Source organism: Muscardinus avellanarius, assembly GCF_963383645.1.
Source record: "Muscardinus avellanarius genome assembly, chromosome: 14".
In the NCBI taxonomy this organism is placed as follows: Eukaryota; Metazoa; Chordata; class Mammalia; order Rodentia; family Gliridae; genus Muscardinus; species Muscardinus avellanarius.
The window spans coordinates 6,359,744-6,430,707 of record NC_137800.1 but is presented as its reverse complement, the minus strand read 5'-3'; the positions used below and the strand labels follow the sequence as shown (position 1 = coordinate 6,430,707).

At 52.9% G+C, this 70,964-nt stretch overlaps 1 protein-coding gene across 1 annotated transcript; it reads left to right on the top strand.

The window, feature by feature from the left end:
* Positions 1-32,332: 32,332 nt before the first annotated feature.
* BLK (BLK proto-oncogene, Src family tyrosine kinase) lies at positions 32,333-50,094 on the top strand (the record flags this gene model as incomplete). The annotated part of the gene is made up of 12 exons (XM_080709680.1): positions 32,333-32,437; positions 34,425-34,476; positions 34,814-34,907; positions 36,191-36,289; positions 37,381-37,484; positions 41,973-42,119; positions 42,964-43,116; positions 43,953-44,132; positions 45,195-45,271; positions 47,494-47,644; positions 48,795-48,926; positions 49,889-50,094. 12 exons carry the CDS (start codon positions 32,333-32,335, stop codon positions 50,092-50,094), a joined length of 1,500 nt encoding a protein of 499 aa, XP_080565806.1.
* Positions 50,095-70,964: the final 20,870 nt, after the last annotated feature.

The following is a 70,964-nucleotide window of genomic DNA, read 5'->3' as shown; positions in this document are numbered from 1 at the left end:
TTCTAGAGGTTTGGTCCAGAGTCAGCTGGCTCCAACGCAGAAATGGTGGCAGTAAAGCTCCGCAGAAGATGCCGCTCTCACATCATGGCGACCGGAAGCATAGAGAACGACAGGAAGCCAACGGGGACAGAGTCCTCAAGGCCACACCCCAAATGACCTGCTTTCTCCAGCCTCACCCCACCTGCCTAAGTGGCCACCCAGTGAACCCACTCAAATGACCAATCCTCCCGTGGACTTATTATCCATGGATGAGGTTGGCGTCCTGATTGAATGATTGCACCTCTCAGTGTTGGTGCACTGGGCACGTGCTTTAGCCCGGGAGCCTTCCGGGGACATTCCAAGCCCAAACCACAGCACCTTCTTAAGGGCCTGACCGTATTCTAGTGAGCGAAGACAGGCGGTGACCATCGAATACGCCGGTGAACTCAGATAGCGCTAAGTAGCAGCGTGACTCAAACGCAAGCAGTGGGGAGAGGGCAACGGCCCAGGCAACTGAAGCCTGGCCCTGGGTGGTAGCCGCGGAGATGGCCAGAAACCAGCAGGTTCAGATCCCGCTGAGGCAGAGCCCCTGGCATCTGCTGCTTGGTGGAAGGAAGTCAGGAGGAGTCATGGATGTCGGGACCAGGTGTCTGTGTTTCAGAACAAGGCTGATGGCGTCTGCAAGTGGAATCAGGCTTGAAAGGACTTCAGCGTGGTAGTCCACACTCTGCTCGGCTGACATTTAAGTTCTGCCACCAAAGCTTAACTTGTTCCTGGGGAAGTGCAGTCACGCTACACATCAGTGGTGTTGGCACGAAAGCGTGTCAGAACTCTGCTACAGAGCAGTCTCGAGGGCACTCTGCAGCAGAGGCCACAACCCACCGCAGTTCAGACGCAGTCCACGTGGGGGCTTACCTTTAGCGTGTGAAGCGGTGGTCACGATAGCAGGGAGTCCTGGCTTTTGAATGTCAGGACAAGCAGAGGGGACAGGCTTTCTGACTGCACGCTAGGCTTCTGTACAAGCATTCACATTTCTTTCTAATAATAGTATGAGACAGAGATTGCAACGCCATTTTGCAAAGGAGAACGCATGACTTCAAAGAACTTATGTAATGCCAGCCGTGGTGGCGCATGCTTGTAATCCCCGCGCTTGGGAGGCAGAGACAGGAGGATCGCGCAGGTTTGAAGCCAGCCGCACGTGCTGGCTTAGGAGACCCTGTTTCCAAATAAAAATACAAAAATAGGTCTGGGAGTGTGCCCCGGAGGTAGAAGGGTTTCCAGGAACCCCAGTACCACCAAAAAAAAAAAAAAAAGAAAAGAAAAGAAAAGAAAAGAACTTATGTATCTTGAGCGACGTCACGTTTAGCAAGTGGTAGACCCCATATGAAGTTTCCCTGACATAACAGCCCACATTTTTTTTCTACTGTCCAGCAGGGTGGAGGATGGGGACTTGTGGGAGGGCCTTACCCAAGAAGGGAACGTTTAAAAACTAACTCAGCAACTCAAAAAATAAAATAAAAAGCTAGAGGTACACTGTGTAGCTCAGAGGTACAATGCTCCTGGGTTCAATTTCTAGTACCAACACCCCAAAAAGCAACCCCAAAACAAACAAACCTAAAGGCTGGACACAGCATGTCCACATAGTCCCTGGCTGCAAAGCCCAGGATGGCCATACTAGGGTGCTGGTTGCTGAACATTCAGAGCTGCCTGCCCTCCCTGCCCCCGTCACGGTCGCTGGTTCCCTGAGTCTGGCCAGCACCATCACAGCAGTGATGGCAGACGTCCGCAGGCTTCTGTGTGCTGGGAACTCCTCTAAAAGCTTTGTGTATGCCAGCTCACTGAATCCTCACGAAACCCTGGAAGTTGGGTATTGATGTCACTCCCATTTTAAGGCAAAAAAATGCATGCCAGCTAGGTTGGCAACTCCAAGATTCTGGCTGCCAAGCTATGTCAAGGACACATAAAAGATGTACAGATAAAGACTTGTTCCTGGGGCATTGCCTTTGATTTAAAAGACAAGGTACCAGTTCCCTTTGAGGGTCAGCCACTTTACAGACCTGCTGTCGAGACCCCGAAGAGCTGGGTTTTATTACCCTAGTTCTAGAGATGAGGAAGTGGAGGTGAGGCCCTTAGATCGCACAGCTGGACCTCACAGATGGCAAGTTCACACAACTGGGATGTCAACCTCATCCTGCACGGCCAAGCCCCGGGCTCGTCCTGCTGGAGCCGGCTGCTTCCTGGCTCAACAACTCCCTTCCAGAAACTCCATACCAGCCTTTGCCTTGCTCTGTGGGACGTGATGCCTGGGTGATCCTGAAAATCAACCTAGCTGGTCAAACTAACATTTAAGGAATGAAGTAGAGATGAAGTGACGTCAGCAAGATAGCAGACCAAGAGTTCCTCCCCCCGCCCCGCCCACCCACAAAAACAATGATTTAACAACTACCCACAGATGAAAATAACTCTGGTTAAACTCCGAGTGTAATCAGGAAGCTGCCGTGCCCTTCGGAGCACAGGAACCGCGGCCCGGCCCGCCACGTCGGAGAGCTAGGGAGCCGTTTGCATGCGTTATCCCGGGCCAGCATAGCTCCGCACCAGGAGGTTTCTCAGTGACTTCCTCCCATGGGGGAAGGAAGCGCAGGATTCCAGCAGCTTTCTCCACTGAGGATCCCAGCATCCCTTGCTGTTGCCATGGTCAGCCGCGGCCTTTGTCACTGAAGACCATTCAGGCTTCACCAGTGCTTATCCCAGCTGACAGAGGTGCCTAGAGCCCACCCCGTGCTCCCCTTGTACCAGAACTACCACTGCACGATGCCAGTGCTCCCGGGTCCTCCTGGGGTTGGGTTTGGCTCTCTGCCTCTAGGGCTGCTGGCCCAGGCACGCCTATCCAGAGGTCTTAGCACCACCAGCGCTCACCCACCAAACCTGGTGTCGCTGTCTCCCCCCAGAACAGGTACCCGGCATGCCCTGCAACCAGTGTCCTTTAAGCCATTCAGCGAGTGCCCTTAAACCCACCCATAGGTGAAGGTCTTTCCCCGCCAATTCCCAACACGAAGTTGGGAAGAGGTGCCAACTCCCTTAAATGCTTAGACATCAACAAAAGGCTACCAGGGACAAAAAATCAGGAAACATCATCAAACACTCATGACATCACCGAAGCACACAAAAGATTTGTAGTAAACAACCCCAAAGTAATGGAAATTTATAAATTGCCTGACAGAGAATTCAAAATAATCGTTTTTAAGAATCCCAGCAAGCTACAAGAGACACCCACATTTGCATTTACCAATGCAAATATATCAGAAAAATAACACTTGAACATCATGGGAAGTCCAGCAAGAGATGGAAATCATGAGCAAACAAACAAGCCAGGAATTCTAGAGTTAGAGAAATACAAAGAATGAAGTGAAAAATTAAATGCAAATTATCGCCGGGCGTGGTGGCGCACGCTTGTCATCCCCGCGCTCGGGAGGCAGAGACCGGAGGATCGCGCAGGTTCGAAGCCAGCCGCGCGCACCGGCTCAGGAGACCCTGTTTCCAAGTAAAAATGTAAAAATAGGTCTGGGAGTGTAGCCCGGAGGTAGAAGGGCTTCCAGGAACCCCAGTACCACCAAAAAAAAAAAAAAAAGAGCAAATTATCTACAGCAGACTTAATAGAGAAAAAAAAAAGTTTACTAAACTCTAAGACAGGCAATTTGAAATCATCCAGTCAGAGGAGGAAAGGAATGAAAAAGAGTGAGCAACAGTTGCAGGATCGTCAAGTGAACCAGTATATGCATGATCGGAGTCCCAGAAGGAGGGAAAAAAAGGAGTTGGGCAGAATGCTTATTTAAAGAAATAATGGCTGCTAAAAGCTTCCTAAAACTTGGGAGAGAAATGAGCGTCCAGATTTGTGAAGCTCAAAGGATACCGAATGGTATCAAACCAAAGAAGACGACGTCAAGAAACATTACAATCAAACTATCAAAAGGCAAGGCCAAAAAGAATGTGAAAACAGCAAGAGGGAAACAACTCATCCCTTATGAGGGACCCTCCACAGCGCCGTAAGCATCTTTCTCTGCAGAAGCCCCGTAGGACAGAACAGTGGGGCGATATATTCAAAGTACCTAATGAAAGAAGCTGACAACGAAGGAGCCTACGCTCTTCAAGTTTGAGGGCACCCGTGGCCATCAGTCTTCCGGTCTCCCCTGGCTCTCACTTCTTGCTGTGCTTTCTTGGGTCTCCCCCACCCACTGGCTCACTCAGGCATGTTTAAGCGGTCAGTTGGGAATGAATGAGTAGTGAACTCGGCCCTCCCGTGGCCCTCTCACTTCAGGATCCCTCCGTTCTTAATTCCGGCTGACTTTCTAGCCGACCTGAACCACGCTCTAAACCTCAAGCCAAGAAAGCTGTAGTTTTCCACTTCCTTCCACTTATCTAGAATGGATTGCACGGCCGTTTCCCCATAAAACGGCAGGTTTGCATCGCCCCATCTCAGACAAAATCTGTTACCTCCCGGCAATACAGTATTTGTTCACCGATGTCCTTCCAGTGAACCTGTGGTTCTGCTTACCCCGGGTAAGTGGGGCCCCTCCAGCAGGAAGAGCAGGGACTCACGGCTCTTCAGATGTAGCAGCAGGTCTGAACGTCTAGAGCCTTCGCAATTTGCTGTCTGCCCTCGGTCATTCTCTGGTGCTCTGAAATGATTGTTCTTGACAGTTTTGTCTAATTTTTGTATTTGTTTTCATCAGAAGGAATTCGTCCAAGTCCTCATCCCACCATTCCAGATGTGAGACTTGGGCTGGGTTATTCTGGGTGTCTCCTCCACTCAAATACCCCGTGGTCCATAAGCTTTCGATTTGGGTCGTAGATGAATTAGTCTCAGGAGGCTGGTATAGACTCGTGGAAAGAGAGTCTCACATTTTGCCTGAGACACCTCAAAATGCAAAAATAAACGGGGGAGCCAGTGAGGCTTAGCACAGAACTGGAAGCTTCTAACAGAGGTGGGGTCTCGGGTCTGGGCCTCCGTTCAGCCCTAGACCTCTCCGAGACCAACAACAGTGTCTAACAAAGGACACCCGCGGCCTCACCCACACTCACTGTTTCCTGTCTTCTCCCCGGACCTCCCCACCTCCCTCTCCATTTCTCATGGACTCTGTGACTCTATGAGGGGAAAATGGCCGAAATTAACTTTCGCTTCTGCTCAGACATCTGGAACGCAAGAGCAATACCATTTCCTTGTTCTTTTCTGAGTGGAGGCTGGAGTGTGTGTGTGTGTGTGTGTGTTCCAATCTCTCTATTGAGGGTAGACAAAAAGGTAACTTTCCCCCCAGGTTATGCCAATACCAGCCCACCCAAGCCTCCCCACCTTGCTCACTCCCCCATCCCCTTCCACCCCAGCCTTGAATAAATGAACCAGTGTCTCAAGGAAAATGGATTTTTCTCCTTAGAAGACTGGACTTTCTGATTCCAATTTTATTCTCCATATCCGCAGGCTCAAGTATATAAAAGCTATCCAGAAATTATATATTCAGGGTCCGCTAATAAAGCGTTAGAGGTGATTCAGGAAGGAGAAACCGGATCTCTGTTTAGTGAAATGCTCAACCCAGGGGCCTACCTCTAAGAATGAGTTTGCAGGAATTTTAGTCACAAATCACTTCAAGCACCTCCTTGGTGACTGCCCCAGTTCCTGAGAGGTTCCCATCCCCCCTTTGTCCAGATACTACATCTTGTCGGGGCTTCTGCAGCCGCCCCTCCCATGCTACACGACAATTATCTGCTTCCTGCAGCCCTCTCTAACCTCTGCGCTGAGCCCTCCAGTGGGGACCATACCCATTTCTGCAGTCCCAGCCCCTAGTGTACACTTCGCAGAGAATAGGTATTCAGAAAAAAAAAATCTGCCATGTTAATGGCATTGAAATAATAAGCCTGGGTAATCTCGTGGCAAGTGAAGAACTCTAAATCATAGGCGCAAGGTGTTTAGTGCTTAGGTCCAACCCTTAGAAGTCAGCAGGTCAATATAGTAATAAATTAATAAGCCAGACACGGTGCCAGATCCTTATCATCCCGGTACATGGGAGGCTAAGACAGGAGGATGTCAGGTTCAAGGCCAGCCTCAGCAACTTAGCAAGGCCCTCAGCAACCTAGTGTGACCTTGTTTCAATATGAAAAATAAGAAGGAATAGGGTGGAGCTCAGAGGTAGAATGCTCCTGGATTTAATTCTCAGTAACACACACACACACACACACACACACTAATAAAAGCCACCATGTACTCAGCTTGCCCAGTCTCCTGTTGACTGTTCTAAGCCCTTTGCTCCCAAGTATAGAAGACAAAGCAGTGTTAGAGATCAGATTTGGGACATAAATTAGGCCCAGCCACAGCAGCGTCTAGTTATGTGGAGTTTTCAGTGTGCAAAATATTATAATAGGTGTGTGTGGGTGTGGGTGTGGGTGTGTGTGTATTTTACTGGCATTTAATTCTACCTCCAAGTTACTCCCCAGCCACTTTCCACTTTTTATCTAAAGCAGGGTGTGCTGCGTCGCTGCAGCCGGCCTCCAATCTAAGATCCCGTCTCCGTCTCTCAAGCACTGGATCGCAGGAGCGCCTCTCCACACTCTGACCGTAGATGCTACTTCTTACACAGGTTGGAAATGAATCAGTTTCCACAGTGCCTCAAAACCCAAGAACTCTATGCTGCTGCTGCTGCTAACACCAGTCAGAAAGCTCTTTCCTGCCAAGAACTCACGGTGAATTATTGTCTCAGTCCTGAGCTGTGAGGAAAGAGACTCCACAGGGAAACGAGATGCCGAACCATGGGGTAGAGACTGGCCTGAGTGACCCACACCCGCTCAAGGCCCTTGGACCACGCAGGGGCCAGCAGCCTGCCTGCCGGATCCCTTTGGTGCCTGGGTGAGATGCAGCTGACCTGAGGCCCACCGTGTCCCCTGGACCAGCAGGTCTGAAGTTGTCTCAGCAGCCGTCTTGGTCCTGTTGGTCCCTCTACTGGTGTGGGAAAGGACACCACCTCATTACGCCAGCTGCGGGGGTCCTGTCCCCATCCTTTTCTGAGTTTCCATAGCTCAGTGGAGTTGAAGAAGCTCTGAGATCAGAATCAACTAGTTACAGTGGGAGGAAATGGAGAATTTGCATTACTGAGCACCAGTTCCATACCCACCAATTCTAGCGTGCAGTGTTCATAGCATCTTGTGACCTGGCTATTATTAGCATCATGTAATAGCCCAAACGAAACCAAGGGGGCTGGGGACAGCTGCCCTGGCTCACCTGGGTGGCACGCAAGAGGCCAAGCTCTGCCTGAGGGCACAGCAAGATACCTCCAAGAGCTGTTAAACCAAACCCCCCCGAGAAAACTCTGGGGTGGCAACAGAGCCTTGTGACCGGCAGCCCGAGACCAAGGCAAGTCCAACTGCTTGCAGCCCTTCTTCGTGAGCTCTTCCGGGGAAGAGGGACCCTGTGGGTCTGTGGAGCTGCTGGACAGTCAGGGCTCTGCTGGGGGAGCTCCTTGGGGGCTTCTGGGGAGCTCTGATCACAGCCTGGGGTGCAGAACACGTCTGCCTGCCGCCGGCAGGAAGCCACGAGCTATGCACGCACGCCGGTGGAGATGAGACGAGATCATCGGGGGACAGGCCTTCTCTTTAGGGGTCGCTGGCTGCAGAAGGGGGCTGCCCCACAGCGAGGGCGCTGGGCTCCGACAGCTATGGTGAGGAGCCCCTGACACCCTGCAAGGTAAGACCCTGCGCCGCCCGCTGCGCCGCCCTCTCGTTTCTCTCCCTTGTGCCTACAGCACTCTGAGAGCCATACGTCAGGTGAGCGCGCAGGGACACGGCTCTGGCCCTTCTGGATGGAGAAGGAGGGGCCCCGTGGTCTGTGCAGGACCGTGCCTAGATGGCCCCACCGCCCGTCTCTTTCTGTCGGAAGGGTGGCTTGATCTACAAAAGCACATCTCCAGGGTACATGCTGCGTCTGGGTCTACGCTAGAAAACGGAGTGCTGGTACCGCCCACCCAGGCCACGGCTGTGGGGAGATGGGCCGGGTCCAAGGCCAGCTGTGGAGCCAGAGGCAAGTCACTCGGTGTCCCTGAAGAGGACAATGCCGCCCGCTGTGCAGAGCCGGCAGCCTGGCAGTGCCGGCAGCTCCCGCTCAAGGTCAATGACTGCTGTCACTTTGTTTTGTTTGTTTTTAAGCCAGGTTGTTTCATCTGGGGGTGCATTCTGGGGTGAGGGAACAGAATAGATTTAATGATAATCTTTTTGGCTAAGAGATCTGTTTCTCTAGGAAAGGCCAACTGGGAAAAGGAAACAATAGTTGGTATAGATTCCGAGAGGATGTTTTTCAATTCTAGGGCTTGGACGGCTTTGCTGTTCATTTGACAATTGGCCGCTGACTTCACCCTCGTAGATCACACTACTAATTAACTAAAGAGTATTACCGAGGATAATACTCTTTGGTTATCATCTGTACTTATAGAGGATTCCCCAGGGGTGGGGCTCCATTCCCCTCCCATCAGTGAGGACTTAGGCTGTGGACAGGGAAGGACGTAGCTGCGTAGTGGAAAACCCTACGGGCTCCAGCCCGACCAAGAGGCCAAGTCACGTTGCTGCTGGAAATCCCTGCTCCAGTGTGGTTCTTTCCCCAAGCCTGAACTCCAGTCTAATCAAGAGAAAAAAATCAGATAAACCCTAAGTGAAGGTCAGGCTACAACATATTTAACCTTCAAAAGCGTCAAGGTCAGCCAAAACAAGGAAAGATGGGGAAACTGTCCCAGCTCAGAGGAGAGGCAGGAGGTGTGAGAGCTGAGTCGAAGGCTGGATCCTAGAACAACAATAACGAAAGTCATCAGTGGAAAATAGCTAAAGTCCCAGAAAAGTCTGAAGTTTAGTTACTATGATTGTAACTAAACTTAGCTCCAGCAAGTGTACCATGGTTGGAAGAGGTGTGACTATTAGGGAAACCTGGGTGAAGGGCATATGGGATTTTTCTGTGTCTTTGCAATTTTTCTAAAAATCTAGAATTATTCCAATATAAAAAGTTAAAAAAAATTTATAATCATTCTGGCTCAGAGCAGAAGCGGCCAAGTGTTGAACTGAGGAAAACTGCCATCTGTGGCCCGGTGGTCCCGCTGTCTCTTTGAACCTTCTAGAGCACAGGCCTTTTGCAATTTGTACCATTCTCTCTCCGAACGCTCACGCTATTCCAGGATAGCTCTGTTTATGAGATTTCTTATTGCCCACTTGTTTATTTTTTGTATGCCACACGTTTTTGAGCCTGCCCTTTGGAGTAGGAGATTCTAGGACTGAACCCAGCCTGGTCTGTTCCGCCACTGCGGGTCCGGCCTCCTACAGGAGGCCCAGAATGGAGATGAGGGGTCTCCTGGAGCCTGTAAGTTGCACAGCTCCCTGCCCAGATGCAATCTGCTGTCCTTTGCCCACCTCCCCATCCCCATAGAGCCTGGGGGCCTTGGCTCTGGCCAGCCAAGCAGCTGTGTCTGTGTTGAGAAATGCTTGCCCCAGAGGGCACTGTGGCCTACACACAGTAGCATGGGGACTGAAGAGCCGGCTCCTGTTGGAGTCAGGACCCTGACCCTGGGAGCCCACTCAGCTGCCCTGGATGCTGCAGCCACACGGACCGGCCACCCACAGCTAGTGACCTGCGTGTAGAGTCCCGCTGTGCATAGCGAGGATGCGGGACAGAGCAGCCCGGCCCTACCCTCTGCGGGCCCAGCAGAGTAGGTGTGCCCGCACCCAATCGGATTTGCTTCAGAAGCCACGGAGGAAGGAAAAAGAATGATGAAGGAACAGGAAGACGGCGCTCAGATGAAAATCACAAAGCACAGCTGGTAATCAGAGCCCAAGCGTGGCGGTTACCCCGAGACTCAAGGGCCTCTCGGTTGCACCTGCTTTCCGCCGGCCGGGCCGTGCTCAGCCTCGGGGATTACCCTCCCCCCACACAGCGTTGGAGACCTGTCCCACACACCCTGCTCCTGCTCCTCTCCACCTGGGGTCCCCACCCACCTTCTCATGGGGGCGACTCCCCTGGTATACTGCTCAGGACCGGTGTGGCTGTCTCTCCTCTTTGCTGGCAGTGCCCAGACCATCCCTGTGTCCCCGTGAACCTCAGCTCAAGCTGGGCTCCGACTCACAGGCCAGCCAGCCTCTCTGGACCTGAGCTTCTCGAGGATAGGAACAGGCCGGCCTCTGGGTCCCCGGACCCAGCACGGTGCCTGGCCCAGGGAGAGCTCTCTGTGACATCTAAAACAGGAGGAAAACTTGAATACAAGTAAGGTCAAAACAGGAGGAAGAAACCTGGGCACAGGACAAGCCTGACGCATGGCCATGACCGCTCCTAAAGTCAATGCACTAGGGCACCACCCTGTGAAGGGCTCTCGCAGGAGCCCTTGCAAAAAGAGAGGGCCGTGCCAAGGTGCCTGGCTGGTTCTGCTCCCTGTGGGGGAGGGGGGGAGGCCCGCAATTTCCTTCTCCATGAATGAAAGTTGCACCCTCCAGGCACGAATGTGAGCACTGAACAGACCACAAGATGGGAGTCAGGAGCCCGATGTGTAAAGGACCCCGCCAGGGTCACTGCGTGGCTCCTGCTCCCCCTCACCAAAGGGCAGCTGTGACCCAAGGAAGTGCTTGAGCTTTACCTGAGCTCCCTGCTGGCCTCTCTGAAAGCCTGAACCCTGGGCTGCTGAATGCCAAGTGGCCTGACCTCAGGCTTGTTCAAGCGCAGGCATGACTGCGTGACCGTGTGCACTGGGCGGTGGGTGCCCCGTGCTTAATGGCTAAGTTGGTTCTGACCTTCGAGACCAGGGACCCCCGATGGGTGTCTCGGAGGCTGTCACCCCCCGGACCCTGGTCCTGTATTCAACTTTTGTGCACGTGAGCACTCCTCCAAGAAAGTATTGATAGCTTGCACCTGCTTTTCCGCAGGACCTCCCAACTTTAAAATATTTGGAATAGCCAGGCGTGGTGGTGTATGCTTGTAATCCCAGCATTCAGGAGGCTGAGACAGGAGGATCGCAAACAGCCTCAGCTACTTAGTGAGGCCCTCCACAACTTAGTGAGACCCTGTTTCAAAATAAAGAATAAAAAATAGGGCAGGGGGTGTAGCTCAGAGGTAGAAGAATGCCCCTGAGTCCCATCCCCAGACTGCAAAAAAAAAAAAAAAAAAAAAAAAAAATTGGAATGACCAAGTCCAGTATTTTGGAGGTATTTAATTCTCTCTCTCAGTGCACTGAACATGATACATGGGAGGACTTAGGCGCAGGAGTTGGGAAAAGCAGCTGTGTCTGCGAGGAGGCCTCGCAGGATGGTGCTTAGACACTCAGCCCTGGGGGCTGGAGTTCAGGTCCAGCCTGTCACTGCTGGCTGAGGGACCTTGGTCAAGTCACCCAGAATCTTCCCGAGGTAACTTGATTTCTCTGTGTACCAGCAGCCTGACCTGCCTCGGTGGGTTAACTAACCCCCCACCCCCGAGTTATATGTCTTTATTTGCTGATAATAGCACATCACAGGTTTGTCAGGATTAAATCCCAAAGCCCTAACTCTTGGGCACGTCGCGATTGACGGGCAAGTAGGATTTCCTCTCTTCTAGGTCCCACTCAGATCTCCATGTGGGAACCATACGTCGCAGTTAGAAAAGTTACATTCTCTACCGCCAGTTCCTCAGTTGCTTTTTATGTAAGATGTTTATTAAGATCTTTAAAAGGAGAACGTGCTGTGCTAATAATTCTCAAAATAGGAAATGAATTTAACAAGATTGAGGTGCTTCATGTGCCCCCCTGTGTCCCGCTAACCCAAGAGCTGTGTGTTGGACCCCAGTGCTGGGGAGAGAGCGTGGACCCTGGGACAGGCTTGGTACAGATGCACCGGACTTGGCTCGAGCCGCAGGCTGCGAAACAAACAGGGAAACCCAGTGGCATTTACTGGCAGTCGCCTTCCCACCTGGGCCCCCGGAAGGAGCCGAGGGGGGGTCTTCTCAGCTCCCAGATCTGGGAAATCCATGGGAATCGGAGCGCTGGCTGTGCCTTGCAGGTCATTTCCCACTCTGCGTTGCCCTGCAGGACACACAGGGCAAAGTTAGCACCTAACCATTCACAATTATTCGTAGCATCTCGTGGTCTACAGGCCTCCGTCACCGGCTTTCTACCCACACGTGGTTTTTAACCCTTTGGTCTGATTTTTTTTTCCATCTATTTTTCTCTCCTATCGTATTGTGTGTGTTTTTATAAGTGGCCGTAAATCTTTTGTGGAAATACCAGCAGATGAAAGGATAAATAAATATAAGCAGGACGGCGTTTGGGAGGAGTGACTTCTAGTAACGCCCGAGGGAAGAAGGGCAGCGGCGCGGCTTGCTCCCGACCCCAGCTCCGGGCAGGCCGATCCCCTCCGGAGAGGCCTTTGCCCCTGCTCAGCCTCCACTAGGAAGCTTCTTTTCTTCTGAGAGGCTCTGATGAGTTCGCCTGAAGGAACGGGCCTACGGAGAGCGCCTCTCCTGTCCCTCGGCTCCGCGGTGAGTGGGAGCCTGCCCTGGTGCCGTCGTGGTGAGCTCGTGGTGGTGAGCCTCTGGCAGCCGGCCCGAGCCTGGCCTCTCATCCTGCGCCATCCTGCCGCCTTCTCCATCAGTCCTCCCGCCTTCCCTCTGCCTCCTCGGCTCCTAGCACCAGAACCGTCACTCCTCAGTCATGCCCGTGTGGAACCTGCTAGAAGCCAGACACGGCGCCAGGCCTGCAGGTGCAGGAACCAGAGTGGCTGTGGGGCTAGCCACCAGCTGCAGCCCGGGGGATTCCCAAGGTCCCACCCTGTACTTGCGGCCACCAGATGAGGCGGTCTGCGGGGTGTCCAGAGGCCAGAGAGCATTTGGGAGGGCTTCACAGGACCGGCCAGGGCTGTTTCATTCTGTCCCCTACTGGGGGCAGGGCTGGGATGAAGGGTTGGGGTTAGGGGGAGGCTGGGGGCCTGGAGGTCAGGGCTGCAAGCAGCCGGCACTGTCTTCGCCCAGTGGGCTTCACAGGGCTGACTCGGGCGCTGCCCTTGACCCTAGCCAGGCCACAGCTGCCCCCTCTCCCTTACTTTCCATGAGTTTAGCAGTTTCTCTTTCTCTCAGAGGCTGTGGTGGAGTAGCTGGCCTCATGTGACCATGGGGACACCATGGAGACCCCAGCTCTGTTTCCAGCCTTGCAGATGCCAGCGGTAAGCTGGGCCAGGCCTGGAGTTGACAGAGGGGACATTACGACCTCTCTGCACTGATGAGTCCGTTGACCCCGACACATCACAGATGAGCCGTTTATTTCTGACTCTGTCTGCCTCTCCTGGGTGACCTGATGCAAAACCCAGAAGCTCTCTTGGCTGTGTTTATGTTTGTTTCTTGGTACTGGAGGTTGAACCCTGAGGCGTCTGCCTCCCAGCTACATCCCCAGCCCTATTTCACTTTGTATTTTGAAACAAGCTCTCACTAAGTTGCTGAGGCTGGCCTCGAACTTGTGATCCTCCTGTCTCAGCCTCCCATTGATACTTTAACAAGTACCAATGTTAAAGGCACACACCACCATGCCTGGCTTTCCCTTGGACTTGGACACTGGAGTTCTGGTGCCATTTGCCTGAGCCAGCCTCTGTGCTGAGGATGTAGACCGAGCCAGCTCTGAGAGGACCAGGGCGGGCGCTGGAAATGTTGACTGCGCCCTGCAGCTCGCTCCCGCGCGTGCTTGGGTTTTGTGGTCGTCTGGATTTGGGGGTTCCACTGAGTCTGCCATAGCCCAATCACAGAGGAAGCCACAGAAATGTTGGGGTGGCTGACGCTAAGAAGACTGAGTGGCCACAGCCATTTGGAAGTACGGCCTAATTTTGTGCATTTGTACAAACCATCATTTGTCTTCTGACTTTAAAAGTATTAAAGTTATATACTCCTGAACCCAGGGGCATTCTACCTTCGAGCTATACCCTGAGCCCTATTTTAATTCTTTATTTTTGAAACAAGGTCTCACTAAGTAACTGAAGCTGGCCTCGAACCCACGATCTTCCTATCTCAGCTTCCCAAGTACTGTGATTACAAGCGTGCGCCACCACACCCAGCTCCAGAGAAAATTTTGAAAACAGATAAAATGCTGACAACCCAGCATCTTACCCGCGGTCTCCTGGCCTTGCTTCTCCCGTGCAGGTTTTCATGGCTGGAAGCGCGAGGGGCATGCACTTGCTGGCTTGCTTGCTTTCTCCCCCTCTTCCTCCCATAACACAACTGTCTTTTCTGGGCCACCTACCTTCACAAGGCGCATTTGTGAAGATGTAAAGTAATTCATGTGTTGACTCTATTTCACTTGGACTTCTCGTTTGCTTCCACGTTTTACCATTACAGAGGGCTGTGACCGCAAACAAAATAACTGGGCTGTCCCAGAACACTCAGAACCACGCGTAGCTCTAGCTCGGGACCCCTCCCCAGCCCTCCAAGGGTGGGCGGAGAAGTGCAGAGAGCCGTGCTGGGCTTGCATTGCTTTCACGCCGCGGGGATGGCCGCGGGGATGGCCGCGGGGATGGCGGATGGCGGGGATGGCGGGGATGGCCGCGGAGTGTTTCCTTCTCCCTTGTCTGACTCCCTGACGGCCGCATTTGCGGGCCGGGGTTGCTGAGGTGATGTTTGGACGGAGAACAGACTTTCCTCCCTGTGAAATAAAATGACTCAGAAAGAAGCAGGCCCCAAGCTTCAGCCTCGATTGTTCTTAATCAGAAACCCATGAATTGCTGCGGGGCTTTGCTGGGAAATCGGCCCTGAAGTCGGGTGCTAGATTTGGCATTTAAAGTTAAACTGAAAACTGTTTATCTCTATGTATACAATGTTAATAATAGTTTAAATTTATAAAGGAGGCGCCTTTACTATGCTTCAAAAATAAAATGCAGCCACTCTTTAAAAATTGACATGTAAATGTGTTTTGGGGGGATATTATCTGTAGTTTCATCGTATTCTCTAGGGAGGCTTTGTGGTCCCCAAAATATTTTGTTTGCGGGTCTGGGGATGGAACCCAGGGGCATTTGACCTCCGAGCTACACCCCCTGCCCTATTTTTTATTCTTTATTTTGAAACCGGGTCTCACTGAGTTGCAGAGGGCCTCACTAAGTAGCTGAGGCTGTCCGCGAACCGCGATCCTCCTGGCTCAGCCTCCCGAGTGCTGGGATTCAAGCGTGCGCCACCATGCCCGGCTCATGATCCCCATTTTAAGGACAGAAGCAGAGCCGGGCGTGGTGGCGCATACCTGGAATCCCAGTATTCTGGGGGCTGAGATAGGAAGACAGCAGGTTCAAACCAGCCTCGGCAACTTAGCAGGACTCTCAGCGACCTAACAAGACCCTGTTTCAAAACAAAATAAAAAATGTAATAAAAGGGGTTGGAGGTAGACTATCTCTGAGTTCAATCCCTGGTACCACAAAAAATAAATTAATTAAGGACAGAAGTACTTACCAGGGGGTACAGTGTTAGCACCCAGGGAAGCTTGGATTTGAATCCAAGCCACTACTAAAGTGCCTTGTCATTAAGAGAGTTATTTCTAACCAGGCATGGTGGCACCTGCCTGTAATCTCAGTACTTGGGAGACTGAGACGGGGGATCAGAGGTTCTAGACCAGCCTTAGCAACACATCGAGACTCTCATCAACCTAGCGCGACCCTGTTACAAAATAAAACATGGCGCCGGGTGTGGTGGCGCACGCTTGTCATCCCCGCGCTTGGGAGGCGGAGACAGGAGGATCGCGCAGGTTCGAAGCCAGCCGCGCGCGCTGGCTTAGGAGACCCTGTTTCCAAATAAAAATATATTTAAAAAATAGGTCTGGGAGTGTAGCCCAGAGGTAGAAGGGCTTCCAGGAACCCCAGTACCACCAAAAAATAAAAAATAAATAAAAAAAATAAAACATGGCTTGGCAATTGTAATGTGTTAAACTAAGAGATTCCACCACGATTATGATCGTTCGTGGTTCTTAACTAAAGGAAACATTACGGCGTTTTTTAAATAAATGGATCCCACGAGCTCCGCATTTCTTACCAAAGAGTCACACTAACGCAGAAATATTTGTGGTTGGCTAATTGTCCTTTCCCGCTCAAGCATTAACCAGAGGAGGCCAGCCGTAGCTGTCACACTGAAATGTTATTAGTTAAGGCTGAAAGAACCAAAAAGAACTTGGAAATTCAAGAGGCCAGACGCAGAGGTTCAGCCCCCCGGGGGTAGACCGGGTCAGCTTGTTGGCTTCCGGGCCCTTCCTCTTCGGGCAGCTGCTTTCGCTATCAACAGACGCTTTGGTGCCGTGTGTGACCTTGATCTCCTGAACGCGCTTGCTCTCTTGGCACTCCTGTGTTCCTGCCCTGACCTCCTTAAACTCCGGTGCGCGTGCTTGGAGCGGACATGGGTCCCAGTTCGACTCTGCTTCTCCTCCTTCCTCCAGGGATGTGCAGAGCCCCCCACTTTTTATTCCTGAAAGCGGGCAGTCAGTAAAGAGGAAAGACTTCTTGAAACCAGGAGAGACGTCTTGTAATGAAAGGCGGCACATGCATTTTCCTCTCTGGTGTCGTTCATGCGGTGCGGGCCACCCTGGAGAGGGGCAGGCGCTCTCACGGGCAGCGAGGGCTGCGCACCTGTGTCTCCTCCACGCTGGCGGAGGACCTCGGGCTCACCTGGCCGGTCATTCCCCGTTTCCTTAGTTGTAAAGTAGGGCGATCAGTGGCTGCCTCTGGGGAGGGAGGGGAGTCGATGGAGCTGTGCAGTGCCCTGCGCCGCGCCTGGAGGCTTTGGACCAAAAGACCTAGGACCCGGCAGGGAGGCTGGCGCAAAGCAAGTGGCCGCAAGTGGCGGCTCGCCCTTGTCCCGTTCGGGCCCCTGTGCTCTGGCTTTTATTTTTTCCTCCCTCTCCTTGTTTCTGACTTTATCCTTTCTCTAACTTTTTAGGCCACTCCTTAGTGGTTTGTTTTTTGCTTTTGTTTTTTCTAATAGCACAGAAACATTTATTTATTTTGTACTGTATTTGTTTATTTAATTATTTATTTTGTATTGGTACTGGCATGGAACCCAGGGACATTCTACCTCCAAGCTACGCTCCCAGCCCTATTTTTCATCCTTTGTTTTGAAATGGTCTCACTAAGTTGAGGAGGGCCTCACTAAGCAGCGAGGCTGGCTTCAAACCGGTGCGATCCTCCTGTCTCAGCCTCCCAAGGACTGGGGTTACTCGTGTGCCACCATGCCCGGCTCACCAAAACATTTTAATTTGTGTATGTGTGTGTGGTACTGAAGGGTGGAACCCAGGGGCTTTCTACCTCCAGGCTACACCCCAGTCCTGTTTTTTATATAATATATTTGGAAATAGGGTCTCACTAAATTTCTGATAGCCCCACTAAGTAGCTGAGGCTGGCTTCGAACCTGTGCCATCCTCCTGTCTCAGCCTCCCAAGCACTGGGATTACAAGCGTGCACCACCACGCCTGGCACGAAAGCATTTTATTTTATTTTGTGTGTATGTGTCTGGGGATGGAACCCAGGGGCATTCGACCTCCAAGCCACACCCCAGCCCTATTTTTTATTCTTTATTTTGAAACAGGGCCTCGCTGAGTTGCAAAGGGCCTCACTAAGTAGCTGAGGCTGTTTGTGAACCGCGATCCTCCTGTCTCAGCCTCCCCCATGCTGGGATTACAAGCTGCGCCACCATACCCGGCTCCAAAGATGCAGCCCCTCCTTAGAGGCAGTGCCAGGGCCGTCGGCACCCTTCCCCTGGCATCACACGGGGGCTGCTGGAGTGGCACATCCCGGCAGGACACGGGCACTGTGCATGGTGTTTTTTCCACCCAGGTAAAAGCTGTTTCCTTCAGCAGAGTAGCTTCACTGGGAGCCACCAGCACTCGGTTGCCCATCAGACCACTTCCATGGGTTGTCATAGCCTTTTCCTTTCTTATTTTTTATTTTTTGTGCTGGGGATTGAACCCGGGGCACTCTATCTCTGACTTACACCCCCAGTTCTTTTTATTTATTTTTCTCTGTGTGTGTGGTTCTGGGGATGGAACCCAGGGGCTTTCTACCTCCGGGGTATACTCTCAGACCTATTTTATATTTTATTTGAAAACAGGGTCTCACTTAGTTGCTGAGAGCCTCACTAAATAGCTGAGGCTGGCTTTGAACCTGCGCGATCCTCCTGTCTCTGCCTCCCAAGCGCGGGGATGACAAGCGTGCGCCACCACGCCCGGCACCTCTTTTTATTTTTTTTATTTATTTTTATTTTTTTTTTGATACAGGGTCTCGCTAAGTTGCTGAGAGTGTCTCTCACTAAGGTGTGCTGGTCTCAAAGCTGAGCTCCTCATATTGCAGCCTCCCAAGTGTTGGGATTATAGGCATGCACCATCACACCTGGCCATCTCAGACTTTTAAAAATGAAATGGTATGGAATAGAAAACACCAGAGTGCGTTGCTTGGGGGGAGGGAGTATTTATGCAGCTTCTGTCCTCATGGCGGGTGGGGTGCGTGCCATGTGCATCTGCAGTGCTCTACGTCACAGATGTGTGGTGCCTTTCTCATCGGCCGTCATAGTTAAGAGGGAGAGAAGTCTAACCAATACCTGCTGGTACGCGCCCTCAAAGCAGGCTGGTGAGGATGCTTGCAGCCCCTTTTGTGATGCAGAGGAGTCCAGAGAGCAGCTCCTCGGCCACTCCCACGGAGCTGACCCCCAAGACACGCTGAGGGGATCATCCCCTCCACTCTCCGCACTTTCCGTCTTCTATCATTTTCCCAAAACTAAAACCAGAAAACTCCATGGAGGCAGAGGTGAATGGAAACTCCCATTCTTTAGAACGTGAGAAGTCAATGTCTGTCGTTGACGCCACCAGTCTGTGGGACTTTGCTGGAGTATCCCTAGAAAAACAACACACGGTTAACACCAACTCCCCGCCCGCCCCCAGGCCCGGGCACCCACGGGTCTTCCTGTCTGAGGAGCTGACTCTCCCAGGGACCTCACGCAGCATCCGTCCTTCTGTAGCTGGCCTATTTCACTTGGCATGTGTCCTCGGGGCTCATCCGTCTTCAGTGTGTAGAATCCCCTTCCCTCTTAGGGGTGAATCGTTCCCATTGTGTGGACCACATTCTGCTTACCCATTCATCCCTCCTTGGGCCCTCCGGGGTCGCTTCCAGCTCTTGGCTCCTGTGAACGGAGAACAAGTATCCGTCCAAGCCACTCCTCCAACTCCTGTTGGACAGCTGGACACATGCCCAGCAGTGGAATTGCTGGGTCATCTGATAATTCTGTTTAATTTTTTTGAGAACCATCACATGGGACTTTGGATTTGACACCAACGCAGGGGCCTTTGGAGAGCTCTGAGCGGGAGATGATGCTGTGGCCTACCTGTGGGAATGGGCTTGAGGGGCGACAGAGAAGGAGCAGGGAGGCCGAGAAGGAGTATGGGGCACAGGGCAGGCTGGAGACCGGTCCAGCTCGGGCTGCTTGTTGATGGCTCATAAGAAATTAGTAGCTAGGTGTGATGGTGCATGATTGTCATCCCAGCATCCTGGAGGCTGAGACAGGAGGATCGCAGTTCTCAGACAACCTCAGCTACTACTTAGTGAGGTCCTTTGCAACTCAGTGAAACCCTGTTTCAAAATAAAGAATAAAAATAGGGCTTAGGGTTGTCACTTGAAGGTAGAATGCCCCGGGGTTCCATCCCCAGTACTGGAAAAAAAAAAAATTAGCGATGGTCGTAAGCAGCTGCAGGGCGAAGATGGAGCTGCTGTGTGCTCTTAGCGGAAGTCTTGAGCCTGGCAGGTGGAGAAGGACCCAGACCTCAGTTCCGGCCATCTTGAGTCTGAGGTGGCCACTAGAAGCCCCAGCAGCAGCAGTGGCGAGAGGGTGCGTGCTCCGCTGCCTGTCTGAGCTCCACCAGCCCCTTCTCTGGCCCTCTCCCCGCAAGATTATCCTGGGCCTCCCAACTCTGTGCACATTGGGACGCTCCAGGCCCCGTGTGGTCTTTGGGGGGAGTTCTGTTCTCGGGCACATGGGTGTGAACAGCCCCTGGGGTTGCTCAGGGGTGTTTTGGGGGAGCACAGAAGATGGCTCCAGCGGTTCCTGTCACAACCCAGACTGAACGACATTTTCCTAAGCACTTACTCAGCGCATTCAGCGTTATAGAAAAGTGGCCTGCCCAAGGCCTGTGGGAAACTGGGTTCTGCGTCTGAACCCAGGGGTGGGGAGAGCAGGGTGCTGGGGGCAGCAGGAGACTCTAATCTTCAGGAGGGCCGAGGGGTGTCTCTACGCTGCACAGACCGTCCCACCCCTGGGGGGAACAGCTGGCACCTCGCCGTTTCCATCACGCCCCGGTTTCAGCGACCCACCTGCCTCCAGGCCACAACCTCTCCCCTCACCTCCTGCCTGGCCGCGGCTCCCAGCTGGCACCCCAGACTCCTCCCCACGCCGCAGCAGCACAGTGATCTTTTTAAAAGGTATGTTCATCCAGAATCATCCAGGGGGTCACCCTGGCATTTGGAAGGAGACCCCAGCTTCCTGCCCCGAGCCCGCGGTTCCTTGGGCCTGGTCCCCGGCTCCCCACTGGCTTTCTGGGCCCTGCAAAGCCCAGTTCTTGCCATTGACCCAGGGCAAAGCCTTCCTGGTCGATGCTCCACGGGTGTCCCCTCTGCTGGAAGTGCCTGCTCATTTGCTTGCTGGGATCTTCCCTCCCGGGCTGGGAGCAGGGAGACAGTCTCCCTCCTCCAGTGTTGCAAGCAGGGATGGAGCCCCAGCTCCTGCCCCCAGCCTGGCACAAGGTCTGTGCGCTAGAAAAGGTTGTTAAGGACTGCTGGCCACGGTGGCGCACACCTATAGTTCCAGTACTTGGGAGGTTGAGGCAGGAGGACGGCAGGTGTGAGGCCAACCTCAGCAAGATCCTGTTTCCAAGTAAAAAATAAAATAGGACTGAGAGTGTAGCTTGGAGATAGAATGTCCCTGAGTTCGATCCCCAATACTGTGCAAAGAACAAGGAGGAGGAGAAGCAGGAGGAGGGATAATAATAACTTATTTGACCAATGGTGGTTAAATAAACCAATGGTAAATCTGTAGAATGGTAGGCAGGTGACCATATGGCCTCAAAATTGTATTTACTGTATATAATTTACACTGCAGTGTTCACTGAAGTAACCAAATTATCACAGGCTCGATAGTGCAGCCTATTTTTAAGCGCACATATATGTAAAACCTCTGAAAATACACAGGCTATGTGTTGGTAATGGGTTTTCACTGTGAACTGGAGTCATAAGTGACTTTTATTTTGTCTTTGTGTAGTTCCAGAATTTTCTGATTTTCTTCATGTGTGTGTTACTTGCTTTAAAAAATAAGATTAAAAAGTAAGATATAACTTTTAATAAATTAACTTAGAACTAAGACAAAAGGATCAAATGCTTTATTAGAGAAAGTGCAGGGAAGTATATATCTACAGCTGTATGGAATGTATGAAGGAGATTCTGGCACTTTATCAGAAGACTCAAAGTGCTCACACCCTCGGACCTAGCAATTCTTATAGGATTTTAACCTCTACACAATTTTTTTTCTGTACTGGGAATTAAATCCAGAGGCATTCTATCTCTGAGCTACATCCCTGGCCCTATTTTAGTGATTTTTTTAGAAATTTGAAACAGGGTCTCATTAAGTTGGGGGGGGGGATTTTGCTAACTTGCTGAGGCTGGTCTTGAACCTGCAACCCTGCCGTCTCAGCCTCCCAAGTACTGAGATTGCAGGCGTGTGTCACCATGGCCAGCGCTACACAGATTAATAAAAGACTTGCTCCAGAATAAATCTCTGAGCAAAGAACATGTTTGCAGCAAGTGTATGATATTAAACAGCTTGGGAATAAGTTGGTGTGCGGTGGAAAGATCCGGAAAATAAGTATCCTCAGCCTTATGATAAGAAGCTCCACGGCCTCCACACGATGAGGCAGGTAAAATAGATAGACAGAAGAGACGACCCGGAGATTTCTTTTAAAAGCAAATTGCCAAACAGGATTTAGAAAATGATCCCATTTCCGCTTTTTAAAAAATGATCTTGGAAAATTACATACTAGAATGGAGTGGCCGTTCTCCAAGTGATGGCGTTATAGGTCATTTTTATTTTCTGCTTCATTTTCTGAATTTCCCATGGCAAAAGCAAATTACTGTATGAAGGTAAATGTGCCTTTGATGAGATCTATACGAGGAGACTCAGCCCCGCAAGCCGGGGGACGCATGGGCGACGGGCGTTCCCTTCATCCTGGCCCCTCTGCCTTTCTCTGAGGATGTTCAGCGGCACGCACTCCACTTAAAAAAAATTGGGGTGTCCAGGCTGGTGCACAGTTGTAATCCCAGTATGTAGGAGGCAGAGACAGGAGGCTCACGGGTTTGAGGCCAGCCTCAGCAATTCAGCAAGACCCTGTTTCAAAATAAAAAATATAAAGGGCTCAGGCTGGGGCTCAGAGGTAGAACTGCCTGGTTTCAATCCCCAGCAACACACACACACACACACACACACACACACACACACACACACACACACAAACACACAGTATTCAGGCAATGCACACTTATAACTTTGTGTTTAATTTACCCCCATGGAGTTGTGGAGGGTCCTCCCATCCCTTCATTTGCAGATTTCGCTCCCAAGCATAGACACTGTCAGCAGTTGGATTTGGACCACAGGCTTCTAGACATTTTCTTTTCATTTGCGAATATATTTATAGACTCCCCACCCTGTTTTTTACACATCACAAACATGTAATAGAAAACACCCAAGCCGGGCATGGTGGCGGCGCACGCTCGTAATCCCCGCGCTTGGGAGGCTGAGACTGGAGGTTCACACAGGTTCGAAGCCAGCCTCAGCTACTGAGTGAGGCTCTCAGCAACTTAGTGAGAATTTTAAAGTATAAAATAGGTCTGGGAGTATAGCCCGGAGGTAGAAAACCCCTGGGTTCCACCCCCAGTACCACCAAAAAAAAAAAAGGATAAAAAGAAAAAAAAGAAAAGAAAAGACTCTGCAATTTATTCTTTTGCTTAACAATCATATGATCTGGACACTTTTCATTAATATCTCTTTTATTCTTTTTTTCTTTCTTTTATTTTTTTCAGTACTAGGGATGGAACCCAGGGGCATTCCACTCCAAGCTACACCCCTAGTGCTATTTTGTATTCTTTATTTTGAAATAGTCTCAGGGAGTTGCAAAGGGCTTCACTGAGTAGCTGAGGCTGAGGAAAACCGCGATCGTCCTCTCAGCCTCCAGAATGCTGGGATTCAAAGCGTGCGCCACCACGCCAGGCTCCTCTTTTATTCTTTACATCTTGATCTATCCATTCATTTACTTAGCTAGATTTTATTTTTAAGTTATCTATGGATACTGTGTATAACATTTAGGACATCTTCAAAGGGTATAAACTGAAAACTTAAGAGTTTAGCTCCCCGCCAGCCCTGGAGTGAATATCGGTAACAGTTTTTTTTTTTTTTTTTTTTTTTTTTTTTTTTTTTTTTTTTTTTTGGTGGTACTGGGGTTCCTGGAAGCCCTTCTACCTCCGGGCTACACTCCCAGACCTATTTTTATATTTTTGAAACAGGGTCTCTTACGCCAGCGCGGCTGGCTTTTGAACCTGCGCGATCCTCCTGTCTCCGCCTCCCAAGCGCGGGGATTACAAGCGTGCGCCACCACGCCCGGCCAGTTTTTGTTTTTAAACTTCCTTTTGCAGCAGGCATGGTGGCGCACGCTTGTAATCTCAGCATCGGGAGGCCGAGACAGGAGGATTGTGGTTAGCTTCAGCTACTTAGCGAGGCCCCTGCAGATTAGTGAGACCCTATTTTTTTTTTTTTTTTTTTGGTGGTGGTGGTACTGGGGTTCCTGGAAGCCATTCTCCCTCCGGACTACACTCCCACTCCCAGACCTTTTTTTTTTTGGGGGGGGTGGGGGGACAGGGTCTCTTAAGCCAGAGCGGCTGGCTTCGAACCTGCGCGATCCTCCTGTCTCCGCCTCCCAAGCGCGGGGATCACAAGCGTGCGCCACCACGCCCAGCAGTGAGACCCTATTTCAAAATAAAAAATAAAAAATAGGGCTGGGGGTGTCGCTCGGAGGTAGAATGGCCCTGGGCTCCGTCCTCAGTACCGCACAAAACCAAAAACTTCCTTTTGTTGCGTTTCCAACTTTAGTAGATACAAGGGTCCCATCTGGTGATCTCGCAAGCATAAGCAGAACTCACTAGAGAGAGCCGCCCCTTTCTTCCCTGCCGGCCCCCAGCCCTCCCCCTCCACCCCTCAGTTTTTATCAGTCATTTTTATCTTTCTAGTGATTGACTTTGTGGTTTAAAGTAATAAATTTAGGTTATCATACCTGCATTTATCAACTTTCCGCAGTGTCAATTTGCATGCGCGCACACGGCCTCAGCTTTCAGCTTCACATCCTGGTTTTTGTTGTGCTATTATTTTTACATCATAAGGCTCCTAACGTCTATATTTTTTCTGTGCTTATATGAATTTTACGATGCTTCGTTGGCAGGTTAATGTTCAAAAGGTTTTAAATTGAAAAGCAAGCATTATAATAATACTACCATGCCTGTAATCTCACTAACTGGGGGCTGATAAAAGAGGATCACTGGTTTAAAGCCAGCCCCAGAGACTTTGGGAGGCCCTTAGAGACTCAGCAAGTTCCTGTTTCTAAATAAAAAATGGGACTGGGGGTATAGCTCAGAGGTAAAGTGTCCCTGAGTTCAATCCCCAGCACCACAAAATAATAATAATAATAAGGAGAAGGAGGAGCAAGAGGAGGAGGGGGAGGAGGAAGAAGAGGAAGAAGAGGAGGAGGAAGAAGAGGAAGAGGAGGAAGAGGAGGAGGAGGAAGAGGAGGAAGAGGAGGAAGAGGAGGAGGAAGAAGAAGAGGAAGAGGAGGAGGAGGAGGAGGAGGAATATGTACATGCTTTCCTGTAGCATCAAGTAGGATGCTTAGAGAAGGTCTTAATGATACCATGTCTTTAATGTTTGTCATTTGAGGGACAATTTCCCAGAAATCCAAGTTTAATGAAGTTTCCTTTATTTTCTTTCTGGGTTTGTAGTTGCACTCAGCTGTTAATATTTCTTATATCTCATGCAATCCTCTCTTAAGCACTTCATTTTCTTTTATTTTTATTTTTTATGGCACTGGAGATTGAACCCAGGGGAATTCTACCTCTGATCTACCCCCCAGCCCTATTTTATTTTTATTTGGAAACAGCGTCTTGCTAAGTTGGTGAGAATCTCACTACTTCCTGAGACCATCCTCGAACCTGTGACCCTCCTGTCTCAGCCTTCCAAGTACTGGGATTACAGGTGTGTGCCACCACGCCCAGCTATCATTTTCAGTCTTCCTAAATGCATCCTAGGGTCGCTGATCTTCCCCTACATACACCACCTTACGGTGGCAAACCCGCGACCCTCCCGTCTCAGCCTCCAAAGTGCTGGGATTAGAAGCGTGCGCCATCACACCTGGCTCATCCGTCTGTTTCACCGATATGCCTGCGTAGCTTTACAGTAAGTCCTAAAGTCGGGTAGAATCAGCCCTCAACTCTGTCTTCTCCTTAAAAGTTGTGTCGGCCATTCTGAGTCTTTGGTCTCTGCATATAAACTTGAGAATTTGTTTGTTAATATCCAAAAAATAGCTGGCTGGGATTTTGATTGCACTGACTCTGTATGTCATGTTGAGATAACTGATATCTTGACAATACTGACTCTTCCTTGCCACGTATATCCCCGAAGAAATAGTCACATCCCTTATATCTTTTATCAGGCTTTTGTAGTTTTCTTCAAATAAACCTGGTACATATTTCATTTCATATATATTTCTTCAAATAAACCTGGTACATATTTCGTATGTCGTTTCATAACATAGGTAATATTATCTTTATTTTACTATTTCATTTCTCCATTGCTAGTATATAAGAAAGTAATTTATTACCGCATTATCTCTCTTTTAATCTTATTATAATTGCAAGTTTCGGGAAGACTTTTGTTTCGCTGATGGGGGGTTTCTACATAGAAAATCATGTCGACTGTGAATAATAAGTCTTTGCGTCTTCTTTTCCAGTCTGTATACCTTGCCTTGTCTTAATGCGTTAGTTAGTGGTGTTGGATAGGAATGGTGAGCGTGGCCATTCTCGCTCTGCTCTTGGTCTTATATACTAGTCATATTGCACTGTTTTCTGGGATATTTTCTCACTTATATTCCAGATTTCCAACTTGAGCTTGATTCAGGTCTATCTTATTATTTTTCAACAATATGTTTGCTTTGCAGGAATGCCTTTTTTCTGATCATTTCTCAGGAGGAGTAGGAGAAGAAGGAGAAAGAGGAAGAGGAAGAGGAGAGGAAGCTGGGGAAGGGAAGAGGTTTCTGTCTAGCTCACAGGGTCATTTGAGGGTCTTGAGATGCTCTGTGGAAAAATACCATGCAAGCTGGAAAGTACCACAGAGGTACTAGTTTTTGTAGGAAGAAGAGTTACTTCCTCGGGTCAAAAATCTATGCAGAAATACAGTGGTGTGTAAAAAATATTTGCGTGGAAGACAGAAAAAAATAATTTCCCTTCGAGACTAGAGGACCGCTAGCGGCAAGACTACTGGCGTTATTTCAGAGGGACTCGGAGCCAATATGGAATCAGGCCTGGGGTTTGTCAATAGAGGAATGGATAAAGAAAACAAGGCATATATACACAGTAGAGTTTTATTCAGTCATAAAGAAGGAAATTGTATAATTTGAAGGAAAATGAAGGGAACTGGAGGTCTTCAAGTGAAGTGACAAAAGACAGACTCAAAAGACAAGCACTGCTGTCTTCTCCCCTCTGTGAAAGCCAGAGGAGAAAAAGACGGCAGAAGATAGAAGGGACCATGACGGTGACGAAAGGCCAGGGAGGGAGCGGGAGGGACGAGGGAGGCACGGGAGAGAAACTGGTCGAATGATAGCTCTATGCCTGGGCGGACGGGCTGCAATGAAAACCGCGTTCTACACATTAATGTGCGCTACTTTGAAAAGAAGAAAAAGGAACTCAGAGGAAGGAATTCCAGGATCGGAAGGACTATGTTTTTGTCCTTTTTATAACTTAACACATACTCTAGAAGCAGAGCCAAGCCAAAGAAAGTGTCTTCATGGAGCGGCATCAGCACTGTCCGGGGTATGTGTTAAAAATGCAATCCCGGGCCGGGCGTGGTGGCGCACGCCTGTCATCCCGGTACTTGGGAGGATGAGAGAGGAGGATCGCAGGTTCGAGGCCACACTCAGCAACTTTGTGAGGCTCTGTTTAAAAAATAAAATAAAATCAGGCTGGGGTTTAGCTCAGAGGTAGAGTGATTGTGGGTTCGATGCCCAGTACAATACATACATACATATGGCTCCTGGAGCTCCACCTAGCACCCGGCATCAGAACTGTCAAGTGGGCCCAGGGCAGGCTCCCAGCTGGTTCTAATGCAAACCCTGTTGCTGAACCATGTGCCACAGAGTAGAACAGATTCCGCTAGAAAGTAACAAGCCCATAACTTACATTTTCATTTATTTTTTAAAAAAGAAAAAATGTAAAAAATTAAAAACTGAAAAGCAAATTAAGGCTGATTGTCCAGTCAATACAAAATACAACAGTAGCTATCATGACATCTTAGCGCACCACTAACATGTTTTAATTGGCATTACCATGAAGATTTTTAAAAATTCACATTTGCATGATGTCTCCCCCAAAGAGGAATTTTATTTACATAGAAAAATCTTGTCTGCATAGTTGTCTAATAAATGTCAAGCTTCCCCAAGTCTGCAGAATCAAATGAAGGTGACTCTACACACACATCTGTCTTACTTAACACAGCTTTACAGAGATGCCATCTTCCTTCCTGAGGTTTTGCTCAGAACCCTCAAACTTTTTATCATCTGAAAATCTTCTCTTATCAAATGTACCGCAGGAAGGGAGGGGGAGGGGAGTGAATTTCCACAGCAAAAATATTTGTTTCCTATCATTGAAAGAGCCATGCAGATGTGTCCTCACACTGTGCCCCTCGGCAGCCACCTTGCCAGGCGTGCACACAGGCACGGTCCCTGCTCGCTCGCCCTTTGCAGGAGACCAGCGTGCCCAGAGGCCCACACTCAGCCAGGAGTGAAGAAGCAGGGTCTGTCAGGCCCACTGCTAGTGCTGGGAAACTGACCTGCTCAGAAGCTCAGCAGGCCAGGCTCCCTTAGTGCGCGAAAGGGAGACCACCTAGGAATGCCAGGTGTCGTGGGCTTTTAAAAAGTATTGCACAGCCGGGCATGGTGGCGCACGCTTGTAATCCCCACGCTTGAGAGGTGGAGACAGGAGGATCGCGCTGGTTCAGAGCCAGCCTCACTGGCTTAAAAGACCCTGTTTCCACATAAAAAAGTTAAAAAATAGGTCTGGGAGTGTAGCCCGTGGGAGTGTATCCTGGAGGTAGAAGGGCTTCCCGGAACCCCAGTACCACAAAAAAAAAAAAAAAAAAAGTATTGCACAGCTGGGTGTGGTGGTACATGCCTGTAATCCCAGCATTCGGGAGGCTGAGATAGGAAGATTGTGGTTCGCAGACAGCCTCAGCTGCTTAATGAGGCCCTCTGCAACTCAGCGAGACCCTATTTCAAAATACAGAATAAAAAATAGGGCTGGGAGTGAAAGTTGGAGATAAAATACCCCTGGGTTCCATCCCCAGTACTGAAAAAAAAAAAAGTTATACTTTTGCACAAACTATAACCTTGGTTCCTTGAACAATTCTATCAGACGATGTAAAGTCCAACCCATGTGAAATTTTTTTAAATGTTACACAGTTATATTCATACACACATATGCAAAGCACGTACCCACGGGTGTGTGCACGTTTGCTCTTTCTGTGTCTCTCTCTCTCTGTCTCTTTCTCTCTCGTCTCTATCTTTCTGTGTCTCTCTCTCTCTCTCTCTCTCTCTCTCTCTCTCTCTCTCTCTCTCTCTCTTTCTCTCTTTCCCCATCTTTCCCTACTATAACCCGCTTAATTTTTTGTTTTAACATAATTTAAAAGATTTCTTTCTGGCTGGGGGCATAGCTCAGTGGTAGGGTGCTTGCCTAGCCTACACAAAGCCCTGGGTTTGATCCCCAGTGCTGCAAGTTAAGTAGAACATTGCTTCTTAAAAGGTTGGTAATATTTCAAATTTTGTTTGCTTGATAAATGTATATTAAGCATACACTCTGCGCCAGGCTTTAGCCATTTGGATTCAACCATAAACAAAACAAATCTCTCACAAAATTTGCACACTAGAAATAGAGCGGGGAAAAGCAAATGAAATACTAATACCTAGATAACTACTTCTCTACCTGAAATAGGTGCAAACACAATTTCCCCTTGCTCTGCCGTCAATGACTGGTATTATCATTCCATCTATTTGTTTATTTTTAAGCAGTCTTGTTGATTAATGGGACATGTTATGGTTATCTAAATTCGTACTTCCAACTTGGAAATGATCTTCATATTTTTCCTGCGTTCATCTCGAGGTTTGCATTTGCGTTGTATGAGCTTCCGATTTAAAACATTTCTGTATTGTTCTGTGGAGAGGATCGACGCTACATCACACTTGTCAGTTTTCATGAGGGCTGGCTGCATTATAAATAGACATTTTTCTACTTTAGGCTTTGCAGATCTTTTCCCCAATCTGTTGTTTATTTACTGATCTCATGAGTTTCTTTTGCCATTCAATACTTTTAACGTTTATTACTATATATATTTTTTTGTTCTCTCTTAGCTTTTGGCTGTAATCTTTGTTAATTGTCTCCAAACTCTGAATTTATGTGTATAGTTTTCTTCCAAATAATTTTTGTTGGGTTTTGTTTATATTGTAGGTACACCTGGAGTGTGTGTGTGTGTGTGTGTGTGTGTGTGTGTGTGTGTGTGTTGCTAGAGATTAAACCCAGGATCTCCTACATCATAGACCACTAAGCTGCACCCTAGCCATGTTTTTAATATGGTAGGGATGCTAATGTATTTTCTTCCAGGTAGATAGTCATTTTCTCGGTACCATTTATTAAAATAAACCATTGCTTCTCCAATAAATTAAATGTCACTGTTTCATTTATGTAGTTCCCATGTTTTAGCAGAATCCATTGGCGTGCTCATTATCTTGATCCGCTAATTCTATGTCTATTTCCATTCCAATTTTATTTAATTTTTTGTTTGTTGTTTGTTGTTTGTTGTGCAGTGTTAAACCCAGGGCCTCTAACATGCTGGGCAAGCCCTCTACCACTGAGCTCCACCCCAGCCTGCAGCATTTTGACTACAATCTTCTTTTTCACAATTTTAAGCTAGATTAGAACTTTATTTGGTCTTATAAACATCCAGATTATTTTATTCAACTAAAATCCTAGTTTATAATAGAAAGTATATTCAATTTATAAAAGGAACAAGAAATAAGTTATGATCAAGAAAAAAACATTAAAACAGTTATAAAACTACATAAAACTTTATGGCAACAAATTGAGAAACGAGGGAGTAATTGAAAATCTCCTGTAGTTTATCAAAATGGCACAGGAGAAGGAAAACTGAAAGTAGTCCAATTCTCTTACAAGAAATCAGAAATGTACTTAAAGATCTACTATTTGAAATAAATTAAGAAACAGATTATGTAATGGCTGAGTTCTACACAGACTGTAGTAAACAGATACTAAGAATACTATTAAACTACTCAAGACCATTAAAAAAGACAGAGAGGTCCCTGAACGTGCTCTCTAGCGAGCCTCGCCCTAACGCTAACACCTCATACACACATCTCACTTAAGAATATAGATTCTCACTCTCATTAAGATATGCTCTGGCAGGATATATTTAGATGTCAAAAACTAATACTGTATAACCAAACAGCTGATATTCCAGACAAGGATGTGTTGTTAGCTGAAAATTTGCCAACACAATTCATTACATTAACAAATTAAAGAAAAAAATGATCGCTCTGGTACAGCTGTTAAGATTCAATAGCAATTCCTAACACATACTCATAATCCTATATCCTAACTTCTGAGCCCTGCGTCCCCAAAGGGCTGCTGGTAATTCTGGCACTATGATTTATTTAGTGATAATGTTGATCTGAATTACCATGAAAAAGCTTTAAAAAGTATTGTTCTTTGAAAAAGTAAAGTATTATGTGTTCTGTAGGCAAGGTGTACTTGAAAAGAAACATGCTTGTTTGAGGACTTGTTACTGTGGCTCTCTGTTCTAATTTGAAATTCTTGAGAGAGAGAGAGAGAGAGAGAGAGAGAGAGAGAGAGAGAGAGTGTGTGTGTGTGTGTGTGTGTGTGTGTGTGTGTGTGAATTTGAGAAGAGATGATGTGAGGAATGTACTTTCTACTCCCTGGAAGAAATGTATTCCTGTGTTTCATTGAATCTAAGGCGGGAAGCTAGCATTTATTTCACGTTTCACTAAAAGAAAAAAAAAATCACTAATAATTACACCATGAAACATCAGCAGTTGTAAGACACCTCCTGGCTTCAGAGATGTTGAAAAGATGCATTCTCTAACTGATGACATGTGTTTACACTCAAGGAGATCACTCAAAGAAGGGTAGGGACTCACAATCCTCCTGCTGTGTATCTGAATCTTGCCGTCTGGCTAGACATGAACACAGGACTACGTTGGGCTCAGGTTAGACCGGACTCGGAGCCAGCTCTGCACAGCCACTGGCTGGCTGTGAACAAACTATGTGGCCTTGAACAGCATCCCCTGCCCCCGTGGTAGCCCTGGTGTGTGCGTGGCGAGGCGGGCAGGAAGTTGATGGCATGGTCTCTGGGCTTTCCCATATTGACCACGCCGAGATTCTTTTCCCAGGAACAAACTTACCATAATTTTCCCACCTCCGAAGAAGATTCCAGATAGTTCTGAGAGCTACAATTGGCCTTTGAAGCCTGCGTATCTATCATTCTGCCCTAAATTTTATCTTACTCGGAATCTGATCTGGACAGAACCTTAGACAGGTTTTAACAAAGTCACGCTGTCTATAAAAGAGCCCTCGGGCCAGAGGAAATTCCCAGCAGCACGGCACAGCCAGCCCAGTAGCAAAATCAGACTTTAGAGCAGGTCAGGCTGGTCTGAAACCCGCTCTCCTCCCCTTCCTCCCCCGGCCCCTGTACCTGGGGCTGGGGTCCATCCCCGCAGTTTGTGGCCAGCACGTGAGGCTGGGTGGTCAGTGTGTCCCGCACACAGTCATTTCAACACTGAACAAAGCAGGATGCGAGCTTAGCTCCCTGCCCCTTCTACCCATCTGATGTTGGGCCTTCGCTGCCCCCCTATCTAGCTGGGGGCGGGGGTGGGGGAGTCTGCCCTGTGCAGAGGCTCCGAGGGCCTGCGGTCTCATGCTGTCTGCCTCTGTGTGCTCCTGCAGAATGGGACTGCTCAGCAGCAAGAGGCAGGTCGCCGAGAGGAGCAAGGGCTGGAGCCCCGGGCAGGTGGACAGCCAGAGCAAAGCCCCGCCGCCGCTGCCGCCCCTGGTAAGTAGCCAGCCCCCTCGGGCCCCTGCACCTGCCGCTCCCTGGACCAGCCCTGGGGACCATTTCAAAAGATGCCAGTGTTCGCCGGGCCTGGTGGACACGCTTGTAATCCCAGCATTTGGGAGGCTGAGACCGGAGGATCGCGGTTTGCAGACAGCCTCAGCTACTTAATGAGGCCCTCCGCAACTCAGTGAGACCCTGTTTCAAAATAAAGAATAAAAAATTGGGCAGGGGGTGTAGCTCAGAGGTAAAATGCCCAAACCCGCAAAAAAAAAAAAGATGCCAGTGTTTAGATGGTGATGACTTGTGAACCCCGCTGCCCAATCACAGAGCCTCTTTTGGTTTGGGACAGTTGGGAGCCCTGCCTGGACGCCCTCTCCTGCTCTGTCTGCCACCAAGGGCATCTCTGCACGGCCATCATATCACTGAAGTGGACCAATGGGGGGTGAGGATAGCTATTCCCATTTCATAGATAAACCCAGGTCTTAACTGTGTTCCAGTTTAGCCTGGGGTTCGGCACACAGCAATGGGCTGGTGAATTAATTAATTAATTAATGATCCAATGAACAGATGAACAATGAACAGTCTCAGATGGAGACAGATGGAGTCATTTTCCCAACATTATATGCTAAGAAGTAGTAGCCTGGGATTTTTAACTTTAAAAAGCCACATAAAGCCGGGCGTGGTGGCGCACGCTTGTAATCCCTGCGCTTGGGAGGCAGAGACAGGAGGATCGCGCAGGTTCGAAGCCAGCCACGCTGGTGTTGAGACCCTGTTTCCAAATAAAAAAGTATAAAAATAGGTCTGGGAGTGTAGCCCGGAGGTAGAAGGGCTTCCAGGAACCCCAGTACCACCAAAAAAAAAAAAAAAAAAAGCCACATAATACCGGGCATGGTGGCACACGTTTGTAATCCCAGTACTTGGGAGGCTGAGACGGGAGGATTGCAGGTTCAAAGCTTCTGCAACAGTGAGACCCTGTTTCCAAATAAAAAAGAAGAAAATAGGTCTGGAGGTATAGCTCAGAGGTAGAATGTTCCTGGGTTCCATCCCCAGTACCACCACCAGAAGAAAAAAACCCACGTATATACTGATAATTTCCTCATTATCTCCTTCCCAGAGGGACCGGGAGTCAGGAATCTGACTGTGTGTTCTCTGTGTCACACATGAATGTTTTCAATGCAGACACTCTATGCGCACCATCTTGCAAAAGCCTCCGTCAAAATCGCTTTCAGTAGGCTTCTCTGAGTCCGCGCATGTGCTCTAGCCCATGAATAGGATTGTCTGACTACGTCACAATCTCTCTGTTCTCCTGTGCTGGGTAAGAGTGGTTATTTCCACATTTTAAAAATGTTATGAGCCAGGCGTGGTGGTACAAGCTTGTAATCCCAGTACTTGGGAGGCTGTGCCAGGAGAATTGCAGGTTCCAGGGTGGCCTGGACAACTTGGCACGAGCCTCAGCAACTTAGCGAGACCATGTTGGAAAATAAAAGATAAAATAGGCTCAGGTGTAGTTCCGAGGTAGAGCGTCCCTGGGTTCCATCTCCAGTACCATAAGATAAATAACATTGGTCATCTATTACTACTATTATTGTTGCTGGTAGTGTTTCTACCATGTTTCATAGTACCCCATGAAACAGTCTGTCAACAGGATGTATACCTATGCAAACATTTGCTGAGTTTTAGGAAAGACACTTATTTACGGTTTTTGTCACTAAATAGCCCTTTGCAACTTTATCTTTAATGGTAAGAGTCAGGATTTTAGCCCAGGTGACTGGGTTTCCCCCCTTCAAAGATGGCAGGGACAGAAGATGGTCTGGGGGCTGTCTGGGAGTCACTGGCGTGGTCCAGTGTGTGGGCCACTTCCCACGGCGCCCGCCTTCCTTCCACAAGGTGGGTGCCCACAGATAGTCTGGCCCACGCACTCCGCAGCCCCCAACCCTGGCCAAGCCACAGGGCGCTGAGCTAACTCGTGTGTGTTCTGCCCAAGGTCGTCTTTAACCACCTCAGCCCTCCACCCCCCGATGAACACCCGGACCAAGGTAAGACGGGGTGCCCCCAGGCCCCAAGATGACAGAACTAGAATGGAGCGAGGGTTGTAGCTCCTGCGTTCCAAGACCACATCCCCTCTGGGACAGAGGCTAGGAGGGACGGGGGTGGGGGCATCAAGAGCGGAGATGGGATGAGGGATTAGCCAACAAGGGTTCTAAGTTGGGTCTGCGGCTCCCTAGGTGGCAATGTCTAGCTCCATGCAGCTGACTTTCTGGCTCCTGGCCCTCTGGTAGCCTGAAGATCGCTCAGACACACATTATCACAGCCTCCCCCCACAGACACGTACAAGGGCCCACACGGCGGCCGCCTCTGCTTTTCTCTTTCCAGAGGACCATTTCGTGGTAGCCCTGTACGACTACACTGCGGTGAATGATCGGGACTTGCAGATGGCGAAGGGGGAGAAGCTTCAGGTCTTAAAGGAGTGAGTTTTCAGAACACGGTCCCGGCAGGGTCATGGCCGGCTCCCCACCCACCAAGGAGGGCTGCCTCGAGTTTCTTCTCCCCTGCCCGTCCCCAGCCTGTCCCCAGAACCCCCACCCCATCCTACTGGGGATTAGATTCTGGGGCATTCCACTTCTGAGCTACATTTTTAGTTTTGAAACAGGGTCTTTCTAGGTTGCTGAGGGTCTTACTAAAATTGCTGAGACCTCCAACCTGCGATCCTCCTGTCTCAGCCCTCCACGTTCTGGGATTGCAGGCATGCACCACCATGCCTGGCTTATCTAGCATTTTCTTAAATTTGACTAACTCCAAACTTTTTCTGGGGAAATGGCTCCCCTTTATGACCTTCACTCTGTTGTTAAAATCCTAGGAGCCCTTCAAAAGCCACTCCCGGCTCCCTAGCTATGGAGCTCTGGGTTCCCACAGCCCCGACCTGGCTGGCCCAGCAGAGTCTGGCACTGGGAGTCAGCGTGCCCACATTTGCCTCCGTCTAGAAAGAAGACTTTGGTCGGGTTATGTGCGCAAATTCAGCTCTTTTCCATTCCTTCTCAGAAACCCCCGCCATGCCTACTGTCTCTTGACCCTCAGTCCTCCTCAACACTCGGGCTTGTCCCTGGAGCCCTGAGTTACCCAATAGGTCTGGATTCTGCAGTCCCCCAAAGCCCTGACCTCACTCGGGAGGCTGAGTAAGGAGGATTGCAGGTTTGAGGCCAGTCTCACCTACTCAGTGAGGCTCTATGCAACTCAGTGAGACCCTGTTTTGAAAATAAAGAATAAAAAATAGGTCTGGGGGTAGAGCCCAGAGGCAGCATGCCCTGGGTTCCATCCCCAGTACCTCATCCATGCAAAAGCCCTGAGCCTGCCCTCCTGTGGGCTCCTTTCCTCCCTTTGGCAGCCTGCCCCTCCCACTGTTTTGTTTTTTGGGCCAGTCCCACTCCCTCCCTAAATTCTGTGCGTGTGTGTATTCATCAAGACAGAGGCCGCTCTCTAGGAGGCAGGGACTTCCTGGGCTGGTGGAGCTTCCTGGACCAATTGTCCCCCAGAGGCCGCGTCGTCCTCTTCCTCCCCAGCAGCGAGGCTCCTTCGGCCCAGAGAGAGCATCACCGGCAGCAGCGCATCTCTGAGTGACAGTGACCCACGCGGCCATCTGGTCTACTGTCCACCTCCGCCGGCCCCGCCCCCGATGACGGGCTCCTGTGGCGGGGAGCCGCTCCAAGAGGCCCACCAGAGCTGGGATTGTATTTCTGTCCTTCTCCCCCTTAGAACTGGAGACTGGTGGTTGGCCAGGTCACTCGTCACCGGGAGAGAAGGCTACGTACCCAGCAACTTCGTGGCTCCAGTAGAGACCTTGGAAATAGAAAAGTAGGTGCACCAACAGCCCCCCCCAAACAGACCTGCAGCTGCAGTGACCAGGGCAGGGCCAGAAAGTGCTGAGCCCTGGCAGGCAGGACCCAGAGCTCCCAGGCAGGAGTGGCTGCATCCAGACCGCACCTAAACCACTGCGTGAGCCCAAGGAAGACACCCTTCCCGTAGGGCGAGAGCAAGCCTTCCTGGCTCCCCTGGACGGAGCCGTCCCCGTGTCTGGTGGCCTCTGGGGCTCACCACGAGGCGCTGTAACCACCCACAGCTCCTTCTGCCTCCAGGGACTCGGGGCTGGGGCATCCCAGGCGGGGAACATGCTCAGGACTGGCTTCCCCACTGCCGGCCTCGGTCCCACTCCAGCAAGTTCCAGCTGGGTTGGGCCAGAGGGATGTTCATTGAGTCCATGGATCCAGGTGTAGGAAGCCTGTGGCCACTCTGTCCTGGACTGGGGAAGGTGTCCCGGTGCCCCCCCTTGTCTGGGCAGCCAGGGCCCTGTGTCTTCCCCCAGAACAGTGTGCAGGACCCTGAGGCGCCTCCTCCCCAAGCAGCCTCATGGTGAGCACCACAGTTACCAGCCCCGGGGTGTCCTGTTTCTGCGAGTCAGTGACACCAAGGCGCGCCGATGGGCTCCCTGCTTTGCTTTTTTTTTTTTTTTAACAGTACTGGGGATGGAACCCCAGAGGCACTTTACCTCTGAGCTACACCCCCAGCCCTATTTTTTATTCTTTATTTTGAAACAGGGTCTCACTGAGTTGCAAAGGGCCTCACTAAGTAGCTGAGGCTGTTTGTGAACCGCGATCCTCTTGTCTCAGCCTCCCGGATGCTGGGATGACAAGCGTGCGCCACGGCGCCTGGCCCTGGTTTGCCCTTTGTAGAGCAAAATTAACAAGAGGTCACTCAAACCCTTTTCATTCCAGGGAGCTGGAAGCCCCAATGGCTGATGGGAAGTGGGTCGGGAAGGGGTCACGGAGATGCAGCGAGCGGCATTTGTTCCAGGATGTGAGGAGCAGCCGGGCAGGATTAACTTGGAAGAGAAAGGGCAGGCGTAGGAGGGAGGGTGGGTTTGAATCTGAGGCTCTGCCATTTTCCAGGTGGTTCTGCAGGACGATCAGCAGGAAGGAGGCTGAGCGGCGGCTGCTGGCACCAATGAACAAGGCCGGCTCCTTCCTTATCAGAGAGAGCGAGACCAATAAAGGTGAGCGGGTGCCACCCTCCTGCCCCGTGTGGTCCCCAGGAAGCCCCTCGGTGAGGACTGGGACCCCGGCTCCTGCTTGGTCTCCTGGTCCTCACCCTGCCTTGGACAGGCTCGGAGACTTCCTAGCAGTGTTGCCACCACCCACGCGGGACTCACGGGGCCTGGGCGGCAGAGGCCTCGGGAGCCGCATGCGGTCTGACCACAGGGCTCGGCCAGCAGCAGGACCCTGAGGCTGGGAAGCTGAGGGGGGACCCCTTTGGCCCCAGGCACATTTTGGAATCCAAGAATTTGGGAACTCAAAGAACCGTAGAGGTCATCTTGGCCAGAGGCCGCAGGGAGCACAATTTCAGAAGCGGCCTGTGCCTGGGGTTATGAGAAGGGGGCGCAGTGGCTGAGAGCTGGGGATACCAGACCCTGGCCTCTAAGGCTCACGGGTTCAAATCCAGCCGCGATGGAGCAATCTTCCTGATACCATCCTTGGCCCTGTGCTTCTCTCCCTTTCTGTCATTTAGCTAAACGACATTCCTTCTTTTTTAAATTTTTTATACTTGTTTGGTGCATCATAATTCTACGTGACAGTGAGGGTCAAAGTCGTACACACGTGCACACAGGTCTTGGTGTTTCCCTTCCAGTCCCAGCCCCCCACCCGCCCTCTAGTGGGTGGGCTCCCCGCCACTCCAAGCCCCACCCTCCACTGCCTACCAGTGGGCTGGGAAGCCATACATCCATAGGTACATCGCACTCGGGCGCGGCCGATTTTGCGCTGTCTCTTTCATTAGTTCATGCTGTTCTCCTTCCTGCCTCCAGTCTGCCGCCTCTCTCCTCGATTTTCCGAAGTCCCTCCTGCGTTCCCTCTTGCCTTCTCTTCTCTTGCTTCCCACATATGAGAGAGAACGCTCAGCCCTGGACTTTCTGAGCCTGGTTGATCTCAGCTGAATATTCCTAATGTCCAATTTAAAGCACATAGAGAGCACGCATAAACTATGAGTACGCAATCGTCGATTATTAGCATAATAAATGAGTAAATTCCTGTGTAACCACACCGAGGAAACTCACCCTCAGTCCTCCACTGGGGCCCTCCTGACTCAACCCCGGCTCCTGCGTGGGGCCCTGTGTATGGGAATCCTGCCTGTTGGGCCACCAGCCGGGTCTTCTCTGCTTTCTGCTTTCTACAAATGCAAGCACGCTCTGTTATTTGTGTGTGCGTCTTCCGTCCGGCCCGCATGGTCAGTGAGGCTCTGTGTCAGTCAGCAAGCCGGGCGTGGTAACTCCACAGGCCGGGCGGCTAAGGAGCTGGCCATTACTTCCTCGCCGAGCTGGAGGCTGGACGCCTGAGAGCGTTCCTTCTGAGAACTTTCTTCTGCTCCGCGGTAGCCATCTTTCCCTCCCAAGTTTAACCCTCTGTCTGAGTCTGTGTCTCCAGCTCCTCTTCTTAGGAAGGTGAAGTTCTGTTGGGATAGGGCCTATCCTAATAATCTGAACCCCTCTTTAAACCCCCAGTCTCCAAATACAGTTGCAACTGAGGGGCGGCGGTTAGGCCTGCAGCCTGTGAACCGGGGGGCAGAGGAGACAGTTCCGTCCACAACCGGTGCCTTCCTGTGCTGAGAACGGTGATAATACACTTCCCCGCTGGACAGGACCTAGAGCGTAGTGTCCAGCAGCCACCCAGCCGTCCTCGTGTTGGTGGACACTGGTGGCTTCCGGTGACTCTTGTGGATGGGCCCTGGTTTACACTTGCCGCTAGGTTTTTTATCTGGGAGATACTAGACCAATGCCCCATTTGACAGACGAGGACACTGAGCCCTGAGCGAGGCAGTGACTGGTCTGGGGCCAAGAGCAGGCATCAGGGCCAAAGCGTCAGAGGCCCGATCGTGGTGGAGGCTCCACGCGCTGCAGACTGTCCAGCTGGGTGAGCAAAGGGACTCCCGGGCCCTGGAGATGGCCTCACCCCTGGTGACCTGCTACAGCCTCTAGACAGCCGCGCCGCAGTGACTGCAGGAGGGAGGAGAGAAAGACAGGAATGGCATCCATCGCCTGGGTGGTCAGGGGGCAGCAGCCTCGGCTGCAAGCCAGAGCAGCGGAAGCTGGGCGAAGGGGGCTTATCTCCACCACGATGCTCCACTGAGGCCCAGGGCCAGGGTGTGGAGAGCAGGGTGTGCTGGGAAGCTGGGGCGCTCTGGGCAGAATTTCCTGAAATGCACCAACGGGTGCATCAAGTTTTCTATGTACATGCCAGACACAGACAGGTGGGTGGCATAATGGAACCCTTTGCACCCCAGCTTCAACAACTGCCAACTCAGCTCCCCCATTCTTTTCAAGCAAGCCTCAACCGTCACATCAGTTCACCTGGGAATGCAGCTTTCCCCACGGCTGTCGCTAAGGTGCCCTCTGCAGGAAGGGGACCAGGCCCAGTGTAGAGGGAGAAGGGTCTCTAAGAGGACAGGCACTTCTCCCTGTCCCCGCACACCCCCGGGAGCTGGTTAGATCCAGGATCCAGGACTGCAAGACAGCCCAAGTATCAACACACACACACACACACACACACACACACACACACACACACACACGCTCCACAGTATTCGAGAGCAAACTCTTCAGCCTGTATCACAGAGCTGAGGCCGGTGGGTCTGAGACAGACGAGGACGCTGCCCCAGAAGCCCGGTGGCCTCGGGATGCCCCAGCTTCTCAAGCCTCTTTATAGATGTCTATACAAGGATTGCCTCGTTTCCCAGCTCACAGGCAGGAAACGTTGCTGTGCTGAGTAATCTGAATCTCCAAGAATCTAGTTCTGTGTCGGAGGAGGGTCCAGACACACCCCGGAGGCAGGGCTCCTGGGCTTGGCTGTCCTCTTTAGGAAGAATACCCCATTTTTATATCAGGACTTTGGGGGGGGCGTCCTAGGAAGGGGCCCACAGCAAGCGCTTGGGCAGTTCTTCCCGCTTCCTGGGAAGGTCTGGGGACCCCTGCTTATCAGAGGTGCAGCCTAGGCAGTGGGAGGAAATTCTTGTTCTCGGCATCGAGGTGCAAGGATGAATGGGCTCATTGGCACCCAGGTCCTTGAGGCAGGGCACGGCTGTACCAGGCTGGGGTGAGGTGAACAATACTTGAATCCAGCCTGGGGCTGGGGTGCAGGGCGCGGGGGCTGCGGCATCTCCAGGTGCACCGGGCAGCACACACCCTCTCAACATCCTTTAGCAAGTACAGCAAAGGAAGACAAGCGAGGAGAAGGTGTTTGAGATGGGGCGGTGGTTCTGAGAGCAAAGAGCCTGAAGCCAAGAAAGAGGTGGCTGAGACTGCCTCCTGGTGGCAGAGGGTGGTACTGCTCCGCCAAGGTGCATGGGGGAGAGAAGGGCGCCCATGAGCCTGCAGCTGACTTGCAGAATGACTTTGGGCAGGCTCAAATAAAGACTGGGGAGAGGGAGGTGTCCAGGCTACCCAGAGGGCTGGACAGAGGCAAGATACAAGAACACTAAACTCATGAGAAAAGCTTCTCTGCTAGAAATTCTTACCTTCAAAATTGTTCTTAACCCCTGGCACCTACCACTAGATGTGTGTATGACAAGTTCCTGTGAACTTGAGCAGACTCTTAGAAAGTAGCTTACAGCTTACGTTGCTCCCTACCATGGACACTTAAGGCAGATTCACCGCTTGCCTGGGGGAATGGCATATTCAGCGTATACAGCAAGAAAACTGAATAGCCCCAGTGACTAGACATCTCTGAGCACTCCGTACGTAGCAGAGGGTTAGGGCTAGAGTTAGTGACCAGACCCTCGAGCAGGGGACTCGTGTGGCTGCAGAGAGAGCCTCCTACCTCGCCCAAGCTCATGGTTCTCTGATGGTTTTTGTTGTTGTTTGTTTGTTTGTTTGTGGTACAGGGGCTAGAACCCGGGGCATTCTACCTCCAGGCTACACCTCCAGACCTATTTTTTATTCTTTTATTTTATTTTATTTTTTTGGTGGTACTGGGGATGGAACCCTTCTACCTCCGGGCTACACTCCCCAACCTATTTCATATTTTATTTGGAAACAGGGTCTCTTAAGCCAGAGAGGCTGGCTTCGAACCTGCGTGATCCTCCTGTCTCTGCCTCCCAAGCTTAGGGATTACAAGCGTGCACCACCACGCCCAGCTTTTATTCTTTATTTTGAAACAAGGTCTCACTGAGTTGCAAAGGGCTTCAGTAAGCAGTAGCTGAGGCTGTCCATGAACCACGATCCTCCTGCCTCAGCCTCCCAAGTACTGGGATCACTTGTGTGAGCCACCATGCCCGGCTTCAGATGGAGTTTTAGGGGACTCTGGGGACACGTTACGGGGAGTCTGGTGGGACAAACAGGGAGCTTCCAGAGGGCAAAGCTGAGATGCAGGAGGAAGGGTGGGAAGGGTGAAAAGAACACAGAACTTGGAGAACTTCGTTTCGGAGCACTGAGCCGAGTCCCTGCCCAGTCCCGGCTTTCCGTCGCGGCGCTGACCGCGTGTGTCTCACCCCGCAGGCGCCTTTTCCCTGTCCGTGAAGGACGTCACCACGCAGGGGGAAGTCGTCAAGCACTATAAGATCCGCTCCCTGGACGAGGGAGGCTACTACATCTCGCCCCGGATCGCCTTCCCCTCGCTCCAGGCCCTGGTGCAGCACTATTCTAGTAAGAGGGGCGTCTGCGAGGGCAGGGGGCTTGTGCCCGAGGTACCCGGGATCGCTATGCTATGGCTCCATGTTGTGGGGATCCCCTGCGTGGGGGGCTGTTACCCCAAAACCAGACCTAAGGAGCCGGCCACCCTCTGGGCATAATGAGTCAAAGCCAGCGGAGCCCCTGCTGGCTCAGCACGAGGCCCCTGGAGAGGGGGCGGCAGGGCTCTCAGTCTTGGAGCAGTGACAGCGCCCTGCTTCATACAAACAACAGCAAGAGCTGTGCGAGCGTGTCCACGGGCGAGCTCACGTGGATCCTGGTGTATCCACACACGAGCTCGTGCACATGCCTGTGTGCCCACACGTGAGCTTCTGTGTGTTATATATCCACATGAGAGCTCATGTGTGTGCCCATGTGTCTATGTGTGAGCTTGTGTGCGTGCTGTGTGTCCACATGAGAGTTCATGCATGTGGTGCGTCCACATGTGAGCTCATCTGTATGCCTGTGTATCCATGTGGGAGGGAGCTTATGTGTGTGCCTGTGTACAAACATGAGCTCAGATATGTGCTGTGTGTCCCCACATAAGCTCACATGTGTACTTATGTGCCCACATGTGAGCTCATGTGTGTGCTGTGTGTCCCTGTGTGAGCTCATGTGTGTGCTGTATGTCCACATGTGAGTGCATGTGTGTGCTGTGTGTCCCTGTGTGAGCTCATGTGTATGTGCATGTCCACGTGTGAGCTCATGTGTATGTGCATGTCCACGTGTGAGCTCATGTGTGTGCTGGGAAGGATGTGGCTCCCAAGCAAAGTCCGGCTTCTCTGATACCAGCTAGCCTATTTTATTTTTCCTGATACAGAGAAAGGAGATGGTCTCTGCCAGAGGCTGACCCTGCCCTGCGTGAGCCTGGCTTCCCAGAACCCCTGGGCCCAGGATGAGTGGGAAATCCCGAGGCAGTCCCTCAGGCTGGTCCGGAAGCTGGGGTCTGGGCAGTTCGGCGAAGTCTGGATGGGTGAGTCGAGGGCCAGAGTCCTCTCCCCAACCTGCACTGCGAAACGCGCGAGCCGCCAGGGAAGGCTGCTGGCCCAGTATGCGCACAGCGCGCCCCGTGAAGCTTTGCGAGGGAGTGGGCAGGGTGTGCGCCCACCCCATGGCTGAGGCCCCACAGCTGCCGTGGCCGCACGGTGCCGAGCTGTCCTGCTCCTCCGCCGGTTCCTTCTCCATCTTCTTAGCCCAGAGCCGGCTTTGCCACTGACTGGCTGGCAAACACCACTCAGCCCCAGCTTGCCAGACAGAAGCCCCCTGTGAGTGGCAGAGCCAGGAACCAGGAGGTCCAATGTGTGACTGGACAGAGGCCACCACCTTCCAGAGGGTGACTTTGGCCAAGTCACTAAGCGCCAGGTCCTGGTGTCCTCCTCTGTCCTGCAGCGACACCAGCTCCGGCACCTGCGGGCATATCAGGGTATTTTATTTCACCCCTGCTCTGGTCCCTGTCTCTGAGACATGACATCAGGATCAGATCCTGATGCTTCTGGGGGGCTCCGCACCCCGAGGCCCAATTGGCGGGAGCTACGGCAGCCCCTGGTAAGGGGTTCCCACCGAGGTAACCTGTCCCTATTCAGTGGTGCCTCCCCCACCCCCGGGGCACAGTTCGCTGCCTGCGGCTCCAGGGCCAGGGGCTGAGACAGGCTCCGCATCTTTGCACATGGTAAGGGAGCCGTACCCTCCCTCTCTGGCCTCAGATCCCCCGCACAATGGCGCTGGCACCTGAACACTCGGGTCGTGGTCAAGGGGTCACCTCCGAGTGTGTGAACGGCATCTCGGTTCTCTCTCCTCCCCTGGGCGCAGGTTATTACAAAAACAATGTGAAGGTGGCCATCAAGACCTTGAAGGAGGGGACCATGTCCCCTGAAGCCTTCCTGGCCGAGGCTAACCTGATGAAGACCCTGAAGCACGAGAGGCTGGTCCGGCTCTACGCGGTGGTCACCAGGGAGCCCATTTACATCGTCACCGAGTACATGGCCAGAGGTGGCACCCCGGGGTCCAGGCCTGGGGCGAGGCGAGGCGGGGAGGCCTGGGGCGGATCCTGCCTGGGCCAGCTGGCCAGGAACTTCCCACAGAGGGTCCTGCTGCTCCTAATTAGCTGATCAAGGACGTGCTGGCGAGGGTGGGGGGCTAGAGAGAAGGAGGCTGAGCACTGGGAGGCTGCAAGGTTGCCACAGAGCCTTGTGCTCAGCTCAGGAACAGGGCCAACAACCCTTCTGGATACCCCAGGGTGGGCATCGCACTGAAGGGTGAGTCTTCTGTGCCCAGCACACCCTGATGCCCACTGGGAGGGCCAGAGTATTGCCGAGTGCAAGGAGCCGGAGGCTGGACCTCAGAGATGGTTCCAGTTCCAGTCAGACCCCTCCCTAGCCATGGGACCTTTTACAACCTCCCAAACATTTCATGGAGAGGTGGGGCCAGAAGGCCTTGGAGGTCACAGTGCTAGCCTTTGACCTCCTTGCTGCCCTCCTAAGACCCTGGCCATGCACTGTAGGGCCACGATGCTATGATGCTAATCATAGATGTGTCACCAAGAGAGCTGGCCTTGCAGGCTGTGTGGGGCGCGGTGGCCCCCGGGCCTCGGAGCTGCACCCCAGGTGAGCACCCTTCCAGCTCTTTGGCCCCTTGGAGGAGGAGCTGCAGCCCTGCCCCCTCACCCCTCCGTTCCCTCCATCCTGTATTTTCTTGCTCATGCTTGGCCCTCAAGTGTAGAGTCTCTCACTGAGAACAGGATGAGCCAGGGAGACGCATGGGCATGTCTTCAGGAAAGTACACCAACCTTAGAGCCAGCACTGGGGTCTGACTCCTGGCCCCCCAAACCTGGCTCAGACCTAACTTCTGGGCAGCTGGTGGCCACCTGCCTAGGGACCTGAGGCCTGAGGCTGGAATTTCTGCGCTGTGTATGTGTATGTGTAGATCTACACATACAGCTGTATGTGTAGATCCTTCCTGGTGCACCGGGGGCAAAGCGACGCTCACTTCCTTCTCTGGCCCAGGGTGTTTGGTCACTTGGCAGATGTACAGTTGTGTTCTCTCTTTCCATAGGATGCTTGCTGGACTTCTTGAAGACAGATGAAGGCGGCCGACTGTCCCTCCCGAGGTTGATTGACATGTCAGCCCAGGTTGGTGAGCCACCACGTCCAGACGGAGCTTGGAGGAATCATGCCCTCCCGAGCCCCGGGGCTGACGTGAATCTACTGCGGAGAGGTCGCTTGGGGTAGATGTAGGCTGGGCTCTGAAGGACAGAAAGCCCAAGGAATAAGGGCTTGAAGGCCTAAGATCCACGGCAGGGTGATCCAGGCGGGTGGAGGCTCTGCCCCACCTGATCTGCCCTGCTGGAGCCCTGACAGTCATCTCCCGGTCCCAGATGGCTGCCCACACTGGGCCTTGTCCTCAGCCAGCAGGAAGTAGTCAGGGGAGGTGAGAGCCTGCCTTCTTCTCCAGGGACAGGTCCCTGGTGCCACGTTCCGCTTGTTCCTGCAAGTGGCCTCTCTGTCACACCTGACTGCAAGAGAGCCTGGGAAAAGCAGCCCCGTTCTGGGCAGCTGTGATAGAAAGAGGCTGTTCTATCAGCAAGGAGGGAGATGGATGCAGTGGGAAACCCGGAGAGTGCGTGTTTTGCTGTGGCCCCCTTCTTCCTACCACTAATGCCATCAGTGGGGACTCTGTAAACACCGATCCTGTCCCAGGAAACCCGGGTGCAGCCCAGGATCAGGAGCAGTAGAGTCATCCCTCCTCCGAGCCCTGGAGACCTTCTGCAGTCCCCGGACCTTCTTGGCTGTCCTGGACTGGACCGTGGTGTCCTGAGGGTTCACATGTAGAACTTTCCAGACTCTGGGATGGGGCAGCAGAATAAAGAGGTGGGATCTCTCTTCCCCCATGGGGAGTTTGGCTGAGGATTCTGGCAGAAAACCACAAAACCTGGTGGCCTTGTTGTGGCTGTGGTCTGTGGTCAGCCCCAGACACACACACACACACACACACACACACACACACACACACACACACGGCTGCAGGGGGGAACCTCCCCGCCCTGTCCAGCGCTATCTCTTACCACCGTTAATGCAGGAACTCAGCCTTTTTTCCGCTGAGGTGAGAGACCTGGTTAAGCAGCTGGTAATACACTTACGGAAAGTCAGCTCCGGCAGCCGGTCTTGAACCCACGATGGTGACAAGCCTGCCCTCCTATCCGTTCCTCCCTTTTTCCTTTGCTTGCCCTCCTCACCTCTTTGCTAGCCCCCACAGTAAGCCCCAGGGAAACCCGGGTCACCCGGGGCCAAGGCTGAGAAGTATTTGGGTATCTAAATGTGGTCAAACATGGGGGTTAGCAAACCTGGTCATCAGAACCTCCTGGATGAGCAGCTTGTAGCCCACGCCCCAGCCATGCGGCCGCCTCATCAAACACATGCGCACATGCACGTGAGCCTCTGAAGACTGCAAGACCTGCACGCCCAGCAGCCTCCAGACCCTTCCTGGAGGCAGCGCGGGCCACATGCCCCACCTGCAGCCACATGCCCCCCACCTGTCTCCTCTGCCCGAGTACCTGGGGCTCTTCCCCACCTAGTCCCAGATGGGAACTTCTACTAAGGTCATTTTGACTAAGGTTTCTCTGGATGTCGAGGGGGTAAACTGGTTCTCTGTCCTCTGCCTCAGTCTCCCCAGCCATCAACAGTGACTGCCTCAGCCAGCTCATCTCAGCTTAAAGGCAGCACACACATCCGGCCCCGCCTGGTGCAGGTGGTCAGGACGGACGAGCCTCTCTTCTTGGGTCGCCCGTGTTTGGGTTCTCTCTGCTCCCTGGGTGCCTGCCACGGGCAGGTGCGGGGTTAGGACCTTGGCCACAGCCACCGCCCCGACAGCTCACCTCCATTCTGTGTCCCAGAGACCGCCCTTGTGTTCCAGGTTGGGACCTGAGTCCTTGGGGAGGTTAAGGGACTGGTCTGGGGACGTGCTGGCCTGGAGAGGAGCCCGCGGCGCCCTGCCCGCCTTCCCTCCCTCCTCCTCTCCCTCCCCCTGGGGACGGTAGCTTTGGTCTCTGCCACTCGAGCGCTGAGGCTTGTCCAGCTGGAGCAATTGAAGCCATCTTCTTCTCTACCCCAAATCACCCTCATCCCCATGCGCAGCACCCTCCCTGTGTCCACGGAAAAGCAAACCCAAAGCTGCCCCTTCCTGCCCCGCACAGCCTCGGGAGAGTGAGGCTGGCCACACAGAAGCGCGCCAGGCGAGGGTGGGCGAGGGTGGGCAGGGCCCCTCTTCTCCTTGGGGGGCTGTGCGGTGGATGCTGGGTGGGCCCATCGTGCCCAGAAGTCCCTCGCTGGCCTTCAGTACGTGCCTGTCCCCTCAGATCGCCGAAGGGATGGCATACATCGAGCACATGAACTCCATCCACCGGGACCTGCGGGCAGCCAACATCCTGGTGTCAGACACCCTGTGCTGCAAAATTGCGGACTTCGGCCTGGCCCGGATCGTCGACAGCGAGTACACTGCCCGAGAGGGTGAGCAGAGCTGGGCCTGGGATCCCAGTGCTTGGGAGGCTGAGACGGGAGGATCGCAGGCTCAAGGACAGCCTCTGCAAGTTGTGGAACCAGCACAAGCATCCCCAGTTTGTGCTGGTTCCATCAGCACAAACAAGAGGGTGAGCAGAGTCCCCGCACAGGAGGCCTCTGGCCTCACTGCCTCAGCCCCTGACTCCCCAGAAACTGCTCCTTGGTACTGTGAGCAGAGCTTCTCAGCAGAGCCCCGAGAGCCGTGGTTTGACCATCCTGGCCTTTCCCTGCCTAGATCAGTGTTTCCCTTCCCTACATGTGTGGCACACACGACAGACGTGCTTCAAGGCCCCTGGCGAGCGAGGGCTCTGGCACACAGGCTGATCTCGGAGATTCTGCAGGTCTTCCCCCTCCCTGCCTGGGATTTGCAATGCACATCGAGGTGTCAAAGGCTCTGAGAAGTCCTGCACTTAACATCTGCGTCTCTCAAATTAAATGGAGCCCCATAACTTCCCGCTTAGCTCTGTCCCCTCACACTGAAGCAGGACCTCACAGAGCACACTTTGACCCGAGGGAGAGTCCCATGGGGCGCTCTGCTCTCTGTTCACACAGTGAGTAAACACCTGCTCCCCGGCAGGATTTGGACAGCCTTAGCAAGTCATTTCAGCGGAGCCTGTTAGCTGTGCATTCAGAAGGATAGCGACGGCTCAGGAGCCATCTCTGTCCTTGGGCACTTCCGGCTGGCTCTGGAGACAGGAACGAGGCCAGGGGAGGGGGTCGAATGCTGAGCTGTGCAGTCCGCTCTCACCAGGGCAGCTGCGTCGCTTTGCAGGAAAGGACTGACTGAGGCCCAGGGTAAAACATCCTGCCTACACCTGGTTCCTGTTGTTAGACAAAGGTGGAACAGAGCTCTTGTCCCAGAAGGGAACGGCTGCGTTTCCCAGTTAGGGCCACTGCTCTGTCTTTAAGGGCCCCAGGACAGTGGGGAGTGGTCTGCACGTCCTTCTGTGCTGCAGACCCCATGCCTGGCTCCCTCAGCACGGGCCCGCAGGTGTCCAGCGACCCCTGGGACACATCCCCACTAGTCGAGTGGCCGCGCCCTGCGAGGGCCAGCAGTGGGTGGGCGGCAGACACGGCCTCACACACTGCTTCTCCACAGGGGCCAAGTTCCCCATCAAGTGGACGGCCCCAGAAGCCATCCACTTCGGGGTGTTCACCATCAAAGCCGACGTGTGGTCGTTTGGAGTCCTCCTGACGGAAATCGTCACTTATGGGCGTGTGCCATACCCAGGTAGGTGACCACCTCCAGGACGGTCTCCCGACGGGTCCTCAGGGCGGACAGCCCACACTTGGCAGAGCGTGGTCCTGGCAGCCGGCCTGAGACCTGAGGCTGCCATGCCGGACTCTGGTCTTCTTCATCAACGTCGGTCTGGGGTACAGAGCCGTGCCCCTCCCTCCCATGGAGGTCCAACGAGCCCTGAGCACGGCAGGCAAGGTAAAGGTCAGCTCTGACGTTTACTGCGGGTGGGTTGTCATCAGTTGAGGACAGGGGTCCCTGCAGTGGCCTTGCGCCCGGGAGTGTCCTCAGAGCTTGTCCCCAGAGGGCCGAATCTTGAACCCTGGGCGGCTCCGCAGCTGCAGAGAACAGGTTCTCTCAGTAGTGAGAGTCCCAGTGTTGCTATACACCTGTGCAGTGAGGGACAGGTGGGGCTGAGTCCCAGGAAATCTGGGTCCCTCCCCAGAGAAATGCCCGAGTTCAGGTAAACATCCACAGCCTCAGCTGGGCATGGCGGGGCACGCTTATAATCCCAGTACTCGGTACACAAGAAGATCACAGGTTCAAGGCCAGCCTCAGCAAGTAGTGAGACTCTCATCAACCTGAAACCCTGTTTCAAGATAAAATTAAAAACCAGTGAGACCTTGTTTCAAAATAAAAATTAAAAAATAGGGCTGGAGTTGTAGCATGGAGGTAGAATACCCCAGGGTTCAATCCCCAGTACCATAAGAAGAGAGAAAGAAAGAGAGAAAGAAAAAAATAAGAAAAAAGAGCCTACAGCCTCCCTTGCAGCTCCCCTCCAAACAGTAGTAAACCAAGGTGTGTGCAAGGCAGAAGAAGCAGGGTGGCCTGCAGGGCTGAGACCTCTGAGCCTGTAAGCCGCACTCGCCCCCTCCGGCCCAGGGCCGCGGGGGACCCTGGGGGCCAGCACCCCCTCCACGGCCGCCTTCTCCAGCGCTCTGCCCCTCTGCCTGCAGGCATGAGCAACCCCGAGGTCATCCGCTGCCTGGAACGAGGCTACCGCATGCCACGGCCGGACACGTGCCCGCCGGAGCTGTACCGGGATGTCATCATGGAGTGCTGGCGCGGCCGGCCTGAGGAGCGGCCCACCTTCGAGTTCCTGCAGTCTGTGCTGGAGGACTTCTACACAGCCACTGAAGCCCAGTACGAGCTGCAGCCCTAGCCGCCCGCAGGCGCCGGGGCCATCCGGGCCTCCCTCCAGGGACGGCCCAGGCCTGGGAGCAGCCCAGCTGTTCTTCCAGCCCCGACAGGCTGCGCAGGCAGGCAAGGCTGCATGCCCACTTCTCAGAAGGGGAAACCAGAGGCAAGCCTGCACCGCTGCTGGGTCTCAGACCTGCCTCTGGAGCCAAATAGAAGGCTTCCTTCTCCAACCGTGTGCCCTTGGGCAGGTGACTAGCCTCTCTGTGCCTCTCATTCCTCATTTTTTAAACGGGAAGGACGACATTAGTATTTACCTCGCCTGCACGCGTGTCATCAAGTCCAGTGAGGCGCTTGGCGAGGGCTGGATGCACCCTTAGGTTACTGCTATCCTTGTAAGGACCAGCACTGGCGTCCTAAGCCGGGGGTCAGCAATGGCAAGAGACCAGGGGTCACCGCTCTGACCTGCGAGGGCTGCCACCAGGAGCCACTCCCCATCCCCACCCAGAAGCAGGGCTGGGTCCTCTGAAGGTCAGAGGGGAGGGGGCAGTCTTGCCTTCGGCTGTGCCCAGTACTTGGGACTTCATGATAAAGTCCCGAGACCCTGGCCTTTTCTGTGTCATTACTAAGGGCACACCTGGACGTCATTCACTGGATGTGTGGGTGTGTACAACACCCAGGAGACACCAGGTTCCCAAGGAAGCCAGTCCCCAGCCCCAGGGTCTGCGGACCAGCTGTGCCTGCCTGCCTTTTGAGGCCAGTAGATGGCGCCCACACCCCACAAATTCTGACCTCTGCAGGAATCCTTGGTCCCCCAGCATTAGGAGCAAGTACTTTGAGACTAGCCTCCTGGCTCTGAGTCCCCCAAGACAAGGAAACGTGACCACGGGAAGGTGACGCCCAGGATCGCTGATGGCTCCTTAATCCCCGTGGGAGCTCCTGTGTGCCTGTGTTCTTTGTTTGTCTTATGCTTAATTTTTTGAGTAGTTTGGATTTACAGAAAAACAAGCCCAGACGGGTGTGGTGGCACACACTTGTCATCCCAGCATTCGGGAGGCTGAGACCAGAGAATCGCGGTTCGTGGACAGCCTCAGCTACTTAGTGAGGCCGTCCGCAACTTTGTTAGACCCTGTTTCAAAATAAAGAATAAAAAAAGTAGTGCAGGGGGTGTAGTTGGGGGTCAAATGCCCCTGGGTTCCATCCCCAGACCTGCAAAAAAAAAAAAAAAAAAAAAAGCCTAAAGTGCACGGAGTCCTCGTAGCCCTCTTCCCTCTGCCCCATTTTCCCATTTTAACATTTTGAAATGGTGGGTACCCTTGTTCCAATTGATGGACCAGCGCTGATACATTATCAACTGAAGACCATAGTTCACATTGGAGTTCACCCCTCAGAACAGTCTATGGCTTTTGATAAAAGTACAGTGACACGCACGCGCCATGACTGTAGTTTTACTGTCCTCAAAAACCCCCCAGCTCCTCCTCCTCTAAGGCCCCGTGGCCGGCTGTGGTGTTTGGTCTGTGGGGCTGTGCTGACCATAGGCCCACGGGTACAGCTCCACAGTAGCCCCCGCCCCACTTAGAGCTTCCTGGGAGGTCCAGGCCGGGGCTGGAATAGGCTGGGATCAGGGCGCTTGGGCTCACTGCAAGTGAGAACCGCGCTGGGTGGTCGTAGGGACGGCAGCACAGGACACGTTAAAGACCCACGCCAGGAAGCCAAGCAGGCCTGGGCGGCAGCACATCTGAAATGCCCCCAGCTGGTACTAATGCCCTCCCGGGATCAAGACCTCACGGCCAGGTGGTGTGAAGGGCGCAGGTACCCCTTGCCAGGGCGCCCTCCCAGCATCACCTAAGGCCCGTCTGATGCTTAGATCCTGGAATCACAGGCCCAGCTGATGCCGCGGCTCTTACCAGCTGTGATGTACAAAGACCTGAGACCAGGGCAAGGCGGGCGCCATCGGTGAAGGAGGAGGGAGAGTTCTCTCCACCAGGGGGCGCCCTGGTCTGAAACAAGGGTCCCTTCCTGTTTGTACTCCAAAAGCGAGTTTTTAGCAGACAGAGCCTTCCGGCTCCCTGCCAGACGGTGAGATGAGAGGGAGGAAGGAAAAGAGAGGCGCGAGAGAGACAGAGGCAGACTACGAGTAGACGAAAGCATCCTGTCTTGCGGGGAAATTGTCCTGCCAGGGAGGGAGCGGCTGGTGTCTGTACGTGACCCTGCACATGTGAAGACACTGGCAGGGAAAGCCGCCTGCGGCATCCGCTGTCCCCTCACCCAGGGCCCTCTCGCCTGTGATGGAGATGTACCTGGCCTGTCCCTTCCCAGGACCAGGACACACGGCAGTGATGGCTACCTCAACAGCAAGTTCCTCAGGCTCAGAAGACCAGGGTTCAAATCCCAGTACTTCCTCTCCCAGGACTGTGACCCTGGGCATTTGCTTAGCTTCTCTGAGCCTCGGTCCCCACGCCCCAGCTTGGGCTTGCTGAGACGCACATGGGGCCGGCTTGGGGCCTGTCTGGGCTAACTGCGTGGGAATGCTGATGGTATTAGTGCTACTGCGGCCTCCAAAGGGGGCGTCCGGAGCCGTTCCCGCGGCCCGGTGGCCCCGTCTGGGGCTTTCAGCACTTCGAGGCCTGTCTGCCGAGCGGCCTGGTCTCCCCTCTGCAGGCAGCACTTGGGAAGGAGCACGAGGGGTTGGATGGAGGAGCTGGCTGCTGGCTCCACACAGCAGTGCAATGGAGAAGCTCAGTGGCCCCGAGCCTCGGCTTCCTGGTCTGTGCCTCCCCGGCGGGCTGGTGGAAGGACTTGGAGAGGACTTGGAGAGTTAGTGTGCTGGAACGAACACCACCAACTGGGCAGCTTCGACGGCAAACCATTGTCCTCCGGCCGCCCTTGGAAGTCCAGCATGGCTAGGCACAGCGGTGTCTCCTGGCCTCCCCGCCCCCGGCTTGCGGCCGCCGCCATCTCCCTGTGTCCCCACGGGGTGTCCCTCGGGATGCGTCTGTGCCCTGATCTCCTCCTGTAAGGACAGCAGCTGCAGGAGGCCCACCCCCGCGACCCCAGTCACCCCCCTGTGAAGGCCCCGTCTCCACGTGCAGTCACATGTGCGGTGCTGGGGTTAGGACTTCAACACGGGGATTGCTGGGGACAGCGCCCGGCCCTTAGCATATCTGGACACATAAACACCACTGTTATTTCTGTTTGAAATAACACTGGGTGGGTATGAGTGTCGTCTCGTAACCAATTGGCTAGTTTCAAAAACAATATTTGTGTGAATCAACTTCCCATCTACAAATAAAGAAAACGCCAAGCTGTGACTTGGGCTGTGAGCCAACTCGTATCGCAAAATTCAGATCTACTCCGAAGATAAAGCCGCCCTTAGCTAACTATTGCAGGATCGTTTCTACTGCATAGTCCTTCAGGGACTAAAAACCAAGACTCGGGTTGTCCCAGGCCTTGCCGTCTTGGGCCTTTCCAAGCACACTGTTTGGTAGGAAGTACATTGCTGTGGTGGTGCTGGGGACTGAACTCGGGGTGTTCTAACCCCAAGCTGTACCCCCAGCCCTTTTCATTTTCAGTTTTATTTTTTTGTGTGTAGTACTGGGGGTGGAACCCAGGGGCCTTCTACCTCCAAGCTACACCTCCAGACATATTTTATGTTTGATTTGGGAACAGGATCGCACTAAGTTCCAGAAGGCCTCACTAAGCTGCTGAGGCTGGCTTCAGACCTTCAATCCTCTTGTCTCAGCCTCCCAAGTACTGGGATTACAAGGGTATGTCACCACGCCCAGCTCATTTTTATTTTTAAAAGTGGGGTTCAGCCTGCAAATCCTGGGACCCAACAGTGTCACTGAAACTAACCATGCTCTTGAGAGTTGAGAAACAGGGGCGGGTGGGGGGCGGGGAACATGGCCACGCAGTTGTACAACCCTTGGAAGAAGGGTGACCTTTTTGTTTTGTTTTGTTGTGGCACTAGAGATTGAACCCAAGGGCACTCTGCCCCTGAGCTACTTTATTTTTTAGTTTTGAATCAAGGTCTCACTGAGTTGGTGAGGGTCTCATTAAGCGGCTGAGGCTTGTATCCATAATCCTCCCAAGTACTAGGAGTGTGCTACTGCACTCCCACTTGGCAATTTTTTAAACAAGGTTAAGCAAACCGTTTGTAAACAATGGCAGGAGGGCTGGGGGAGCTGGCAGAGGAGCAGTGAGACACCTGTATGGACGGGCCACCGGGGCCTGATGGTATGGGCGCAGTGGTCCCCAGAGGGGGCAGTGGCCAGAGGTGCCTGCGTGAGCTCAGCTCTCTGTCAATGATTCATAGAGTGACAACTCTGCCTGACATCACCGAAGGCCTAAAAATAGCCCCCGAGGGAGTGTCCAGAGATAAGGGCACAGTTGGAGTCCGTGGGTGCAGAGGGAGATGCCTACTTGGCACCGCAGGGATTCTGTGACCTCTGGGCCCTCGCTTGACCCTGGAGAGGTACAGCCAGGAGCAAGACAGGGTCCGTGTCCGAGGAGGCCCCGCGTCTGCCCCCAGAGTGCTGTGGACAATCGGAAGCTAGCCTGCCCAGGACCGTCCAGAGCTAGCCTGCCTGGGCCCTGAGCTCTGCTTGTCGCGCACGGTCTCATCTGGCTGCACGAAGAAGCAGGTTCTTTCCCTGGCCCTATTTTGTAGATGTGGAGCCTGAGGCCCACAGGGTTGTGGTCTGTGTGGAGCCCCCAGAGCGAGGACCCAGCCTCTGTAGAACCTCCTCCGCCAGAGCCCCGGGAGAGCGACAGAGCCAGACTCCAGCATTGCCTGTCACGGGAGGCTGGAGCTGGGCTGGCCCCAGATACCACCGCAGGACCCTGATCCTCTGGGACTCACTCCCTTGCCAGCTGCAGGTCCCATTGCGAAAGGAAAACGGGCTTTGGGGGAGTGCGGTAGGGTGTGCCGTGCGCCTGAGCTCTGCCTCTTCCCGGTGGTGGGACCTCTGGAAAGTTATTTAACCCTTCATCTTCTTTAAATGAATGCATGGAAGCCGGGCATGGTGGCGCAGGCTTGTAATCCCAGAAGTCAGCAGGCTGAGAAGGGGGATCCCGGTTCGTGGACAGCCTCAGCTACTTAACGAGGCCCTTCACAACTCAGTGAGACCCTGTTTCAAAAATTTAAAAAAGACTAAAAAAACAGGGCTGGGGTGTAGCTCGGAGGTACAATGCCCCTGGGTTCCATCCCCAGTACCGGGGGGAAAAAAAAATAGCTATCTCCAAGAGAGTCGGGAGCAGAGTATACATAGAGCTGCAGGCGCAGTGTTGTGCATGCAGTAGGATGTTAATTTGTGCGCTCTCCCTCCCCCAAACACACTTAGGAGCTGAAGGCCAGATAATACCTTCCCGGGACCAGCCTGCCAGCCCCTGCTCCGGCTTCCCACCCTGTTCACCCCCCCGCCCCGCTGCACCCTGCAGCTCGGCCCAGGCCACCAGGCCCCGGTGGGCAGCAGAGGCTGACAGGCTGATGGAGCCCGTCCAGTGGGTCTGAAAGCAGATTAGGGAGGACTGATGAGGTGAAGGGGGGGCTGCCCGGAGCGGACAGCACAGCCCAGGCAGGCGGAGCGGGGCGGGGGGGGGCTCTAATCTCAGCGATGCCTCTGGAAGGGCCAGGGTACCATGTAGGGGCATCTCTGCAAGAGCCCCCGCCACCACCCCGTACCAAGGTCACTCTGCCGCTCTCAGCTAAAATTAGCCTCGTGCTCACTGCCCTGGACCGTGACTGGCCTTTTCCCATGAACCGCTAGGGCCTGGCCTCGCAGACATGGCCGGGCTACATGCCCTCCACTCTCCAGAGAGCAAAGAGAATGCTCTGCAGACAGAGAAGGGGTGTGCGTGCACGTGCATGTGTGTGCACGGCCGGGCAGGTCCTCACACGAACCTAATCAATCCAGGGCATCGAGGCAGGAAACAGCCAAAGACTCGGGCGAGGGTCCCAGCGTTGACCTCTTGTCTCGAGTGTGCGGTTTCTGGCTCACCTGTAAGGTTCCCGCAGTAGCTCACAGCATCATCTCACTTATTTCTAGCCCCTAGCACTAAGCCCAACATCACCTCCACACACCACTTCTGAGAACGAAAACACGTGTGATGTTCCTGTGTCCCAGGTCATCCACAGATACTTCTTTTTTTTTTTTTTTTTTTTTTTTTTGGTGTTACTGGGGGTGGAACCCAGGGGCTTCTCTACCTCCGGGCTATACTCCCAGACCTATTTTATATTTTATTTGGAAACAGGGTCTCACTAAGTTGCTGAGAGCCTCAGTAAGTAGCTGAGGCTGGCTTCGAACCCATGCGATCCTCCTGTCTCAGCCTCCCAAGTGTGGGGATTACAAGCGTGCGCCACCACGCCCAGCAATCCACGGATACTTCTGCGTGAACGAGCAGCCAAAGTGAAGTGAGCAAGGGCTGGGCTGCGCGGCCCCTCCCTGAGTCGAGCTGTATCCCTCCTAGCGTCCCCAGCCCTCGGCACGGAGCCTGGCTCACAGGCGGCGCTCCGCGAGTGCCCGGGATACACAGTTGCTTGCAGACGGGTCACTGTTGTATTCTTTGTCTACCTCCCATAGCTCATAACAGGGTGAGCCAAATCGACACACGCAAGCAGGGCTCAGGCTCGGCGGTCTGAGCCCTAAGAAAAGCCGCAAGACTGAGAGGAAGAGAAACTCGGTTTCTAGAGTCTGGGCCAGACAGACCAAGGCGTAACTCCCGGCCGCACTTGGCCTTCGCCAGCTCCTGGAGCCGCTCCCCATTCGTCAAGCGCATTCCCTAGTCGGAGGCCGTGCTGGGATCATTTGGTCTCTCGGCAGCCCGCAGAAGAAGGGCCGGCTGGCACACATGGGCATTCAGCAGAGGGTGGCTGGGAGTGGTCACCGGATCGGAGCGGGAGGAAGGTGGATTACATCTCCCAAAGCGTCAGGTGCCATCCCTGCTAATCCGGCAGAGGGAAACCTAGAAAGACTTGTGATCAAAGTTAAAGTAAGTGTCAGACAGGAAGGAAATATTTGCAGCGCTGTATAACAAAGGATTACTACAAAGAAAACTTAAGGAGTGCTTCCTCTTTCTAAACACCCCGAAGACAAATGGACAGATGATAAGAACAGGCGCTGCTCAGAGAGCCCTATCAAGAGCTAATAAACACAGCAAAAGGCGCCAGCCCCCCACCCAGTGCATGGGGACGCGCAAACTAACTAGGAGTGTGTTAACTTGTTGCCATCAGATTGCAAAATGGCAGTGATGTGCCAGTAGTCAAAGACAGACATTGGCGCAGACGTGGGAGCTGACTCCTCATAAAGGCTGACGGGTGGATCACGTGATAAGGTGTTTGGGGAATTGTAGGCAGTACCACCCAAAATCGTAGAGGGGTATGTACACTGATGGATCTGCTGCTCGTCTAGAAATTTACCCCACCGTCAAACATGCCCTCATCCCTGAAGATAAATGTACACTCCTCGTCTCTGCAGCGCTCACCATTGTAACTCCACATACCTCACTGCAAAGGAAAATAAAGTCCTGTTGGCCTTATGGACCACCCATCTGCCTTTAGAGGAATGGATACTTCTGCCCAAAGAGATATGGAAAAAGGACCAAGACATCATGGATGCAGTGCAGAAAAACACATCATATGATTTTACACACACACATACACACGCACACACACGCACATACACACTTGTGTGTATGTAAATATGCAGCGAAGGGATCCCGGTGATGCCCACCAAGAGAGGCCAGCGACCTTTGGGGAGGGCTGGGTGGCTAATGGGCAGGGTGGATAAGGGAGGCGCTGGCGGTTTACTGTCCTGCCGCCTGGGTCTTCTAGAAGGAGAATGCGCTAATGCATTTGCGGAAGGAGGAGGCTGGCAGCCAGGCAGTGATGGATGGCTCCCTGCAATTGTGCCTGGTGGCAGAGAATGGATGACGTGACCCCCCGGGACAGAGGCACTTGGGTCCCGCCCTGGGGCTCTAAGCAGCCTCCTGACACTGGGCCTCTTTCATCCACCGCCTCACCCCATCCCTGCCGGTTTCCGCTGCCCTCCTGGGTTATCAGCTCTGGGTGGGCGCAGGGAGAGCATAACAGCCTTACTGCCTGCGAGGCCCAGACAGGCCATCGCTGCTGCCCGTCCTGCTTGAAGGAGGCAGCAAGAGGTTGGAAATAGGCACTCACCAACCCCGTGCCTGGCAGTGGTCCATGGCTGCCAGCTCCCCTTGGACCAGGCCAGCCCCTACAGGACGTGGCCAGCCTCCCAGTAGCAAGGGCTCCACAGCTTGGATGTCCTGAGGAGATGTGCCTTCTGTTGCCTTCTCTTTGTATGTGAGAGCCATGGTGCCTACTGCTGACTGTGTCCCTACTGTGGAGCAGCCATTGCGCTGGGAGCAGCATCTTTACAGTCCTAGCAGGGGACTCTGGGGATCTCCACCACAGCTGACGAGACACTGAGTAGTAAGTGGCCCAGGTGCTGGCAGGTATGTGGCAGAGTCTGAATTTGGATGTGGGGCACTGTAACTACAATCATAATGGCATCATCTCTACACCACCATCACCCTCACCACCACCATCACCATCACCACCACCATCATTATCATCACCATCACCACCATCACCATCACCACCACCATCATCACCATCATTATCATCACCACCACCATCATCACCATCACCACCACCATCATTATCATCATCATCACCACCATCACCATCACCATCATCATCATCACCACCATCACCACCACCACCATCACCATCACCATCACTGCCATCATCACCCTCACCACCACCATCACCATCACCATCACCATCATCATCATCACCACCATCACCACCACCATCATCACCATCATTATCATCACCACCACCATCATCACCATCACCACCACCATCATTATCATCATCATCACCACCATCACCATCACCATCATCATCATCACCACCATCACCACCACCATCATCACCATCACCACCACCATCATTATCATCACCATCACCATCATCACCACCATCACCATCACCACCATTATCATCACCACCACCACCATCACCATCACCATCACCGCCATCATCACCATCACCACCACCATCATTACCATCACCATCATCACCATCATCATCACCACCATTATCTCACCATCACCATCATCATCACCATCACCATCATCACCATCACCACCACCACCATTATCTCACCATCACCCATTATCATCACCACCCTCACCACCACCATCATCACCATCACCATCATCACCATCACCGTCACCACCACCATCACCATCATCACCCTCATCACCATCACCACCACCATCACCATCATCACCCTCATCACCATCACCACCACCATCACCACCATCATCGTCACCATCACCATCATCACCATCACCACCATTATCTCACCATCACCATCATCATCACCATCATCACCATCACCATCATCACCACCATCACCATCATCACCATCACCACCACCACCATCATCACCATCACCATCATCACCACCATCACCATCACCATCATCACCATCACCATCACCGTCACCACCACCATCACTATCATCACCATCATCACCCTCATCACCGTCACCACCACCATCACCATCATCACCATCATCACCCTCATCACCATCACCACCACCATCACCATCACCACCATCACCGTCACCATCACCACCACCATCACCATCATCACCATCACCACCATTATCTCACCATCACCATCATCATCACCACTCTCATCACCACCCACCGGTACCACCATCATCATCGTCGTCGTCATCGTCATCATCTCTAGATCCTTTAGGCCCTTCCCACTGTATAATTCTGACAAGTCAAGGTGGAGTTTCTTTGTTACTCTCTTTGAGAAAAGAGGATTTGCTAAACCAGTATAAGAGAGGCATGAGGGGACACGTTTCACAGGAGAGGTGGATGATAGCGGTGCTGGTGGTGATGGTGGTGGAGGAATGCCATCAGAGCTCCAGGTGAACACTCCTGGGTGAGAATCCTGTTCCTGCCACCTCCTCGGGGGCTATAACTCCAGAGCAGTCCTTGCTGTGTGCCTCAGTTTCCCTAGCTCTGGGAAACAGTACCTACCTCCGGGGCTGCTGTGAGAACAAATAGCATGTGCAGAGGGCTCCGTGGACACGCGCCCACATTCAGACTGCCGTCCATTCGCACGGTGGGTGTGCCCTGCTCCCCACCGACGGCCCCTTCCCTTCCTGCCTGCCTGGCTGCACCAGCCGCCTTCATCCTGGCGGCATCGTTGGTGGTCCTGGGCCACCGCAGGACTGTCTCCCTGTGATCGCTCTGGGTTACAGGGGTCAGGCAGGGGCCAGCAGCTGGTCAGGGTCTCCACTCTTTCTGCTGCCAGGAGGGGCCCTGTTGAGGCCAAGGCTCTCATCTTATAGAAGATGTGTAAACACACAGCATTCGCAGCGAGTCTGATGAACGGGGAGGTGCGGCACCCTTGGCTAAGCCTGGCTGAGAACAGCCGCAGAGGACTGGCTGCCCGGCACACAGCCCCTGCAGGTGCGCCCCGGGCCCCCTGTTCATGGGGTGCGCAGAGGGATGTTCTAAGAGGCCTCTGCTCCCCTCTGGCTTCTTTACTTCCTCCTGGAATTCCCCCATATTTGCCTTTGGATTGCATGGGACCACTCCTCTTCTATAAGTGGAAGGGAGGACCTTCCATCGGGTTGCACGACACCAAGCACAGTGCCCAGGCACAGAGGAGCCACACCAGGCAGCACCTTCCCCGATGACTCAGCCTCTCCCAAAGTCCTTTCCCAAGATGCTAGGTCCCGGGAAGGGCCACAAAGGCAGTCTATCTATTCGTAAAGATGGTGTCATGAAGGGGACTCAAGACCTCAAGGCTAAACGGCCACTTGAGAGCTGGGCTAGCTGGTCCCATTTAGTTACTTTATAAAGGACCCTGGGGATCTTGGCAACTGATCTGCAACAGAAACACACTTCGCATACGATTGGAGGCTGGAAGTCAGAATGCCAGTATGGCAGGTGTCTGGCAAGGGTCCACTTTGGGTTGGCAGATGACTGCCTTCTCCCTTACCCTACAAAGCCCACTGAAGAGCTCCATCCTCAAGGCCTAATTGTGCCTGAAGACCCCCTGTGGGTTGACCGTGAGTGGGGATGGGGCATGGGTTTGCCATCTGCGGCAACAGGGCGCGTGGTCAGGTTAGGGCTAAGGGTCAGGGTTTGTGGTAGAAGTCCCCTGAGCAGATTGCGGCAGGGACTCAGCCTCCAGGGGCCTCCAAGCCCTGCTTGGACACAGGGAAGCCGGGAGGGGGAAGGAGGAGGACTCCTCTCAAGGGAAGCGCTTAGTGTGTGCCTGCACCTGCCACACTGCCAGCGCAGAGGATTCATTCCTCACACAGCACGGGCTGGAAGGGACAGCGCCAGCACAGCTCTGACAGGACCTGGATCTTGGGCAAAGCCCCTCGTGAGCACTAATCTACCCCTCGTCCTACACATCAGCCTTTCAAACTCCCATGTCCCCGTGAGAACTTGCGGGATTTGTCTCTCTGCGCCTGGCTTATTTCACTTAATATAATGTCCCCCGTGTCTGTCCGCGTTACATCGAATGACAAGATTTCACCCTTCTTAGAGCCGAATGTTATCCACACTGTGTATTCACCACATTTTCTTTATCTGTTCATGTGTCAATGGACACTTCAGGGTATTGTGAGTGCTATGAAATTAAGCACAACTTTGTGTGTATGTGTGTGATACTGAGGATTGAACCCAGGGCTGTTCTACCCTCAAGTTACATTCAACAAGGTCTCACTAAGTTGTGGAGGGCCTTGCTAAGGTACTGAGGCTAGCCTCAAGCCTGTGATCCTCCTGTCTCAGCCTCCCAAGTTCAGGGATTCCAGGTATGTGCCCCATGTCCAAATGGTTAAGCACAATCTTAAAAACTAAACCATGTCCTGAATCTGCACAAGACAGAAACTGTCAGAAAAACAGGAGCTTCCTCAAAGGAGTGCAGAAGTCTCCCTCTCCCTCTCCTTCTCCTGAATAAACTTGTCTTTCCTCAAGAACCAGCATTCGAGGGGGAAAAAATAATTGCTTTTATCGAATTCCTTGTTTTGTTTCATTAAATTTTGAGGTCAGCAACAGAGGTCATGGCGGATGCATGCCATTTTAGGCACCGGGGACTCAGGGAATTGGAAGCACCACGTTGCTTTCTCGGGGAAGCGCTACTGGTTCCCCAGGTGTGAGGACTGTAGGCGCTGCTGGCCGTGGCTTTCTAGCTTTAAGGCAGAGACAGGTGTGAGAGGGGACCAGCAGACCCCAGCAACACCGCAGCTTCCCACGACAAAGAGAGGCAGGCGGGAGGGACTCACAGATTGAGCTTCCGGTTCTGGCAGATTGAGCTTCCGGTTCTGGCAGATTGAGCTTCCGGTTCTGGCAGATTGAGCTTCCGGTTCTAGCAGCCCATAAGCCCAGCTCTGGGACGCCAAGGAACGCGAGGAGCAGTTCCTCCCTTGGCAGCCTGGGGCCCACTCACAGCCCGCTAGGGTCCCGTGGCGGTGCAGCAGCAGGATGCCCACACCCTGGCATCTCCAGGGACTCCACCGCATACCCGACCCGACCAGCTGAGAGACAGGGCGGGGGGCGGAGGCTGCACTCGAATGCACACAGGGTATACACGCAGAACGGCAGTCGCAGGCTCCAGTGCAGCTCGCTGGCTCTCAGGGAGGTTCAGAGGTGCGGTCTGTGCCCTGGGCAAGGCACAGCAGAGGGAGGAGGCGTGGCACACAGCCTCTCTCTCCCCCGTCTCTCTCTCTCACACACACACTCCCATTTAAGCCGCCCCGTCATCTGTCATCCAGGGCTGAACAGTGGCCTCTGTCCCCCTGGGGCTGGGCAGGGGCACTGCTCCTGGCTCGCAGGTCTGTCCTCTGCGGAGCTCTGGGGAGCACCCTCGCCTGCCATGGAGAATCAGGGCTCCCGCGGAATCAGGATGGCAAGAGGCTGGGTTGCAGGTGAATGCTACAGTCACCAGATTTTTAAGAGTGCTGCCCGCGCTGAGTTCCTTTTGTCCACCTCCTTCCTTTCAGGTTCCTCCTCCCCCTCCTCACCTGGCATTCTCCCCCTGCCACACAGCTGCTGTGGATGGTTCTGGAAAGACTGCCCTTCAGGAGACTGAGCAAACATCAAATGTCCTTTATTTTATTTTATTTTATTTTATTTGCGGTACTGGGGATGGAACCCAGGGGCATTCTACCTCCGAACTACTACACCCCCAGCCCTATTTTTATTTTGAAACGGGGTCTCACTATGTCGCAAAGGGCCTTAGAAGTTGCCGAGGCTGGCCACAAACCAGCAACCCTCCTGTCTCAGCCTCCCAAGTACCAGGATTACAAACATGCAGAACCACACCTGGCTCCTCGAGCTTCCTTTAGAGAGTAGAGGTGCTGAGTCCTTGCGAAGCTGGGATGGAAGGACTGCAGGTTCAAAGCTAACCTTTGGCAGTAAAGTGAGCCCCTCAGCAACGTAGTGAAACCCTATTTCAAGTATAGTTCAGAGGCAGAATGCTCCTGGGCTCAATTTCTAGTAGCGCCCCCCCCAATAAAGCCTGGGATGTGGCAGAGACTAGGGGCCTGGCTCTGGCTTCATCTCCCCAGTTCCTCCTCCTGGTCGGAGTTTCCTACCCAGCCAGGGACCACCTCAGCCTCTCCCTGTCTGGCAGGGCGGCTATCTGCTGCCCCTTTGTTGGGACGAAGCATTCATCAGCTTTAATGGATGCAGAACTCCCAGCTCTGCCACATTTCACGCGGCCGCGGGGGCTTTGATCTCCTTGTCTTTGTACATAAATGAGAGGATTACCGAGAAGTCCAGAACACGGCACAAGCGCAAGCGAGTCTTGGCGGAGGTGCTTTTGCGGGGGGGATAAGAGTAACAAGCTACTATCCCCTGAGCCATTAGGGCCCCGCTGGGGGCTCCACTGGAGAAGCAGCCGGCAGGGAGACCGGCCTGGAAGGGCCTCCCCATCATCATTCCCTGCTCTTGTTTATATCTGTGTGACGCGGATAAAGAACCTGGTCCCTGCCTGCTCTGCCTTACCTCCGTCCTCCGTGAGATTAGGAGCAACGTGGCTGACGTGGCGTTGGCCAAAGTCTCCCTGGCTGACAGCAGGTCGAGCATGCTTACTGTCAGGGGTTCCTGGAGGAGGGGGCTGAGGGGTGGGACACTGGGGTGGGGGCAGTTTTTTTAGCCCCCTCCAGACTTGCAAAGCTGCAAGGTCTTTTCTGCCTTGCTCCATCCAGCCTTGGGGGGATTTTTTTAAAAAGGGCAAGAGACTGAGGACCATGGCCTCCATCCCCTCCCACTGCTGTCTGTGCAGATGGGGTGGTCTCCAAGTGCGTGCACGTTGTGAATGTGTAGTGTGCAAAGTTTAAAGATGGCAGCCGAGATGGGGCAGCCATGAGCGAAGTGGGAGGGAGCCCCCAGAGTGGTGGGCAGAGGAGACAGACGCTCCTGTCCAGTCCTCTGGCCCCAATCTGCTGAGTTCGGTCAACCGCACCTCCGGACATGTTTATCACATGGGTACAGAGACAGCAGAGCCAGTGATCAATAAGGCAGATTCCCTCCTCCAGAACTCAAGAGCACATTGACACTTCCTCTTAGAGAAATAACCCTGTGGGCTTCGGGCCCAGCTACCCCGACTCCTAAACTTTTGACAAGGGGTACTCTACACCTGTCAAATGGTGGAGTAAAATTAGGTAAAGTCTAAGCCACCACCCTGGCGCCACCCTGACCACCAGTGACCCAAACAGGCCATTATGTGAATTAGAAAAGGTGCCTTTCCCCTGGACGCACTGCTGCCATCTGCTGGAAACTCGATGCAGTGCTCCTGTGCTGGGCTGCTCTACGGCCTCTGGTCCCGCCCCGGCCCAGCACTGGGGTTCTCTGTAGCCTTCACTTCTCCCTGGGACATGGAGGCAGGGAGGCTCAAGGGCCTCAACACTGGAAGGAGGCTGATGATATACAGTCAAAAGCCACCATGACTTTAAACATTATTTTTAAAGCAAACAAAAACTATCTAAGAATCTGAGCAGAGCCCTCCTCCACGTTTTTGGAAAGCCCTTCTGCTTCCCGAGGCTGGCCGCTCGTGCCCTGCGCGGGCTCCTCGCCTAGGCCTGCCTCTTGTCAAGGAGTGGCTGAGAGGGACCGAGACAACGGGCTGGGCCAGGACATTCACCCCAGAACAGGCCAGGTTTACAATTCGCCACCTGAGATGCCCAGGTGAGCACCCAGGAGAGTCCAGCTCGGGGACCTGGCCCTTCTCCAGGCCTCTGGGGCCCCGCGTCTTCCTTAGCCTTGGGTTCAAGATGTATTTATTTATTTTATTTTTTTCTTTTTCTTTTTTTGGTGGTACTGGGGTTCCTGGAAGCCCTTCTACCTCCGGGTTACACTCCCAGACCTATTTTTACATTATTTTCATTTGGAAACAGGGTCTCCTAAGCCAGCGCGCGCGGCTGGCTTCGAACCTGCGTGATCCTCCTGTCTCAGCATCCCAAGTGCGGGGATTACAAGCGTGCGCCACCACGCCTGGCTAAGATGTATTTATTTATTTTCTACTTTTCTGAGTGCAATATAATTATACATCAAAATGATTTTAAAAAAATACATGTACAGGGCACTTGGAGTATTTTCCTCTGGATTCCCCCAGACCCTCTGGATCCCCCTTTCCCCTCCCCATACCTGTTAGTGAGACTGGTAGTGAAACCTTGGGAGGCCATGCCCTTATTTGAACTGCTCCCTTCCTGCGATTCTTGGGTCTAGGGATGCCATAGAACTACCCCGAGCCGTGGCGGCAGCCTCGCCGGCAATATGGAAGGCGTGTACCTACCCTGTATTTACCACTAGATTGCTTCAGGGACCCAAAGGGGAGAATAAACCAACCGGCGCCGATGGTGACCAACGGCTTGGCCAAGCTGAGGGACCTGGGTCCGCTGATCGCGTGCCTGTCGCGGTTGCTAGGGGAGCTTTCTGAGCTGCGACCAGCACCTCTTCCGGGGTCTCTCTAACCCACACTGCTCGCTCGGCCTCCACCCCCAGGCCCAGGAATGAGTTAGGAGGGCCCTTCAGATGCCTCGGATTCTTTAAAATGTGTCTATTTCCGTCGCGGAGTTGCTGTTTTAAATTTCTGAGATGCCGGAGCAGCCAGCCTGCCTCTGACTGCACGTCGCAGCCTCCCACCCTGTCCCCCTGAACCCACCCCACCCCGGGCACTGCCTGCAGGTCCAGGCCGCCCGTGGCCTCCCTCTCAGCCCACACGGCGAGGCCCAGGGTCTGGTGCCTGGACCCAGGCCAGCCCAGAGTCAGGATTACACACAGCTCTCCTCCCAGCATCTAAGCCAATTAAAAAGACGAATGAGGGCCTGCTTATCTCTCTGCCTGCTTGCCCCCCATGTGGGACGCTCCTCCAGGGAAGGGGGCTGAGGACCGCTGGGCTCCGGGCTAGAATAACCAGGCCCCCTGCAAACTTCAGCCTTCCCTCTGCACACCCTGCCCAGGACCTCTGGAGGCTGGTGCAGAATGGAGCCCTGCAGCCTCCTCCTGGAGCCTCTGGTGTTCCTGAGACCTCCACCCTGCTAGGAGGGACCAAGTCTTTTTCTTTTTCTTTTCTTTCCTTTTCTTTTCTTTCTGCAGTATTGGGAATGGAACCCAAGGGCATTCTACCTCCAAGCTACACCCCCAGCCCAATTTTTTATTCTTTATTTTGAAACAGGGTCTCACTGAGATACAAAGGGCTTCACTAAGTAGCTGAGGCTGTCTGTGAACCATGATCCTCCTGTCTCAGCCTCCTAAATGCTAGGATTACAAACACGCACCACCCTGCCTGGCTGCAAGTCTTTATTTTTAATGTACAAAGCCTTGGTGTTTATTTTTAAGTCCTGGCCTTGGGCTTTCACAAGGCTCTGTTTCCGAGGGCTTTGAATTCATCTGGCCTGCGGTTAGGGTGACCAGGTCCAGTACCTTGAAGGAGGCCAGCCTGCCCAGGAAAGAGTGGGCACCATGGAAACAGAGAGCCTAGGGACCAGCCCAGCGCCAGCCACAAGCCCCCAGGCCCAGGGGAGGTCCCCGCAGCACTCTGAGCCCGTGCTCAAAGGCCGCCAAGTGCCCATTTCTGGGGGAGGTTGGCAGGTCAATAAGACACCGCGGCTCGGTGCCTGCCACAGCACTAGGTACAAACCAGGCGTGCGGTTGGTGTCTATAAGTTCCCTGCCCTTTTGAGTAAACAAAAGGAAGAAAATCTCCCCTTTTCTGGGGCATGTATTCAAGTTGGAGAAAACATATATAGAAATATTGTAAAAATGAAGTCGGATGTGGTGGTGCATGCCCGTAATCCCAGTACTTGGTAGGTAGGCCGAGACAGGAGGATCACAGGTTTGTGGGCAGTCTCAGCAATTTCGGGAGGCCTCCTGCAACTTAGCGAGGCTCTGTTTCCAAAAAATAAATAAATAACAAAATATAGGTGGAGGTGTAGCTTAGAGGTAGAATGCCCCTGGGTTTTATCCCCAGTTTGAAAGAGAGAGAATGAGTGGAAGAGAGAAAGAAAGAAAGAAAGAAAGAAAGAAAGAAAGAAAGAAAGAAAGAAAGAGAATGGAAGGAAATAGAAAAGAGGGAGGGAAGGAAAGAAGAAAGGAAATATTATAAAACAAAACTACTTGTGCGTCCTAGACAGTGGACTCCTTGACTTTTGCTTCCGGTGCTGAGAAGCTATGGTGTCCACAGGGTGGGAGCCGGGCAGCTGTTAACTCTCCTCTCCACGCCAAGCTCATCATCAACGCAACCCTCCTCTGGAAAGATGGCCAAGGGCCTCTCTTCTCATGATCAAGATCCTCCCTTGCCCTTGGGTCTGAGCAGCTCTGGGCGCCATGTTTAGTGGATACCCTTGTTGCCTCAGCAGAAGCAGCTCCCCTGGGCTGGGCCCTGGCAAGCCTGAGGACTCTCCCCAGAAGGGTCCTTGGAGCGGCTGGGAGGGAGGCCGGGAGGCCAGAAGCTGCTTCCCAGAGGACAGGAGAGCCGAGAGCCAGGCGGGCGCTGACGGTTTTCCTGTGCTGGCTGGAACCAGCTTCCCAGAGAGGAGTGTTTTGATGAGCTTAAGCACAGCCCTGGCCTTCAGTCCTTGGGTTCATAGAATCATGGGACAGATGGGAATCTGAGGCCAGGCAGCCCTGGCCCTGCTGACTCAGAAACTGGGGAGAAGGCACCTGACACCCCGCATGGACAGTCACGCGGCGACCATCCACGCTGGGAGCGCAGTTCCTGGGTGTTACCTCCTCCTGCTGCTAGCGCGCGTCTCTGAGCAATCATGGCGGCCTCGGCTGAGCCTGCTCCTGCCATGGGGTGCTGCGTGCTCGTAGCCATGGATGACAAGGTGATAATAGCGACACTGATGCTGGTGGAGATCACTGGTACGTGCAGGAAGCATGTGCCGTGTTCAGACCACGGGATTTTATGTTTTTCATTTTGGTACTAGGGATTAAATCCAAGGGTGTTCTACTTCCAAGCCCCACCATTAGCCCTTTTTATTGCTAATCTTCCAACAGGGTCTCATTAAGATGCGGAGGCTTTGAAACTGCGATCCTCCTGTCTTAGCCTCCCAGGTGCTGGGATTCCAGGTGTGTGCCACCATGCCCGGCTCCGGGACATCATTCAATCTCACACTGCTCTGAGGGCGGCCTTCTGCCAGCCCCACTTTGCAAATGAGAAAAGGAAACTAGACAAAGCAGCTTGCCCAGGGCCCGGGCGAGCCAGCAAAGCCTGGCCCAGCCTCTGGCTGCAGGTCAGCCCTGAGGGAGGACAGGCACCCAGAGTCTCAGAGCTACAGGCGCCATGTTACAGGTGGAGAAACGGGCTTAGAGAAATGAACTCACACAAGGTCAGCCCGCTCCTAAGGTGGCATCGGCCTTGAACCTGGACCTGTCTCACTCCCAGGCCCTTGTGCATTTCCCAAAACATCAGGCCTTCTCCCACATATCACGCACTTGCAACTGTCCCTTCCTAGAGATGTTGCAGCCAGGGCCGGAGGTGGGTGGTCCAGTCCCCAAGCCAGATGCACACCCCGGCCACACCTAGCTGCCCACCTGCCACCATCCGGATTCCTCTTGAGAGGAGCAGCAGGATAATCCTCACACTAAGTGCACGACATGGTCCTGCACTCACAGGTACCCCATCACCTGTGTGGGGCAGGACAATGTGCCCAAGAGGGCCAGCCCCTCCTCTGGAAGTGGCAGGGTGTCAGCTGAGCCCCTGCAGGGTCCTGGCAGCCGCAGATGCCAAAGGGCTCGTCTACCACCCACCAGCCCAGACACCTGAGACAAATCACCGCCTTGCTAAGCCTCGGTTTCCTCATCCGCAAAATGGGGGTGCGAGCCATGGAATACCTCCCACCCTTTGCCATCAGAGGGGCAACGTCTGAGAGGCGGCGCTGTGGTCCACAGCTCTGTGTGTGCCATGCGCTGGAAAAACGTACAACACCCTCAAAGCAGATCTCTATTTCCAAAGGAGCGCACAAAACAAGGTTGTCGGCTGCCACTGTCCCCCAGGTGTCCTCGTGTGATTCTTAAGGTCAGGTGAGTTGCTCTCACCCCCAGAACGGGGCTCACAGGCCCCCTTCCCAGGCCAGCAGCTGTTTCAATGCACAGCAAACTAGAACTTTCTGGCTTCCCCGAGCAGCTGCAGCTGCTGCTAAGACCTCCTTGTGCCCTTGACAAGGGAGCTCTTCCGAGCAAGTTTAGTCTGAAGCTCCACCCTGTGCTCCCCTGCCCTGCAGCCTGAGGCCTTGAAGATGCAGGGAGTTGTGTGGGCTGGGCTGGGCAAAGCCAGAGACAGAGAACGTGAGCTCAGCCCAGTCCCAGGTCAAGGCCAGAAAACTCAGGCGCAGGCTACAGGCTTCAGTATCCCTGTTTCATACCAAAGCTGATTCAACTCAGAAAATACAAATTGCCCAAAAATACAAATTGCCCAATACAAATTGCCTTTTCTAAGGCCCTGGTCACTCATGAGGCAGGGTGCTCATGCCTAAGCACCTCCTAAGGCCCCACCTCTTCATACCACCTCGGTGAGGGTGCAGTTTCAGCAGGAATCCTGGAGGGGAGCCCGCTCACACTGTAACACTCTCTGAACTTGGTTTCTCTATTTGTAAAATGTGGGTACTGTCCTATCCTCTTACCTGCACCTTCCCTATCCATAATTTTAGCTACCCACATTCGGTTGTGATCCGAACATATTAAGTGGAAAAGCTCCAGAAATAAATAAGTCACATTTTAAAATCACTCACTGCTCTGAGTAGTGCGCTGAGATCTCTTACCATCCTCCTCTGTCCCATCGCAATTATCGCTTTGTTCAGCGTATCCACCCTATGTAGGTTACCTGCCCACTAATCACTCGGTTATCAGATTGGCCAACTTAGTATCAAAGAGCTTGTGTGCAGGATTTGGTGCTGGCTGTGTTTTCAGGTATCCACTGGGAGTCTTGGAATGACCCCTTTGGGAGAAGGAGGAAATACTGTAATAGTGTGGTTGATACAAGGATTGAGTGAGACGTGAGGAAAGGAAAATGTTTATACCAAGGCACTCACAATTGGTTCTTCAGACCATCTCACCCGTAAACCCCTACGTTTTTAGTTTACCTTCTCTGTCTCCCACCTGAAACCCTCATTTGACAGGAGCACTGATTACACCAAGCCAGGCCTGATTTGTTTAAATAACCTTCATATTTTAGAGTAGACTTAGATTTACTAAAAAGTTGCAAAGATAATCTGGAGGGTTCCCATTCACTCCTGCCAATTTCCCACTGTTAGCATCTTACACTAGCATGCCACATCTGCCACAACCAATACACCAGTACCTTATTATATATTATCTTTAA